Below are 70,127 nucleotides of genomic sequence, written 5' to 3'. Positions count from 1 at the left end.
TGGGGAAACGGATACCTCTCTTAACGAAGGAAGACAGTGAAGAAAAAGCGTGATGCGGAACCAACAACAATGACAAGTAGGACAGTACGAATGAAAGACTTTGAAGTTAAGTGCTCAGGTACAACTCAGAAAATTGATTACTCCCACAGGATTGCCATGACTCTACACACACTTGAAATGCACTCAAATATTTTGTTATTCCGCAGTAGAGCAGAATTTTCATTTTGTCTTCTTTTGTGTTTCGTGATGTCCTTTTTAACGAACGCCCTTCTTGGGTTTTTCGTGATTTTCTCTTTTACGGCAAAACTTCGCTACAGCCAATTAGTTACGTGGCAACAACAACAACAAAAACAAAGTTTGGGGGCGCCTGGGTGGCTCAGTTGGTTAAGCGTCTGACTTCGGCTCAGGTCACGATCTCGCGGTCCGCGAGTTCGAGCCCCACGTCGGGCTCTGGGCTGATGGCTCAGAGCCTGGAGCCTGCTTCCGATTCTGTGTTCCCCTCTCTCTCTGGCCCTCCCCCGTTCATGCTGTGTCTCTCTGTCTCAAAGATAAATAAACGTTAAAAAAAAAAAAAAAGTTTGCAGGGAAAATACCGGACACGGTTATTTCTATATCGGAAAAGGCTCAAATGCAGCACAGTGTCCAATGCAAAACAGCCACAGAAGTTCAGGATAAAATAAAGAAATGCCAAGGAGGTTTCCCAGGCTACAGCTCCCCTAGCCCACCTCCCCTGCCGGGTGTCCCAATGTACCTGTTCCCTCATCCTCCTGGTGGGCTCATGAGAAGGCAGGTTTTGAGGTCAGACTGTCCTCGGATCCCGACTCCCCGCCGATCCCCTGGCCTCTAGCTATTCAAGGCAGGATCCTCAGAACAGCCTCGCGGCATCACCTGAGAGGCAATCAGAAACGTGAAACCCATCTCAGGCCCCACGAGTCAGAATCTGCATCCTAACAAGATAAAGATCCCTGGGGGTCTGCACGTGCAGTCAAGTTTGGGAAGCATGGCTGCAGGCAACCCCTAGCCATTCCTCAAGCCCCACCTGGAAGCTGTAAAAAAGTCAAAGCTGTAAAATCTTTAAAAAAGCTGCCAAAAAAGAAAAAAAAGTCAAAGAGGGATCGATTATGTCAAAGCGTTTTTAAACAGAGCCAGGAGGGGGTACCTGGGTGGCTCAATCAGTTAAGCGTCAGGGACTTCAGCTAGGGTCATGATTTCTTGGGTCTGTGAGTTCAAGCCCGGGGTCAGGCTCTGTGCTGAGAACCTGGAGTCTGCTTCGGATTCAGTGTCTCCCCCTGTCTCTAACCTTCCCCGCACATCCTCTGTCTCTGTCTCCCAAAAATGAATAAGTGTTAAAAAAAATTAAATAAAATTGAGGCGGGAGGCCATAAGGAGGCGGGCCTTATGCACGTCCTTACCAGGTGGACCCGTGAACCTGTGAACAGGGCCAAACCACAAATAGCCCGGGGACTCCCTCATAACACGTGCAGCTTGCAACAGTAAGAGACTTTGCTTTGAAACCAATTATATTCAGCCAGGAGTAGTTTTCTGCTGCCAACACCAATCAGAATTCTTTGTAAACAACTTACACAGAAACACACATTCCCTTTTATCTTTCAGAAACCTTGACTTTTATTTTGCAAGTGGTAGGGGTGGGAGGGACACTATTTGGGTTGGTACTCAAATCTGTGTTCCTCGAATTGTAACTCCGAGACCCCAAGTAAATGCTTTTGGTTTTGTTTCAGCTTCTGCCTCTTTTCTCCATCGACAAAGCGGTCTCCTGGGTCCTCTTGGCTGGGTTAGTTGACCCTCTACTTACCAAATATCATACCCTCTGGCTCCTTTACTTGGCTGGGACCCGCCCTCATCCTGACTCTGGCTATCAGTGGCTGCCACCTTGGGGAACCTTTTAAGTAGTAGGCAATTGACCAGCACGTAATTGTCACGCTAACCCTACAGGATAAACACCACCACGATCCCCTTTCACAGCTGAAGAAACCGAGGCTTACAGATTTAAACGAATTGCTCAAGACAAACATGGAAGCGACAGGGATCTGAACTTGGGTGGGTCTGAGACCAAGCCAGAGGGTGGTACCACCTGTCTCGCAGCACACAGAAGCAGGTGGGGAAGCAAGGGAGGTGGTGGGGCGGGTGGTGGTGGTGGGGAGAGACTTCTGTCCGGTGTATGGAACAAGGCACGGACACAAACACCTCAGCACACGGTGCATGAGAAGGGAGTCAGTGCAGAGTGCTCTGGGGACCCCAGGAAGCAGAAAGTCTGAAATCCGAATCCTTTTTTCTCCAGCTCCTCTGTGGTTTGCCAGCCCCAAGCCAAGCCTTCTCTTAATCCAATTAAAATGGACTTGTTTATGCTTATCAGCTCTTTATTTGGTTTGTTGGAAACGTGCAAATTACCCAGAAGCCTCTTTGTCCCCTGAACCAAAAGGCATCAATGAAACTATTAAGTTAAATCCAATTAAATGCAGCTGCTGGAACTTGAAGGTGGCAGAACAGAACAGAAGTGAGGGAGGGGCAGGCGGGATTTTGTTGGGAAAGGGAGGAATTCTTCTGGCCTCCTCGCCTAGTGTGGTTCCTCTCAAGCACCCCCTGACTGTAGGCCGGGAAAGAGCAGGAAGAGCCACTCTGTACCATGAGCCTGACAGCGGACCTGTAGCAGATCATTAATTATCTCAGGAAATCTGCAAGACGGATCCGATGGACCCATTTTGCAGATAAAGGAACTGAGGCTCAGATAGGTTGAAGCATTTTGTCCAGAATATCACACAACTGGGGAGCGGCAGAGGAAGGATTTGAACCCTCATCTGCCGAAACCCTCTGCCTGGAGTCTTGGAATGTCAGGGCTTAAAGGGTCCTTAAAGGCTGTCCTGCCAAGGGCAAGCCTCCGCCAACATGCGGACCTGAGTCTCTGCACCCGTAAAATGTGCATGATAATAACCATGCCGACCTGTCAAGGCTTGGGGAGGGTCCCGTGAAATGCTACGTGTCTTAAGTGCCCGACACATGGTTACATGCTAATTGCTGATAGCTGACTCTTGGCAAAACCCATCTCCTTCCCCTTCCTATTTTTCAGAAGGGAAGGCTGAGACCCAGAAAGGGAACATGACCTCAGGGTTACACGGAGACCCCATAAGAGAGCTGGGACTCAAGCACGAGTCTCTTGCCCCCTGATTTGGCATCTCATTTCAGCCCCTGAGCTGCCCCTCCATTTTGTGGATGAAAACACTGACGCACACCGAGCAGCGGGCACTCAGTGGCCAGGGTCACCCAAGTGGGTGCTGAGCGCCAGAGCCCTGGACTCGGGTCTTGGCACCACTGTTCTTCAGCTGCGTCGCGTGGGCACATGCCTTGACCTCCCTGAGTACCTGGCTCCTCCTCTTTAAAAGTGCAGCTCAGGGCACCCGCGGAGGGGGGGGCGGTGCTCAGTCGGTTGAGCATCCGGCTTCAGCTCGGGTCAGGATCTCACCGTTCGTGAGTCCAGGCTCACTGCTGTCAGCACAGAGTCTGCCTCGGATCCTCCATCCCTGGCTCTCCCTGCCCCTCCTCCACTCACGCTCTCTCTCTCTCAAAAAAAAAAAAAAAAAAAAAAAAAAAAACCTTAAAAAAATGGGGCTCGTCACGCCATCCCGGTGGACACTTGGGGTGGTGTAAGGTCAGCAGGTGGTGTGAAAGCCCCGTGTAAGCCAGAACAACGGCCTGCGGACAGCACCGCAGGGGGAACGTGTGGGGAGCGGCCGCAGCATCTGTTCTCGTTGTCTGCAAAGGCCCAGGGTGGGTTCCTCGTTCCTGGCAACCCTTAGACCCAGGGGATACAGATTGCTCAGGAAGGGAGGGCAGGCCAGGATTCCAGGCAACGCTAATCCCGTTACAGATACATTGTGAATCGTAGGGGAGCACCACCCTCCTCATGGAGATTTTCCAACCCCCACCCTCGCTGCTGGCCCATCCCCAGCTTCTCAGAAGTCCGGTAAGCAGCAAGACGGAAGTGAGGAGAAAACGACGTGGGACTGTGCACTCGAGCCCGCTCACAGCCGCGCCCCACCCCCACCCCCCCTCCCGGGCCACACTGAGGCAGCGATCTTCAAGGTGTGACCATAAGAAGCCTGAAGTCAAATGTGGCTCCCAGCCGGCTCACCCGGGGCAGGTGCCTCACCTCTCTGAGCCTCCATTTCCCCACCTGTGAAATGCGGAACCGTCAGTGGTTCCTGACGTCCTGTGAATAACCGTCTTAATAGTATCTTTCTGACTTTTTCATTCCCACTCTTAAGCCCCAAAGCCTGTTGGGAGCCGCAGAAAGAGTTGAGAAGCAATGGTAATGGGGGGCTTTTCTGGAAGTTATGGAAGCTGTGCTTGATAGTGTTCTGAATACAAGATCTTTGACCGACTGGCCGGGGAAAGCCTGTGCGCACGGGAGGGGGTGGGATCTGTGACACGAGAGGAAGGAGGGGGTGATGCTCCGCTCTGGCGGGCTACAGGGGATGATGCAGCCAGCCGGTGGACTCAAGTCAGGCCACTGTCCCGAGGGGGGATTTTTCCAATTTCCTTTATTCTCTTCCCTTAGCACACAAAAGCTGTGCCTGGAAGCCCAGCTCCCGGGTTCTCCCCAGGGTGAGCAGCAGACCCCCTTTCCTATACCACCCCGAGGCTTACCACTGGATGATGGAAAAGTAAAGAAGACAGAGGAGAAGAAAAGCTGCTTCTTTTCCAGAACCAGCATTTGTAGAGGAAGCGAAGAGGGATTCTGGAGAGAGGACTGGCCAGGCATTTGCTTGGTCTCCCCTCTTGCAGATTTGCTCCTGACACACCGCGGGCAGGGGTTTTTCCAGACCACAGCTCCACCTGGCTGGCCTTGCTGGGCACTCTCAGGTCTGGTGTGGCATGGGTGTGGGTGAAAGCCAGCAGGCAGCCATGGGGCAGGACGGGTGACCTTCAGACAAGCTGGGATGCCTCATCCCTATCCAAGCTGGGAGGACAGCAGAGCCGGGGTACCCGGGCTGGGGGGGGGGGGGGGGTTAGTCGAGGAGACACTAGTCAGCCACGCCCAGAGCTGGGTTCTCTTTCCATGGGTTTCCACTTGTACGTGCAGGATCAGGGAGAAAGGAGACATCTATCTCTCTGCACTAGGAGGCATAGGGTCCCGGCGAGTTCTACACTTCACCACGGTCTCCTGAGACGTCAGAGCAAACCCTACCCGCCCCCACCCCCCATGTGCTCCAAGCCACCCCAGGAGAAAGGCAGGGGAGGGCGGCATCTGGGAGAGGGTGAGAATGTTTATCCAAGGGAGACTGAGCTCAGGAACCTGTAAAAACAACATTCGAACAGAAATGTTAAAACTGGTTATATTAGTAGCAAAGCACCGCAGACTGGGTGGCTTAAAGGACAGACATGCACTGTCTCACGGATAATGGCATCTGGAAGGCCAAGATCAAGGTGCCGGCTGGGCTGGCTCATTCTAAGGCCTCTCTCCTTGGCTTGTCGATGGCTTTCTCCCAGTGTCTCTTCATACCCTCTCTCTCTACGTGTCTGCACTCAAATATCCCCTTTTTGGAAGGACACCACTCATACTGGACTAGGTCCCACCCTGATGACCCGATTCTAACAGGATGATGTCTGTAAAGGGTCTGTCTCCAAAGCAGGTCACATTCTGAGGTCTGGAGAGGTTAGGATGTCACCATGTGAATTTTAGTGGGGGGGGATGCCCAATTCAACCCATAACATTAGTAAAGCTTAACTTTTTTTGTTTTCGGTTTTGTTCTCTGTCAGTGCGGGGTGACGGAGGGGAGGGGTTTGGAGCCACGGCATAAGCAAGACCACGTGGGCTACAAATAAATTACATTTTCTTCCCATAGCCAAATTGTAGCAAGCACTCGCTGCGCAACCCCAATATATAATTTAGGCAGATTTGTGCAGCCTCCTGAATCACTGGCCTGGATTAGGCATGGCCCCCGGAGATAACAAAGCAAATGCAGTCTCGTGGCTCCAGTAAAAGGGAAGACTGGAATCGAACATGACAACAGCGAGCGCCAGCAACTATTTAAGCACATAATATTTTCCAGGTGCCGTGATAAGCTCTTTACACGGATTATTTTATTGAATCCTCCTGCAACCCTACAAGGCGTTTCTATTACACCCTGGATCTTACAGATGGGTAAAACCAGGGCTCAGACAGCAACAGTCATTTGCCCAAACTGGCCGGATTCCAGAGCCTGCGTGTGTGATCGCTGCCCACCTGGCCAGCCCCTCCTTCCTGAGCTGGCGGACCTCTTCTTAAAGCCTCTTCCCTCTGCTGCTAGGGATAGAAGAAGGGAGAAGGGATAGAAGGTATCCAGAGGCTGGGCTAGTGGGCAGAAATCTCCCATTAGCTCTGTGGGCCACGCAGGGCTTGCGTGCCTGGCGTCAGAATCTCAGCTCTAACGGTAGCTTCTCCTGGGCGAACCCATCAGGGAACCACAAGAACAAGAGAAATAATGCTTCTAAAAAGGAAACAGCATAAGTGGCCGTCAATGGAGCTTCTTCCGGGTCAGCCTGGCAATCGCTTGAGTAATCAATGCCTGATTTTTGAAAAATGGATAGAAGCGCCTGGGTGGCTCAGTCAGCTGAGCGCCCGGCTCTTGATCTCGGCTCAGGTCATGATCCCAAGGTCATAGGGTGGAGCCCCGAGTTGGGCTCCACAAGGGGCGTGGAGTCTGCTTAAGATTCTCTCTCTCTCTCTCTCTCTCTCTCTCTCTCTCTCTCAGGGCGCCTGGGTAGCTCAGTGGGGGAAAGCATCCAACTCTTGATCTGGGCTCAGGGACAGAAGGGACGGGGCTGTGCTTTGTGCTTCTGGAGGGTCACGTGCCGCATTCTGGAGCCGCTGGCAAGGCTCCAGGGCCACACGTGCCCCACCCTCGGCCAGGGGTCTCCACACGGCGGGCTGTGTCTGTCTCCCGTGTCCGTGCTTCAGCATCTGTGGGGCTCAGCAGTCGCGTGGGGCCGGAAAGGGAGGTGGGCCTTCACCGCCACCTACCCACGGGCACCGGGCACGATTAGAGGCCCAACGCCCTGCCTCCCTGGGGCAGAGGGGAGCCGAACCCAAGCTCCCCGCTTTAGGTCCAAAAGAGAGAGACATTCAGAATTCAGGTCATTCATTGAGACAAAAAAAAAAAAAAAAAGAGCAAGTCTGAAAGCAGCATGTTTTGGAATGATCTAGAAAACTTTGGATTTTTCTTTTGAAATAAATCCTTAACATTTCATACTGTTAATATCTTGAAAATTTGTTCGATGCTGTCGAAAGCCTTATTACTATTTTCAGATTCTCTCAATAAACAGACTTGTTTAAAAGGTTAAAAAAAAAAGTTGCTGAAAGCATGGAGCTGCTTGGGATTCTGTCTCTCCCTCTCTCTGCCCCTCCCCTGCTCTCTCTCTCTCTCTCAAAATAAATAAATAAACTTAAAAAAAATCTCTTTCTCTCCCTCTGCCCCTCTCCCTCTCTCATGTGCTCTCTCTCTCAAATAAAAAATAAATAAAAGATTTTTTTATTTTGGAAATGGATACAAATGTTATGGAACAGAATATATATACATACAAATCTTTTCGCTGGACTGACAGATATTGAAATATAAAGACACACAGACTAGGCTGTAGATCATAAGCTGAAATACTAATAGTGATTATACCTGGGTGATCTCTGGAATTATAAGTGATTTTCCTTTCATTTTGGTCTGGAAAAGGGGACATTTCAGAGCCCAGTAAGCTGAAAGACCTACTGATCCTATAGTGAGTCTGGAAGGGGACCATGGAACCCACTCCATTCCCCATTTCTTGTTCCGTCCATCTGCCCCAACACCTGCAATTTCACCTTGAAAAGCTCGCTCTTTTGGGTTAAGTGGGACCATCTCCGTGCCGGACTTTCAAAGGAGAGGAAGAGTGGCATCAGCCACTGTCCTATTTTGAGGCGTCAGGGAGGGAAAGCAGTTGCTGCTGGCTGCATCCTGGTTCCCAGAATCCATCCCAACTCCCAGCCAAGATGGGAGTTTTCTCTCTCTGACTCCCAGGAGGTGTGAGGCATTATAACAGAAAGCTCTTCTCTCCATTCTGTACTAATCCCTCTGGACCTAAGTTGTTTAACTCAAGAAGCAGCATATCTAGTGGGAGAGTATAAGGAGCCACAAAGCTAGGGGCCCCTGGGTGGCTCAGTCCGTTAAGCGCACGACTCTTGATTTCGGGTCAGGTCATGATCTCACGGTTTGTGAGATGGAGCCCTGCGTTGGGCTCCATTTGGAATTCTCTCTTTCCATCTGTCCCCTTCCCCCATGCTCTCTCTCTCTCCAAATAAATAAACTTAAAAAAAAAAAAAAAAGCCAGAAAGCTTTATGGATATGGGTTCAAATCCTATCTCTTTTATGTATTAATGTGTCATAAGATTTCATGAAAGTCAGTGTGGGAGCTGCTGATGTAGCCCCAGAACCCAGCACAGTACCTGGCACATAGTAGGTGCTCAGTAAAAGTCAATGGGAGGACGTCAGTGTGATCCCGGGAAACATGCTTACCCCCTTTGAATGTCAACGTCTTCATCTCTAAAGAGAAGGTAGTTTTACTCTGCAGGGATTTTTTTTTTCTTTCTTTTTTTTTTTTTTTTAAGTTTATTTAATTTTGAGAGAGAGAAGGTGCGTGCACACGTCCGAGTTGGGGAGAGGCAGAGAGAGAGAGGGAGAGAGAATCCCAAGTGGGCTCCGGGGCTGTCAGCACAGAGCCCAATGCAGGGCTCGAACTCGCGAGCCGTGAGATCATGGCCTGAGCCGAAATCAAGAGGCAGACGCTTAACCGACTGAGCCACCCAGGCACCCCATACCCTGCAGATTTTTTAATGAGGATGAAATGAGGTGATGGATGGACATGGCCTCTGGCTGCTTGTCACCATGCCTCTCGTGCCATCATGAGTCCCTGCTTCCCAGCCAAGCACTGGGGTCTGGGCCGTGGCCTGGGCATAGTAAACTGTCTGAACCAGGAGCTCGCCAGCTACTACCACCCCCCAGCCGTGGCTGAGAGCCCCCTTTCCCACGTCCCCGTGTGTGTCCTTGCTCCACAGCTCCAACATCTGGGAGCCAACCAGAAACTCATTCGGTCATCCAGATATTTGCTGTATGGGCACCAAACATCTGCACGGTGGAAACCAAGGGAAAGATAATCCTGGGGTCCACCTCTCCCAGAGCTAGGCATCTGGGCTCCAGGGATACTTCCTGCCGGAGCATCGCCCGGTGCCCAACCCAGACCTGGCGCCCAGTTGGTTGTTCCATCCATGATTTCTAAGTGGAAGGATAAACACAGGAAGTTTGTGGTCATGGTTGTACCAGCCAAATCCTTAACAGGGTCCGGGTCCGGAAAGAACTACAAAACAATGCCCGGGGGGGGGGGGGTGGGGTGGGGGGGGGTGGGAGGAGGGTGTGGAGGGTGGGAGGGGAGGCATCTGGTTCCTTTATTTTCCGGCTGCAATTAATCAGACAAAGGGGAAAGGAAAAGGCCAAGGGAGATAAAAGCACTGAATGGAACTCGCCTTCATTTGGGAGCCCTCCTGATGGTGCCAGGGCAAGAACCCTGTGGCGGCCTCTCCATTTCTGCTCCAAGTGACCTGGGGTCGCCACATCTGGGAAGTGGGAGCTAGCTCCCTCCTGCAAGCTTCACCGGGACAGGAAAAACCGTGAAAACACTTTGGAAATGGAGTATTGTAACAGCGATCGTCTTGAAACTCGATGATGGCGATGACGATAAAAATAACGTCAGCCGGTGGTTATTTCCCCATTTGTCCCACAAAGGATCGTGAGCATACTTCCTGGGCTAAGCCCTGCTCTGGGTGCTGAGGCTACAGAGGTGGGCCAGGCAGACGCGGCCCCGTCTCCCCCCTCTTCCCAGGGCCCTGATGGAGCTCCCCACCCAGGAGGGGGACAGACTCAGCATAAACTTCTTCCAGATGGAAAGGAAGTAGTATGATGAGTAGAAAACAGGGGATCTGATAGACAGAGAATGGGGACGGGGCTGCTTTACCTGCAGGGAGGGGTCTGCAAGGGAGAGGCTGAAACTTGAAAGGAGAGGGGACAGCGGTCTGGGAACAGCCAGTGCAAAGGCAGGGAGGGGCGCTGGGCTGGGGAGCAGCGGGAGGTGAAGGTAGGGGGGTGGTGTGCTACTCCTCTAGGGCTTTGGATGCCACCGTAAGGGGCTGGGATTGCTGCGCTCTGTGAGGGGGAGCTCAGGCTGTTTCGAGGAAGGTGGGTTGTGGGGGGCAAGGCCGGAAGCGGGGAGACCAGTGGGGAGGCTGATGAGAGTGGGTGCTCCACGCGAGCCCGGCAGCTGCTAAGTGCTTGTGCGCGACATCTCATTTAATCCTCCCAGCGACCCTGAGATGCAGGTTCTTATTAGGCCCGTTTTACAGATGACAAAACGGAGGCTTTGGAGATGTTGAGTGGCTTGTCCAAGTCATAGAGCCTTCACCCTACCCCTAACCCTAGACGCTGTAAATGGTGGAGCTGGGATTCAAGCCCAGGCATTCTGACGCCCGAGCCCCCGTGACCCTGTGTCCTAGCCATCAAGGGCCCTTTGAGTCAGGGGAAAGGGCTGGGGCGACCCCTGGGAGGGCTCAGTCCCTCCTGAGATGCTGCCACCCTGGAGGGACCCTGCCGGGACCTCCTCCCTCTGAGTTGCTCTCTTGAATCAGAGAGAGGCTCCCAGACCCGGTTCCGTCCAGAGTGCCAAAGGAGGGGGGAGGTCACTCCTGCAGACGCCATAGATTGGTTCATTTTCAAATTGTATTTTAAGACGTATTCTTCAAAATACTTCTATGGAGGCCCAACTTCCTACAGTGAAGGGCAGTAATCACCTAGGCATAGACAAATGAGGTTTTATGTCTAAGGACGGACGCGTAACGGCTACCTGGATCCGGACAGACAGCGTTGTCACCCACATCCAGGACAGCTGTGAGGGATGACGTTTATGTCCCAAACGCAGTCTGTCTCTGCCCTGTACAAGGGTTTTCCAAGGCCTCCTGCCTCCCCGTTAGCCAGGATTCCGCTGGAAATGCCCCAGTGACCCCTGGATCCTGGAGACGGGTCCTTCAGGGCAGATGGGCACCAAAGCCCCTATCGACAAACCATGAAGACCGCAGCCCGTGAGTGCCCAGGTCTCCGGAATGCTGGTGTTCAGGAAAGTGGCTCACGCGGGCATTTCCCCACACACCTCACTCACAGCGGCCAGTGAGGTGGGGGGAGAGCGTTGGGGGGGGGGTGTCCCCATCTCATTTGCAAAGAGGCCTCAGTTTTACCATCTGTAAATGAGGAGGATGGGAAGGGATGTGGTTTTTAAGATTCCCAGGGCTGTGAGGAAACGACAAGCCCACCCAGACACCGTCTCCTTCCTCTGAAAGGAAAAAGCCAGATCCCGCCCCCCCCCCGCCCCCCACTCCCACCTCCTTAAAATCTGACACCGGACAGGGAGTGTACCTTCCCCTCCCCCTGGAGGAGTCTCTTGAGAGGACACTTGGCGCTTGAAAGTTGCTTTAGAATCGGACACACTGGGGTTTGCTAGCAAGCTCTGTCGCTTACTGGCTGTGCAACGCTGGGCAAGACACTTCACCTCTCTGAGCCTCCGTTTCCTCGTCTGGACGTGGGGATAGTAATGGCTCCTACCGCAAAGGCTGTTGTTAAGGATTCAATGAGAAAATGAAACCAAAGTGCTTGGAGGAGACCCAAACCCGGGGCATGCTCAACTGATATTACCCACTATTGATGTTGTTGGTATTGCCGTCTTTAAGCTTTGAGCACAAGGGAAGCGTCTCGGATGCCTGCGTTTCTTCCTTCGCTCACCACGGGTCTCCTTGCCCCACACACCCTCACCCCCTGCCCGATGACCAGGATTCTAGAGCGATAGCTGCCCGACTCCCAGGGGGAGCGACTTCCGGAAGATCCCGGGGACAGAGATCGGATGACCTCCAAAGTTAAACCCCAGTCCAAGCACCTAGCGTCTTGTCTGCATAAATCCCCCCCGGCCGCCACCCGCAATTGCGGCACTAATGGGCCTCTCTGTTCCTCGTAGGTTAATATATGTATTATTTATAGGGTTTTATTATGTGCTCAGAGGGCTCCCCTGAGAAATGTAATTGTGCACTGGGAGGTAAATTTGAATAATATTTACAATTAATTTCCATCAATAAAGCAACGCACCGAGGCCTCTGTGCAGCTGAAACGGGCCCTGGGTTGGCTTTCCGCTAACCGCTCCCCTGAGAAAGCTCGGGTAGCTGTTAAGCATCTCTAGAATAGTCCACTTGTCTCAAGCTCTACCTCTGCTCCCACTGCACGCATGTGGACGCTGTAGCCGCCTCCTGGCTTTCCCTTCTGCCCTCCTCCAACCTGTCCTCCCCAGCTGGGCCCCGGGCACCGGGCATCATTGCAAATATGCAGGGCTGAGCGTGGCCCTGCCCTGCGCCTGGCCCCCTCTGCCCTGCTCGCCATCCTGTCTGCTCTGTGCTCTCTGCTGCAGCCCCCAGCCTCCTTCAGTCCCCGGCAACCACTCTCTCCTCCCACACTGTTCCCTCCCCCTGAAGCACCCTCTCCCGCACCCCACCCCAATCAGCGCCCACCCAACCTTCCCGTCTCAACGCCAGCATCTCTTCCCCGAGGAGGTTTCCCCGGTCTTCGGACAGGGTCGGATCTCCCTGTAATGCGTGTGTAGCACTTAGTGTGGCTGTTTTCCGTTGAGGGTGTGGTTTTTAAAAACTCGTTGGCTGTCTCTCCCACTGACCAATGAATGAGCTCATGAGGACGGAGACTGTATATGTCCCGATCACTCTTGCATTCCTGGTGCCTAACACAGGGCCTGGCAAGGAGAAGCTATGAAATAGATTTTCACTGAATGGATGAACGGGTGGCTACAGAAATGGTTATGTAAATGGATGGGTGGGTGGATGTTGGGGGGGGATGGGTGAGTGTTATCTTGAGTAAGTCCCTGACAATCTCCCGTCCTTGGTTGCTAAGGAACTGAGAGAAGAGGAGGGAATGCTTTTCAAAATGCAGTTTCTTTGAAGTCCTAAATTTAAGGAATGATAGGGAATTTGGGGGTTCCTCCAGCCGCCACGCAACACTGCTGTGTGACTTTGGGCAGGGTTCTCCACTTCTCCGAGCCTCACCTGCTCCTCTGGGAGGTGGATGGGGAAGGCATGGGGGTCTTGGGGGCCAGGAACATCCAGCACGGAGCCCACTCTTGCTTCAGTCTCTAATCAAAAGCAACTTTGTCCTCAAAGGGAGAAAGCAATTCTTTCACGGTTGGACAAGTGGCTTCCTGGTTCCTCCTGGTCCTGGAAGGCATCCCCTGCAGGAATTTTCCAAATCCAGGGTTTGGCAACCACGGGCCCGGGGTGCCCCAGCTCCGGCCAGGGCACAGCACGCTAGGGCGGAACGGGAGGGGGAAGAGCTGGGGAATTATAGACCACTTCCAAGCGAGCAAATGCCAGCTCGGTTTGCAGCAAAGGGCGGCTCTCGAAACCTCAACTCCCTTATCTGTAAAATGGGAGAGACCCTGATGGCTCTCACTGTTGGTTTTTTTTTTTTAATTTATTTATTATTTATTTTGAGAGAGAGAGAGAGAGAGAGGCAGAGAGGGGGGGGGAGACAGAGAATCCCAAGCATGCTCTGCACTGTCAGAGCTGAGCACAACGTGGAGCTCCATTTCACGAAATGTAGGCACGACCTGGGCCGAAATCGAGAGCTGGACGCCCAACTGACAGCCACCCAGGTGCCCCTCACTGTTTGGTTCTATCCTCTCCCACCCGGCCTGGCCCCTAAGCCCTCCGGAGCTGACTCTGCGGGCAGGCTTAAGGCAGACTCCGTCCTCAGCCAGCACAACATCCGGGTCACTGTCCCCTCCTGAGCCCCTCCCCCTCATCCCTTTGCTTACCCCCCTCCTCAGTCCCCTTTCCCCTCCCTCTCTCTCCTTCCTCCCGTAGGCCCAAGACGCTGGGATTTCAGGGCGCAGACCTGGTTCAAAGCCCAGCTCCACCGTTTACCGGCCGCGTGAGCCTGGACAGGTGGGGTCTGCAAGCCCAGCCTCCCGCCCTGCTCACCCAGGCGGCTCTGATGGTCTTCTTCACATTGGACCGTTGTCAGGGTCTGATGAGATTGTGAGCCCGATACCTAGTAGGTGATAAATGCCAGACCCCTTCCTTTATCTTTGTTCTGCATTTCCTCCGTGCTTCCCGCAGCCCTCCCTCTCAAACACCACCTTCAGCTCCTGTCCCTGTGCCCGCTTCCCCGGACCCCCTTGGCCCACCAACCCCACCCAGGAAGCAGTGCTGACCCCCACCGTTGGCCCGAGTCCCGGCCCCGAGAGGAGGCCTAGTCAGACCCAGAGCATGTTGGCTGCCTGCGGAGTAATGCAGGCACGCATGCTGTGTGAGCCGCAGGACCTTTGCATCTGTGAGATCCTTTGAAGAAGCTGTAGGGACAAGATTAAGGAGGATGCCACGGTTGCATTTAAGTATTTAATGGGGAACAACTGGTGGGGCAGCCAGAAAGAGGCCTAACCCTAAGGAGGAAAACAGCTGGTTTGAATTCTACTCCCGCTCATCAGCTTTTCCAACAAGCTGGTTTCCTGGCTTGTCGCGCGGCCCAGGAGGAGTGAGGGACTCGCCTGAACAAGTATCACCTGGGGGTCAGAGCCTGCGTGGCTGGTGACCGTCTCTGGGGTCTGGAAGACGTCCCATGCCATCTCGTTGCTTCACTTGTGAAGTTGGGGCGGGGGCTGGGGGATGACGAGGGGCACGGGGCAATATTTAAAGTTCCCTGTTTTTGCTCTCAGCCGGTCCAAGTTCAGATTTCTTGAAGCCATTGGGCGCCCTGGCTTAGGGTCACTTCAGAGCTGCCTCATCATAAGCACAATGGCCCAAGAAGGGAAGGAACAGTCTGTCTCTTAATGAGGTGTGATTTCCAAACAGCCCGGGGCCTCGGGAACTTGCCCAACGCCTGTAGACATTACATCTGTTCATTGCATCTTGTCGGAGGATTGGCTTCACGATGATGGCGTTTGGAAGAGAGTGTGGACACTGGGAGGCCAAGGGTCCCCGGCCCACCGACGACTACCTCCTGCCCATCCTCTCTCTCCCCACTGCCTTCCCGGAGGTCTCAGGGGGCGCAGGAGCTGGGAACCACGGTGGGCACGTGTGGATGGATGTCGAGGGAACTGGAGGCCAAGAGTATTTTCTCTGCCATGTTGGGTCATTTTCAAAAACTATTTGCAAAGCTGATGTATAGGCCGAGGAAATGTTTATATTAATCTGTTGATGAATCAATATTTGTGGTCAAAACCCCAAGCCTCTCTCAAAACCCTGATCCTGCGGCCTTATTTGAGTCAGATAGACCTAGTTTCCAATGCTGGCTCTGGCAGGGACCAGCTGGACGCCCTCAGGGAAGTTACTTAACCTCTCTGAGCTTCAGATACCTCATATGTAAAAGGGAAGTAATAACTGGAAGTCAAGGCTGCTGGGAGGAATAAGTTTAGCATAGGGAGCACTAAATAAATGTGGGCTACCATTATAGTCTAGAATATTCTCAATAGATACATTAGCCATTGAAAACAAACAACAACAAGACAGAGCTTCCGGAGCCAGACAGAGCTGGGTTCACATCTTAACTCTGCCTCTTGCCGGCTGTGTGTCAGTGGGCGAGTTACTCCCCACCCTCCCTGAGCCTCAGCTTTGCCATCTGTAAATGGGACAAGGACACTGTGGCACAGGGAGGCGTCAGTCCCAGGTGGGAAAAGACAGCATGGCCGCGCCAGGAGGGGCTCCGCGCCTGCCGTCCCCACAGCCTGCATCTCCAGAGCACGGTTCAAGGGACCAGGCTCCGGGCTCTGCGATCGGTGACCGAGCCCTCGGACATGCCCTTCAACCTGCCAGGCGCCCCCAGCTTGTTTCCTGAAGCCGATTCTGGCAAGGCTTTGAGAAAGCTGAGGAGCAGGAGAAGGTGCCCTCCTTCCCGGGCCCCCCGCCGTCGCGTGTTTTAATCCGAGCGCCTGCAGCCAGAGGCGGTGGATAGGGAAAGGAAGGGAAAACCCCCACGATGGGGAAGAAGCTGAGAGTGAAGCTGTTGCCATGGCCCAGCCCCCAGGCAACAAGTGCAAGGTGAGAGCAGGGCCGGGGGTGAGGGGCTGACACCACCCCCACCCCCACCCCCAAAGTAGCTGCGGCCCAAGCGGCCTCCACCTGGGAGGTTCCAGGCCGGGTGCCTTCAGGCCGCATCCTCTGAAGGCCCTTTGCTCCTCTCTCTCCACCCCTTCCCCCAGGCCCCACATGTCCTGCCCTCACAGAGCCCACAGGGCTCCTCAGGACCTGTTCTCTGTCTTCCCACCTGATCTGAAAGCCAAGTGCATGGTCCTGGCAGTTCGCGAGTGCCCGTGTCACCTTCCTCTCCCAGGTAACCTGTGCATCTCCACTTGCCCTCACCCGGAGGAATGATGCGGGCGGGCGGCAGGATTTCTGGCTGGCCAGTGATACAGGCATGTGGGGCGAGGCGGCGATTTGCATCACACTGGGTTGGCCCTGACCTCTGCTGCTCAGGCCAGGAACACGCCCCGTGGCGTGTTTGTGATTCCGGGGGAGGGCGGAATAGGTAGCTTAGTCCCTCTGTCTTATGCTGATCCCGGTTCATGGCAGCGCTTTTAAGAATGCTCCCTTTTTTGCTTTGGGTCAGCCAAGGCAGGTCTCCCAAGAAGCATGGGATGCCGGTCCACGGCCTGCCCGGTCAGCCACGCCCCTCGAAGGACGGAGTTCCGAGCCCTGGACTCCCAGCTCAAAGCACTGGCCAGCCCCAGGTAAACTCTAGCAGGCGCTGGCGGGTGCTGAAGGGGGTTTCTGCGGTGGTCTTTGGAAGGCACAGCTCTGGGCCTCCGAGGCCGGAGTGCCTGTCCACCGGGGGTTCGGGGATGAGGCTCAAAGCATGCTGGTCTCCTTCTCGTTGATGGATGACATCTTGGTAAAGCTCCTGTGGCTGGGGTAGGAGGAGTGGCCTGTGTCCTCGCTCAGCGCGTTAACCAGGCGGGAGAAGAGGGCCACCTTGAACTTCTTGAAGTCCTGGCCCACGAAGACGTACAGGATGGGGTTCATGCAGCTGTTGGCAATGGCAATGGCGGTGGCCAGGGGCAAACCCAGGCTGAAGACGGAGCCCGGCACGGTGGCGTGGCGGAGCTCCAGCAAGTAGAGGGTGTGGTAGGGACACCAGCAGAGGAAGAAGGTGGTGATGATGGTCACGATGATCTTGAAGGGTTTCTTGGTCCTGGCCAGGCGGTTGCGTCGAAGCTTGCAGACGATGGTGAAGTAGCAGGCCGTGATGATGAGCACGGGGACCAGGAAGCCACAGAGGAAGCGGGTGACCGTCACCACCACGTGGCGGCTGAGGCCCGCGGGGTCCAGCCCGGAGCGAGCGAGCCACGGGGCAGAGCCGGCCGCGGACAGGCTGAAGTTGTTAAAGCAGGACGTTTTCCCGTGCACGTGGGCCGTGTCCCGGAAGACGAGGGACGGAGAGCTCAGGAAGAAAGCCAGGACCCAGATAACCACGCAGGCCATGCAGGCCAGCCTCACGCCGCGGTGGTTCTGGGACCAGACGGGAAGGAGCACGGAGATGCAGCGGTCGAAGCTGATGACGGTCAGCAGGAAGACGCTGGTGTACATGTTGTGGATGAGCAGGAAGTTGCTGATCTTGCACATGGCCGTGCCGAAGACCCAGTGGTAGTCCATGGCGGTGTAGGCAATGTGGATCGGGAGGAAGACGTTGAACAGGAAGTCCGCCACGGCCAGGTTGAGGAACCAGACGGTGTTCACAGTCCTCTTCATCTTGAAGGTGGCGATGACGATCACCAGCCCGTTGCCCAGGATCCCGAGGAAGCAGACAATGCTGTAGACCGCCACCAGGAAGATCCTGGTCACCTTGCCTTCCAGGGGAGAAGACTCCTCCAAAACCACGATGGGTTCAAAATCATCCGAGTACTCCTCGTCGTAGGAGAAGGAGGTGTTGTAATCCTTGTCCCCCATTCTCTGTGAGCAGAGACAGGAGTCGTTAGGGGAACTGGCTCTAAGAGGTTGACCGACACCAGCAAGACCGACAGTGTCCTGCCCAACTCTGAGCCGGGCCGGCGTAGTATCTTGACTGCTTAACTACTTGCTTCACAACAAGCCCATGTTACAGATGGGAAAACTGAGGTCTAGGGAGCTGAAGTCACTTACCCAAGGTCATACAGCTGAGAAGGGGCGGGGCCATGAGTCAGACCCCAGCCTCAGGGTCTATCCTCCTGACAACCATGGTCGCTGCCTCTCGGGGACCCTCCCCTTCCCCTTACAGTCCACTGAGGGAGAGAACATTCATCAAGCTCCTCAAATCATGGCAGAACTGCAATGACGCTAAGGGCCATGAAGGAGGGGTGGATAACGCTGTGGACGTGGCTCCAGCCATGTTTCCAAACCCAGGAGACAGCTGTGCTGGCATCCTCCAGTGCCCCTACCTCGTCACGGGTCCCCCACGGGTGCCCTCTGGACATTTGTTCAGACCGCACAAGTCCCTCACCGTTCACTGTTAGGGTGTCCAAAGCTCTCCAGCGGGGTCCTTGGCCAATCGGTCCCAGGGCACAGCTAGGAACACCTGCAGGAAAGACGAGGAGGCAGTGGTTGGATCCAGGTCCAAGAGCCAGGGGTTGGGTGCACTCAGAGCCACAGATACAATCTATTGTCATTACTCCCAGTTTACAGAGGAGAAAGCAGAGGTTGGAGGCTGGAAGGCGACAGAGCCCCGTGAACCCAGATTAACGGCTGGACCCTTCATCCCAACCCCCACCTCCTCCCCCCCCAAGCACATCCACAGATGAGACTCTGAGTCAGGGGTGGGTGCGGGGAAGGCACGGGGGAGAGCGTGTGGATGGTTCGATGCAAATCTTCTGCCAGGGCAGACCCAGAACACTCGAGGCACCCAGAAGACAGAAAAGGAACGGTCCTGAGCACCCACGATGTGCCAAGAACTGTGATTCCCTTAGTTTCTCTTTCCAGGGGCTCTTTGAGGCAGGTGTTGTGATTCTTGTTTGGGATCTGGGAAACTGAGGCCCAGAGAGAGAAGCGTCCTGCTCACTTGGCATTCCCTGGGCCCTATGGGTGTCGCGGATCACACACAGACCTGCTGTCACAACAGCCCGGTGAGGAGACAGACACAAATGCATTCACTGAGCACCTACCATACTTCCCATAACAACGTTGTTGGGTATTTTCCCCACTTCCCATAACAACGTTGTTGGGTATTTTCCCAACCTAAGGAAGAACAGACTGAGAGTCCGCGGAGTTTGCAAGTTTGGGAGGTCTTGGAGGTGGTCTCACGGGCATGGTTCAAACCCAGCTTTGGCCACCTACCAGCTATGTGGCTTTGGATACACGACTTCTCCTCTCGGAGCCTCAGTTTCGTCATCAATAGAATGGGAATACTCACTACTAAACAGAATGGGTGTAAAAATTACAGGCATCAGAAATACGGCACGTTGCTTCAGTGCTGGCACATGATCAAAAAATATTAGTGATTCAGTTAGGGCCCGGGGTAAACCGTGGGATTGGAACCCAGGGCTCCGACAGCCCAGAGCCCATGCACTTTCCACCACCCAGGCTCTCCCCATCCTGACGAATGGGAACCAAACCAGAAGCTCAGCCGGTGAGACTGCCAATCGATGCTTTGTTATAAATAACGCCGACCTTCCACCATATAAACGCATTACTGGTCCTTAATGGGTTTGAGGTGGTATTTCATTGCAGAAAAGTCATCTTTAGCTTTCATTAAATAAAAGCCACTTGGAAAATCCCGTTGAGGGCCCTGGGCTCAAGGGATTCAGAATTAAAGCACCATCCTGCTTGGGTGTCATGCCATACTGCAGGCTGGGAGAATATTCCAGAGGTGCCCAGTGAGGGGTCCTGGGGGGCTTCCTGTGACCCTGGAATGCAAACAGAAGATGGGCCGAATACGGCTCCCCCCGCCCCCCCGTAACTGGGGGGAATGTGACTGGTGCTCGTGATAGCGATGGAGGCCAGGGACCGTGCTGAGCATTTGCTATGGATGCCCTTGCTTTGGCCCCATGACGGGCACCGACAAGGCTGAGGGAGATGAGAACGCTCGCCCAAGACATCCATCCAGGCAGGGGGTGGGGGAATCAGAATTTGAACGAGGTCTGCAGAACCAGGGCGGTCACCATCTCTACACGATGCCCCGGAAATCACGGTCTGATGACAGCCACCAAGCGTGTCCTTGAGGAAGAAATGACCATGTCCACATTCCCTGTGCCGGGCTGTGCAGGCCCCGGGGACAAGGAAATGGCTTCCCCCAGGGTCCCGTCCCACAGGAGCTCACGGCCAATCACAGGGCACAAGACAGAGGTGAGCTGGGACAAGGCCAGGAAGCCTGAAGAAGCCTGGAGGGGTTGCTCACCAGCCTGGGCACCAATCCTGTGCTTCTCAGGGCAGGCGGGATCTGAGCTGAGTTTTCAAGGACAGCTAGGAGTTCAGAGAATGAGGGAACGTGCCAGGCCGTCTCTGCACCCCCTCCCCTGCTGCCAACGGGGGAGGTGTCTGAGCCCCAAGAGGAGGGTGGAGAGGAGCAGGGACCCCGCACTTTGCATCGCGTCTCCAGAAAGGCACTGGACACAGATAACGTCATGTCTGGCTCTCCGGCTGGGCTGGAGCGGCTCGGGGTCACAGGCCATGTCTCACCGTCTCCGGGCAGGGATGGGGGTTGGCCGGGCCAAAGCAGCACAGAGTGGTGCTGACAACCTCTGAGCCTGTCTGTCCATCCGCCCCCTCAGTCTACTAGGAATTGAGTTCATCAGTGTCCCCCGTTGACGTGTGCCCTCCCCCTGAGTCCTCCTGGGGGAGTGTTTCATCACAGGTCAGCCCTCGGCCCATCCGGACACACACCCTTCCTGCCCTGAGCCCGTTTCTGTGCCAGCCCAGGCCGTACAGCAGAGGAGCCAAGGACACAGACTCTGGGGCCTGGCCAGGCCGCCAGCTCCCCGATCCTGGGTCTGCATGAACTTCCTGTGACCACGGGCAAGTCAGCTATCGGCTCTGCGCCTCGGTTGTCTTATCTGTAAAATGGGCCGGATCATGCGATGGTGGTGAAGTTTCAACGTCACATGTAAAGTTCTTAGAACAGGGTAAACACTATGCTGTTGTTGTTGTTGTTGTTGTTGTTATTCTGTCCCAGGCTTCCACTCTCTCCTAAAATGGCCTTTGCCTGGAAAGGTAGAAGGGGGCCTGGAAGGCCGCAGGACCCATAGGTCCCCCCCATTGGCCTCCCCAGTCCTGGGTTCAAGGGCGGGTCAAGGGAGACACAGGCGAAGATTTTGTTTCTCTTCGTCTCTCAAATAGGGGTAAGAAAGCCCCCCTCATTTTGTTGGGAGGGTCACATGTAGTGACAATGAACCCTTGGCCAACTGTAAATTCTAAAGAGCCATAAAATTCTAGCTATTTGTAGTCCTTAAACAATCAGGAAGCTTCTGAGAAAAAGTGTGTGGAACTATATATCCACGATAGGCGTATACGCATAACCAACATTTATTTGAACGCTCAGCATGTGTGAAACGTGCTTGGCGAGGCATGTTCCCTACAGCCCTGAAAGGGTAGCTCTGACTTACAGGTGCAAAAACTGAGGTTCAGAGAGGTGAAGCAACCTGCCCAAGGCCACACAGCTGGAAAGTTGGACCTCCAAGGATCCCAAGTGAGAAGTGTCTTGGGCTCCCCGTTTCCCCGAGGGATTAGCAGTCCCCAGTCCTGCCACGTACGACTCCCAGCTCTCTAAGCCTTAGCTCTGAATCCTAAGAGTTCAGACCTTCATTACATTCTTTTTTTTTTTATGTTTATTTATTTTTTGAGAGAGGGAGACAGAGCATGAATGGGTGAGGGGCAGAGAGAGAGGGAGACACAGGATCCGAAGCAGGCTCCTGGCTCCGAGCTGTCAGCACAGAGCCCGATGCGGGGCTCGAACTCACAGACGGCGAGATCATGACCTGAGCTGAAGTTGGAAGCTCAACCGACCGAGCCACCCAGGCGCCCCATGTTCTTGACCCTCCTATGGAGCTGCCTTCCCAGAGCCACCTTCCCAGGCTTCCCTTCGCCTTTCCTTCAAGGCCCCTAGAAGTGGCTCCACATGAAAATCACATCTGCAATGCTGTGTATATCCTGGTCCATGACACTGCCCACTGCCTCCCTCGGGTGCCCCTTATGAAGCCCCCTGCTTGGTGAGAAACGCCCAGGAGAATTCAAGGTAAGGAACAACGTTGTTTCCCCCGGGGGAACTGGGCTGTTTCCTCATTCTAGGTCATCCAGGTTCTACAACTGATCATGTTTCCCTTTTCGATGTGGCCACAAGGAAGCTCAGAGTCACATTCGCAGGTCAGACGCAGCAACCGTATTAACCCAGCTGGTCTGGCTTCTACGTTGGTTTGGTTACTCTTCATGCCTGCATCTAGTTATACTTTCTATTGGTTTTAGTCCGCGGTGATAAGTGATAGTTGACTGGGTACCTGCAACAGCCCGGAACGCTGTATAAATACTTTCATTGTATCAGCTCACACAACCCCCCAGGTCCCCAGAAGTGGTGCTGCTGTCACTCCCAATGTAAGGGTGAGGAAGTGAGGCTATTGTCCCACAGTCAGCGGGTGGCCAGCTCACACTGCTCAGACTTTGAGCCCTGCTCTTCACCGCTTTGCTTTCCAGAAAGTGGAGCTCATCCCTCCGTGTCTGCACCACCCCTCCTCCTGCCCCCCCAGGACACCTACTCATTGTTCCCCTTGTCCTAGACCCTCCAGGGATCTACCTCCCTGCCCTTCTTTTCAGGACATCTGGTTGAGGTCTGGGGCACATGGTTCATCACAGCCCAGGCAGGCAGGTGAGCCTGGGGCCAGTCCGTCCCCCTTTCTGCCCTCAGCTCCCCCAGAGAGCCCAGGAAGCCCAGGGAGCAAATGAACTCCCCTGGCTGGCTCCCAGATTCAGCCTGTGACCCTGAACTTACACCCATTTAGAATAAGGCCTGGAGTTGAGCTGTTCTGAGGCCCCTGGGACAGGCTCCCCAGGTCATCGAGACAGTGTCCTGCCTCCAGGCCCCCTCCTCCCTAGCATCCCTGCCTGGACATCTACGGGACACATATGAAGCAAAGGACGCCTTTGTTTCTCTTTATGGCCTTAGCGCACCTTCCCAGCAGTCCTGAGAAGTGGGCAGGGCAGGTATTATCATCCCCATTTTGTAGGTCCTGAAATTGAGGCTCAGAGAGGAGAAGCAAGTTGTTCAGGTGTGACCTTGGACCTCTCAGCCTCCAGAACTGTGAGGACAGATGTCTGTTGCTTAAGCCCCAGAGTCTCCGACATTCTGTGACAGCAGCCGGAACGGGGACCAAGGCCTCGGGGCCCCATTGCAATCCCAGCGTGATGGGGCTGGTCCGAGGACCTACCCCCAGGCTCTCGTGAGGCTTGAGGAGGCGGTGTTTGTTCCAGGGGCTCTGGGGGCACTGCCTGGGGCATGGAAAGTTCACCACGGATCATTAAGCACTTCCTGTGACTGGACAGCGGGCCACACACATCTTACCCACCTCTTACACGACAGCCTTCCGGGGCCGGGACACGATTGCACCCATTTTCAGATGGGGACGCTGAGGCACAGGGAGGCGAAGTAATGTGCGTGAAGCATTTTACATCCCTGTAGCGCATAAGGCCACTCTTGTCCTTGTCGTTGTTGTTATTGTTTGGGGAGGGAGGGGTGGACGTAATCCGCGTCCACCAGTTTTCTATCAGTACCCGGTTCTGACCCCACTGCTCCCTTCATCTGCGCTCTGGCCAGCTCCCAGGCCTCTCCCTCTGATGCTGACTGTGTCCCACCTGCTGCCCCCAGCACCCCCCAAAAGCCTGCTGGATAACAGACACTCCTCCTTCACCAGTCTCCGGCTCAGTGCCCGGTGCACAGTAAGTGCTCAGTAAGCACGTGTGGCATTAACTGCTGACATCGTGATTTACTGGACACTTCTATGTGGTGGGTGCCAAGCCCATTAGAAGTGTTGTCACAGACGACTTGCAAGGGGGGAGGTGTCGTTCCCCCCCGAGGCTTTGGAAACATGGAGCCTGACGCCTACTGTACCGGTCAGCCCGCGTCGCTGTCACCGGGGACCACAGGCCGGGCAGTTTAAACAACAGACATTGATTTTCTCATGGCTCTGGAGGTTGTAAGCCCAGGATCAAGATGCTGGCAGGCTTCCTCTGAGGGTCGCTCTCCTTGGCTCCTACACAGCCGTCTTCTCCCCGTGTCCTACGTGGTCTTGCCTCCGTGTGTGCCTGTGTCCTGATCTCTTCTTACAAGGAGCCCCGTCATGATGGATCAGGGCCCACCCAGATGGCTTCATTTTACCCTAACCGCCTCTTTACAGGCCGTATCCCTGAAAATACAGTCATATTCGGAGGTGTTGGGGGCTTGGGGTTAGATTCATTCGACGTATGAATCTGGGGGGATGCGATTCAATCTCTAACACCCACATGCTGCCATCATTGGTATAACCCAACACGGCTATTTACGGTTCCTCCAGATGGCTCACTCTGGGCTTGGGGGAGTCTTACCCCCAGCTCTCTACCCCATGGCCTCACCCGTGCTGGGACCCAGGCCCTATCCTTACGATGGGTTACTCGGGCACACGCACACACACACGCCCTGCCTCCGGTGGTGGAAGATATTTACCATCTCCACACCCATCAAGGGAGTGCCATCTGCAATGTACGAGAAATGTACAAGAAATGTACAATGTACAAGAAATACCTTCAAATCCAAACAGGCAGCAACCCCAACAGAACAACCTCAAACCATAGGAACAGGTAATTTACAGGAGGGAAACCTCCAAACATGGGCATGTGACAAATTCATGCTCCAAGACTTGCAAATGACAACCGCGGCTGGATGAAACTTGGTGCCTACCGGGCTGTGGCAAGAATACAGCGCTGGCACGGCTACCCCTCAGGCTGGCAGGATGGGGGCACAGGCTCTCAGGCCACCCTGCGGGTACCCGTGAACCCCTGGGCACCCTCCAGCCCCGGAAGGCACCAAGCACCAGGGCACTCGTGTGTGCCGTTTGCGGGGACATGCCTCAGCTTGGGCTCTCCAGAAGCAAACCTCCAATGCGGATCCCTGCAAAAGTGATTTATTAAGGAAGTGTTCCGGGAAAAAATCCATACGGGAGTGGAGAAATCAGATCAGGAAGGGGAGGAGGCTAGTCAAGGGTGCAGAAGGTGCCCTTGGCCCTTGCTTGCGCTCTGGGAACAATGGAGGTCGTGATTCAGGAGGCCGAGCGTTTGTATCCCTCCACCCTGCCCACGTGCATTCCCAGGCACTCCCAGCCCCGGAGGTCCGGAGGTCGATCCTCTAACAAAAGCCGAAGGTGCCGGCCCACAGGGGCAGGAGACCTCGGGGAGATTGTGTGCGCTAAAACAGTCGAGGATCTGGGGTCTAAGGAGGCACACACATGCGTCTGCTGACGGCTGGAAGCTGGAGACCCCTGAAGGTCCAATGTGGGAGAGGGGACTAGGGAATGCCATAAGCTGCTAGAAGTGACAGATCATGCACAGTACACACGGCATTGGCATTCGGAGCATCTTAAAACCACCTAACCATAGGAGCACTTAAGGGCATCGAAAACACGCACGCACACAAAACGGGAACAAACATCTGGCAAGAACACCACCAGATAACAAGCTACACACTGAACGGATTAGGATAGCCCCGTGGGAGCAGGGGTGGGAGGGAGAAGTATAGAGAAATGAATGCCAGGAAGAAAGGGAGGTCAAGTGCGGGGGGGCTTCGAGCGGCCAGTGATGCAAATGAGAATGGACGGAGGGGTGTCATTATGTGAGCCCTCTTTCCTCTCCTGAGGTCCAGAAAAACCAAGAGCAAACAAACAGACACTCCAAATCCCTGCCTGGTGCTCATGCTCCGACGGTGTTCAGCTCACGCCTGGATCCCTGATGAAGCCACACTCGGCCTGACAGCCTTGGCCCTGCGCAGGGGACTTCGGTGCCCCCCCACCCCCCACCGAAGACTCTTTTCAGACTGGGAATGAACTTGGCTGAGCCAGTGGAAGCACTGGCCCAGTTAAGCTGGCTCTGTGGCACCCAAGGCCTCCGACCTCCTCGGCAAGCCCAGCCCTGGCCCAGGACAGGTCGGGGCTCAAGTTCACAAAGGGTTTCTCCTGCCGAGAGCAAAACCCTCAGGTGGATGTCATTCGCTTAATTTTTATTAAGCAAACAGATGGCCCTCACTACAGACTAGGCACTGTTCTAAGCACTATTACAGATGAGGAAACTGAGGCCCAGAGAAGGTAAGTAACGTGCCCACAGGTAGGTCAGCCAGGCAGGTCAAATGAGTCATTCTGGACGGAGGAGGAAGCTCCAAGCAGGCAGGTGCCATGCGGGGCTTCAAACTCAGAGCCTGCTGAACTGCCCAACCCACTCCCTTTCCTTGTCTACCACCTGGCCTCCTCGGAACATTCTGGAATTCTCTGGTCTTTGCTCCCCAGGAACCTCCCGAGAGCCCCTATGAGATTTATCTGGCGGGGTTCACAGCGTGCATTTTGCAGATGGGGCCAGACAAGTTTCCAGGTTCCCTGTGACTTTTCTGTGGGGCCCCTCTGTGTCCAGTCAATGGCCCGAATGGGACTGTGTCACGACCCCAGTGCCATGGGGAAAGTCTCCCGGAGATGGGAGCTCATCCATCCATCCTGCGAGGGAGTGCGGAGCCTGCCGCTCCCTGGCCCTGGCTGGGAGGCTGGGTTGCACCACCTGGACCTCCCCCTGTCCCGCTCTGCAAGGGTGGCTGTCCTCCATCCTGCTTTATCAAGGGGACATCTGAGGCCAGAGGGGGCGGGGGCGGGCTTGCTTGCCTGAAGCCACACAGCTGGTTAGTGGCAGTGCAGGGATTTGAATCCGGTCCGTATGAGTCCGAGGCCCCACCTTCTCCAGCTGCTCTCCACTGGCCCGTGTCCCCGTGGGCTCAGGGGACGGCAGGGCTGAGGGGCATCTGGGCAGCAGCTGTGTGCCTTTTGCTTCCTGTCTGGGTCTCTGTTGCGGGCCCCTTTGCTAAACGAGGGCCCCAAGTCTGCGAAGGACTCGGCTCCCTTTCTGTCTGTCGTCTGTCTGTCGGGGACTCTCTCTGCTGGCTTCTTCCTCGGCCTCTCTTTCTCCCTGTCCGTGTGTGTAGCAGGGCCCGTGGGTGGGGGAACCCATCAGGGAAACAGGAAGCTCCTTCCTTTGCGTTTGGCCTGGCTCTTGCCCTCCCCATAGCCTGCTCCCAAGGTCCAGATGGGCGGCCGCAGATGCCTCTCTGGCTCTCTCCAAGCTCTCCCCCAGAGGGCATTCCATTTTGTGGCCGGGGAAACTGAGGTCCAGACAGAGCAAGTGACCCTCCCTAAGCCACAGAGAGGGGCTCCATCTGTCTTGTGTGTGGCGTATACACAGGGCCTAGAACTCTGCCTGGCACGTCACCCACCTTAGGGCTCCCCCCTCTGTACCTTCCCTGCACAGATTTGCCAATGGAGGCTCACTCAGAGAGGTGAAGTGGCCAGGCCAGGCTCACACAGACCTTAAATGTTAGCCTAGGATTTGAACCAAGGACGCTCTGCCCCCCAAAGCTGCTATTTCTGGTTGCCCCAGATCATAGCCTCGGCCACTCTTCCTCCACAAATGTCCCTCCCCAGCCTTATCCTCACCTCCTGCTGGCCCAGACGGCCTCTGCAGGTTCTGAGGTCTTTGCTGCCAGAGTTCCCGGTTGCTCCCACCTACCAGTCCCCCGCCCTTCCGGGCAGAGAGACCGGGCAGATGGCTGTGAGAGACACATTAGGGGTTTCAGTTGCTGGATCCCCAGCTCCGAGGACTCAGGAACCTCGAAACCACCAGCACCACAGATACTCCAGCCACGGGCTGGCAGCCAGCCCCCGGACGGAATTAGCTCGGTGTTGGGAGAGAATTTCCTCCCTGGTCCCACGCCCACACTTGGAAGCTCACACTGAGTCACTGCAGTGAAGCTAGAAAGTGCTGGCCGCCTAACAGCCTGTCCCATTTTCTTGTGGTTTGGATGGGGCCATGTTTGAGCTTAGGGCTCCGTAGGCGTGGGCAAGAGCCAGGAGCCTATAACCCTGGACCCGGACAACCCACTTGCTCAGAGACCAGAGGCCCCAGGAAACCTCCAACAGCAGACGAGTGCACAGAAGCAGGAGACCCCCCAAATATCCATTCTACTGCCTGGTCTCCCCTCCCCCGCATTAGAACACCACTCCTTCCTCCCGGGTGTGCTCTGTCTGTCCCCAGATCCACTCCCCCCAGCTCTGTGTCCTACAGGCGGACCCACAGGAATGACATCACAAGGCTCTTTGAGAGCCCGACAGGGGGGACAGGGCAGGACGAGAGGGAGGTCAGGCTCCCTCCCGGCAGAGTCTCCTGAGTCGGTCACAGCCATGCCACCTGGATCGAAGTACAGACCCCTCCTCTGGCCCCCAGCCTGGGGCACCAAGGTCTCCATGCAGGGCTGGCCCTGGGCTGCTGGAGAGAGAGAGAGACAGAGAGAGAGAGAGAGAGAGAGAGAGAGAGAGAGAACATCCCCTATACTGTCCACCCCTTTCTGAGCCCTCCGAGCCTAGGCTGTCCTGTCTCTCTGTTTGAGCCGGTCATCAGTTTCTGGCTATGACCCTAACCACACTCCCTACCCTCTACCCCCATATCTGTCAGATCCTGCCCGTTTTGTCCATCAACAGCTCGCAGACCTGCCCGCCACTTCTGCCCACCCGGATGGTGGTGACAGGCCCCCAACCAGCCACTCGTTTCCATTCGGATTTCATTCCCCACCTGGTAGCCAGAGAGAGCTCTTCAAAGCGCAAACCACATTGCAATGCTCTCTGCTTACGAGCCCTCCTTAGAAGCAGCACCAGCTCCTTACCGAAGTCCCTAAGGCCCCTGCCTCCTCTAGGACTGAGCCCAGGATGGATCCTGGCCCCAAATGAGACCCTGCCTTGGCCGCAGGCTCCGGGGCCCAGGTAGAGTGTGGACACTTCCTTGCAAACCCGGCCCCCCTATCTGATTGCAGACCCAGCAGTCATTCCCAGCCACCTAGGCCCCTAGCAAGAGTGTTTGGGTGGACGTCTCTTCTTCCAGGCTGAGAAGCCACTCTGGCCCCAACAGTGGGTCTGACGCACAAACACTGCGTGTCTTTGCAACTACTCAGCTTGCATCCAAAGCCGCCAGGCAGATAGCTTGCGCCTTTTCCCACAAACACGGCCCCAGCCCCTGGAGGTGACCTGTAAACAAATTCCCCCATGCTTATATCCCCCTAGACTACGAGGCCCAGCACCCGACTCGCCTAATCCCCTAAAGCCAGCCTTGTGTCCGCTCACGCAAGCAATCCCCGAGCTTATCCGGAAGGCACTGGGCGCGATGACATGAGCTGCTCAGGATGTGGTCTGAGACGGCTGCCAACGGGGGTCGCTGTCCCCCCCCCCCCCCCCCCCCCGCCTCCGGCCAGGTGCCGCCCAGGGCATGTGCTCAGGGTCCTGCTCATAGCAGGGGCTCAGAGCCTAGACTCCGAGGCTCTCAGGGTTAAATGTTATTAAATATTATCATCCAAATAACGGTATTTTACTGAGCACGATATGCGTCAGGACACTGAGAAGCTCTTCGTGTACATCCTTCACATGAACCCCATGCGACGGTGGGGTCATTACTACGGCCAATTTAGAGTTGAAGAAGCAGAGGCCCGGGGCGTGGAGTCTCACCCAAGGTCACATGGCCACTGAGAGGCAGAGGTCTTTATACTTTACAGGGCCTACTTGACAAACGCCCTTAGGTAAATCCCTGACCCCCTGGGGGCCTGGGTTTCCCCGTCTGTAAAACAAGGAGGTTGGAGTTGACGGTGTCGAAGGCTCCCTTCCAGCTTTAAAAAATGCCACGGTTGGGGCGCCTGGGTGGCGCAGTCAGTTGAGCGTCCGACTTCAGCCAGGTCACGATCTCGTGGTCCGTGAGTTCGAGCCCCGCGTCAGGCTCTGGGCTGATGGCTCAGAGCCTGGAGCCTGTTTCCGCTTCTGTGTCTCCCTCTCTCTCTGCCCCTCCCCCGTTCATGCTCTGTCTCTCTCTGTCCCAAAAATAAATAAAAAACGTTGAAAAAAAAAATTAAAAAAAAAAAATGCCACGGTTGAGGGGCACCTGGGTGGCTCAGTCGGTGGAGCGTCTGACCTCGACTCGGGTTGTAATCTCGCGGTTTGTGAGTTCGAGCCCCGCGTCGGGCTCTGTGCTGACGGCTCAGAGCCTGGAGCCTGCTTCCGCTTCTGTGTCTCCCTCTCTCTCTGCCCCTAACCCACTTGCATTCTGTCTCTGTCTCTGTCAAAAATAAATAAGCATTAAAAAAGATTTTTTTTAAAAATGCCACGGTTGAATGGGCCAAGTGTCCGTCGATTGCCAGCCTCGTGGCACTAAAAAAGACAATATGGCCCAGCTCCACGCTGTGTGACCCTGAGCAAACTGCTTTACCTCTCTGAGCCGTTGTTGAGTTGCCTATGGAATGGCAATAATAAAATCTTCCTTTGAGAAAATCACGGAATCTGGATAAAGTGCTTTCTTGGGACCCCTTGCAGTTCTAAGATTTCTGGCCCAGTGGCTGAAGGCTGATTTATAAACCTCCCCTTCCTCACCCGGTCAGCAGGTCTGGGGTCCTTACTAACTATGACAAGGTTGTCTCAGGCTCATTCCCCTGCTCCAAGCTGCCCAGTGGCTAAGCCACCAGGTTCAAATGCCCTTCTTAGCTAAGCAACCATGAACAAACTCTCTCCTTTCCAAGACTCAGTGTTCCCATCTGTAAAATGGGGCTGATATTATGACCTCCCTCCTAGAGTTACCATGAGCCTGTCAAGAAGCAATAATGTGGGTCCACAGAGTGCCCCACGCACAGCGGGTGCTCAGCAAACGTTTGTAGAGAAAAATCGGATGGAGATTTACTTGGGAGAACCAGCAGCAGCCCTGTCCCCCGCTGAGGAGAAAGCTGGGCTGAATCCACTTAGCAGATTCTGAACCAAAGCAGAGGGCCGGGCTTCCAGAAACCGACGGAACTCGAAGATGAGCCTGGAATGTGTCTGGAGGCAGCGGAGGGGATGGAAGCCAGGCCGCAGCCAGTGGTTCCTCTGAGCCTCCCCCTCCCAGACCAGACGCCGCCCCGGCCGGATGACGAAGTGTGGCCACTGCGATCCCTGCCCTCAGCTCGGCCCCCTCTCCCTCCCCACATCCTCTGCGAGGGCCTCCGCGAAGCATTTTTCAACTTGGTTGAAACCCTCGGCTGAAACCGAGCTCTTGTGCCCGCTCTGTCCTCACAGAGGATCCCGGCGTAACCAGGAGCTGGCCCCGGCTGTGTGGGCTCTACCCCGTTTTCTCCGCATCTCTGACCCCCCCGTTTCTGCTCCTGGAACGCGGAGCTCGCCCGACGGGCTGTGAAATGGAAGGAAAACGGCCCACGGGATGCGCCTAGCAAAAGAGGCAGCCCCTCGTGGGGTCTCCCCCGATGCCAATTCCCCCTTATTCCCATTTGGCAGAGAAAACTCAAATTCAAACAAGTTTCATGATCCTTCCCCAGGTTGCCCCACCCCCAACCCCAAGGGAGCAATGGGTAGAATGCGGCTTCTCTTCTGGTTCTTCCTGGAATCAGGTTCGGTAACCCCATCTCCAGCACTTACAGGCTGTGTGACCTGGGATGAGTTACCTCACCTCCCCAGGCCTCGGGCTTCTCCTCCCTAGCGTCTACATCCAGGGGCCGCGACCATTCGGTGGAACCCTCGGTGGGGGAGTGCCTGTCGCAATCACGATTACTCGGGACTGTCATAGGAAAGGACCTGGGAAATGCGTCCCCACGGCTCCCTCAGCAGAGCTACTGTTGGAGGGTCCCAGGAGAAGCTGGCAGGGCACCGGCCTTCTCTGGAACCTCTCGGATTAGGGTCAGAAGTCGGGGCACGTTGGATACATCAGAGGCACCGGCAGGCTGCAGCCTCGGGTCCCAGGCCCCTTTCCAGCCTTCTGACGTCCTCCGCGGCGCTGAGGCTCTGGCACATCTGGCCAAGGACAGCCCCGCCCCGGCCCCGTTCACCCCAGGCCACCTTGTTTCGGAGACTTCCTGCCTCCGGCCTGGAACGTTCTCCTCCGTGGCCCCGTCACGGGAGGAAGTGTGCGCAGCATGGGCCTGGGGCTTCAGGAGTGCGGTTTGGCACCTTTGCCTGGGAGAGGTCAGAGAACAGAGGCCCTATTGGAGGACGAGGGAGGGTGGGCCGGGGCCTCGCCCAGACAAGCTGACTCAAACCCTCCGGGAGGCTGAGAAACTTCCGGCAAGATGGCCTTGACATCGGGCTCATGGAAAGCTCCAGAGGCCAGGGATTCTTGCCCCCACGTCTCTGATCCTTGGGTCTCCTTTTCTCCATCCTTCCAAGAAATATTTATCAAACATCCATTAGGCTCCAGGCCTTGGTCTCGGTCCTGGGGATATAGCAGGGAACAGAGACACGGCACTTGCCTCAAGAGGCTGGCATCCTCGGAAGAGGAATGGGAGCAAACCGATAAACGAGTAGGTGCCAAAGAAGGCAAATGCCTCTGGAGCCAGACTGCCTGGGTTTGAGTCCCTGCTCTGCCACCCACCTGCTGTGTGACCTTGGGGGAGTCATTACACCTCTCTGTGCTTCAGTGTCCTCAGCCGAGAAACAGCCCTGGTGAGTAGCGCCTCCCGCACGGGGCGACTCTAAGGATTAAATGAGTTTACACTGGTAACGTTTTAGAAGCATGCCTGGTGCATTGGAAGCATCGTGTAAGTGCTGGAAAAAAAATCAAATGATTATAGTGGCAGACGGTAGTAGGTGCTACAGAGAAAATATAAAGAGGAACAGGGCATGGGGGGGGGGGGGGGAGAAGAGCATTATTTTAGGTGGAGTGCCCAGAGGAGGCGTCTCTGAGAAGGTGACCTCTGAGCAGAAACCAGAACATAGGAAGAGGGAGACGTGTGACTATCTGATTAAAGGCAGGAGGAACGGCAAGTGCAAAGGCCCTGAGGTAGGAGCACATTCGATGGGTTCAGGAAACAGCACAGACCTGTGCATTCAAGCATCTATTCAGATGGCTGCTAGTGGGCCATGCTCCCCGCTAGAAGCTGTGGGCGTCAGATGGCCCAGTCTCTGCCGTCATGTAGGGGAGGTGGGTGCAGGGGCATGGTAGATGCTCTGAGATGTCACCGAAAGTCCAGGCTTGCAGCGAACTGGTCATACTGCATCACAGACAGGATGGGCTTCTCCGCAGTCTCCACCCCCTCCCTTTTATAGTCTTGATCCCCACACTAGTCATTGTGTCTCCCTCCCGGCCCCGTTGGCCGCTGAGACTGTGACCCTGGATCTGTACAAAGCAAAGGGAAGTTGGTTGGGGAAATCAGGGGAAACTTCTTGGTGGAGGTGGCATTGGGGCCGAGCCTCGGAGAGTGCAAAGCCTTTGCTATGGGGCGCCAGGGAGGCAGGAGGCATCCGCGAAGACAGATCCGTGCGTGAAGGCACACAGGCTTCATCGAGCATGGTAAGTGCGTGTGTGGAGAGTGGGACGGCAGGAGACCGGGCTGGGAGAAAGACCCTTGCAAGGCACTGACTTTACCATGGAGGCAATAGGGAGCCACGGATGGCCTTTGAGCAGAGGGATGTCCATCATTCTGAAATGAGCCCAGCTCTAACCCACACCGCTGATATGGGGGCCATGCTGGAAGAGGGAAGACTGGAGACAGGAGGCCAGCAAGGGGCCCCGCGAGCTGAGCGAGGACCCTTCCGCCAGCTCTGGGTCCACCCAGAAGTGGCAGTCCTCAGAGGTTCCGGGAGTTGGGGCCCCCTCAGAGCGCCAAGGAGTCTGGCAATCCCCCCATTTTCTTGAGGAATATTTCCTCAGCCCACGTGGGCAGTTTTGCCTCAAGAAATGTTTCCATGGTAACTGCCAATGCTCTAAGGTCTTAGATGACAGACGAGTGGGGACCACAGACACCCAGATGAGGCTTCACGGGAGAAGCCAGGTCACGGAGAAAGGCCCACGCTGGCCAGTCCTAGGGGCCGAGACTCATCTTCTGCCCCCAGAGGCCCTGAAGCCACAGATGAAAATTGGTTGCCATGACAATGCTGACTCCTCGTCTCTGGGTCTCACTGGCCTGGGGCCTTTCAACACGGGGGTGTGGGGAGAGGGGGGAGAGAGAAAGGCAATGCCAACAGGCAGCCGGAACCAGCCGCTTCCAAAAGACGCGCATCCTGGGACAGGTGTGTGAAGCAGGTAAGTCTGAAGACGACCCTCCCCCCCCCCCAGGAGATAAGCACGGATGCAAATGAAGGTGTAGCCTCTGGGGGTCTGAACTTTGGATTCCAGAAGGGCATCCTCCGCGCCCCCAGACCCGGTGCCTGGTAAACCCTGCTGCCATGCCTTGAATTCCACCATTAAATCCACTTTCTACTCCCCTCCTCCAGTGAACTGCAGTAAAGGAAGTAATGATGATAATGACCTGTTACGAACTGAAGGTCTGTGTCGTCCCCTCTGCCCGCCCCCGCCCAAGTTCATATGTGGAAAGCTCATCCCTAACGTGAGGGTGTTAGAAAGCGGGGCCTTTGGGAAGCAATTAGGTCATGAGGGTGGAGTCCCACGAACGGGGTGAGTGCCTTTATGAGAGACCCCACAGAGAGATCCCTGCCTCCACCATCTGAGGACATGGAGAGAAGATGTGAACCAGGGAGCAGGCCCTCTCCAGCCACCACATCTGCCGGAACCCTGATCTTGGACGTCCCGGCTTCCGGAACTGTGAGAAGTCAATTGCCGTTTTGGTTATAGCAGCCAAGACGGGCCAAAACCATGACTAACATTTATTGGAAGTTTACAGTGCACCGGGCACTGTTCGAAATACTTTAGCTAATTTGCTAATATAGCATGATCTAGCTAATTAATCTAGACAGGAGCAACATTGGGTATTATCGATCCCATTTGAATATGGGTATTGTTAAGGTGAAGAAGTTGAAGCACAGAGAGGTCAAGCAATCTGCCTAAGGCCACACAGTGAGGAAGTGGCAGAACCAGGATTTGGATGTAGGCGTCCGGTCTGTTCCTCCTCGCTTACCTCTCTGGAGTTTCTTTCCAAAGCCCACGCTTGCTTCTGGTGTCACAAAGCATGCAGAGCTTAGCCCAGTGCGGGGCACCGAGCAGGGGCCTGGCGATGTCCCTTCCCTTCTCCTTCCAGGCGTATGGTCCCAGAAAGGAATCCAAATATAAGTCAAAATTGTGCACCCACCCCCACAACAACAGAAATGCTGGCCTTCTCTCCAGAAGCACCCCTTCCTCGTAGCCGTGAGCAAACCCCAAGCTTTTGGTTAGCAGCCCCTGGAATCCAAAGACACCTTCTGCCCTTCCACGTGCTCCCAGACAGGGCCCATTCGTGCATCCATTTGGGGAGGGGCCTGTCCATTGCTTCTTTGTCAGAAGCCACCCCACCCGTCTCGTCAGGCTGCAGGGCTTGGAAGGAGATGACGCCACCCCCTGCTCTGAGCCTGGCCAATGAGAATATCCCACTCCGCTGGCCACCAATGACTGCTTCAGGAATGGGGCAGTCATTGCCCCATGGGCCAATGAGAGTCTTCCCTGGGACTCTTGCCACCACCTGGGCAGATTCTAACAGAGAACGAGACCGACACAGAAGAAGGCCGACCTCAAAGATGCGGAAACACCAACCACACCCAAACCCTTGCTACACGTAGGGGTTCCCTCAACCAATGGATTTCCTTTACTGCTTTAGCCAGTTGGGTTGGGATTCTGTCACCGGCGACACGCCTGCCTCACACACAGCTGTTCCAGATCCGGGATCCCCCAGTTGAGGAGGGACCTCCCTGCAAGAGTGCGCAGCCCCCTAAAGGGGCGGCAGCTTGAGAGAGAGGCTGAGGGCCTCGCAGACTTGTTTGCCTGACCCTACAACGTCCCTTGCCCTTGAGGGGCTCCCTCAGGTGCCATAACCTCTCCAGGGAAATCAGGAATGCCAAAGGAATCCCCAAATCAGAGAACTTGCCTTCACTTTGCAAACAACGCCAGCCCCCGAGCCGGGTGTCTGAGGCTCGGAGGAACCGGACGCTGTCCCACCTTGCGGGCAGGTGGAAAGAACAGTCACGGAAACAGACGCATAAATCGGAGCTGACATTTACTGAGGGCGGAGGCTTCGGTCTGTTTGTTCACGGCTGTATCCCCGACCCCTTCAACAGCGTATACGACACCACGGCACACACGCCATAAAATTCGTTACGTCCATTCCAGGGCTCGTCTTGTGTGTGGCGTTTACACATTAACAGACTCGGTCTCCACATCAGTCTTGAAGTTAGAACTCTTCTTGGCGCCATTTCCAGATGAAGAAAGAGCAGCTCGGTGAGGTTAAGTAACTTGCCGCAGGCTGCCCGGCCAGGAAGCTGCAGAAGTGGGTCGGAATGGGGTGTTCGCCCCTTATGGGGCTGTGGCAGGAGCAGGGGAAGAGGGGGGAAGCAGTCTCAGCGGAAGGGGAGATCCTGGCGGGGTTGGGGGACAGCGGGAACGAAGGCGCGGAGGTGGGACACAGCGAGAGGGGGAAAGGCGGCACAAAACAGGAGACCCGGTGGAGAACAGCCACAGAGAGAGGAAAAGAGGGCCCCGGTGTGTAAGCAATAGTATCTGTTCCCCTTGGCCAGCCTGGGTGATGTCAGCAACCTAGGGGCACTGACCCAGGACAGGGCTGCAGGGCCCAGGGCTACTGGGGGGAGGGGGTGGAGGGGGGGGACTTCAGAGCCCAAGTCCTTCCAAACCAATCTGCTCCCGCGTGCTCCAGGAGCCCAGTGCCCCCCTAGCATGGTGTTCGAGACCTCTAGGCTCTAACTCTGGCCGATCCCCTCCGCCTGCGGTGCCCCTGTCTTGTTCCCTAAGCTCCTCCCAGCCTCACTGAGCACTCGATGCAGATCCAGGCTGCCCTGTCCCCAGCAGTGACAATGAGAAGAAAGGACACTCGTGCTGGGACGGCCAGGCGTCTGGCTGGGCTTGGCCTTCCTCTTCTCCCCGTAGCCGGACAAAGCCCCCAGAGGAGAGGGAATTATTCTCCCCACGCAACAGATGTCGAAACTAGACTCTGAAAGGAACGGGGTCGGGATGAGCAGCCACGCCTGTCCACAAGGCTGGTGAGAATGTCCCTCTGTCCCATCACGGTGCGTCCAAGCCCCCGAGGGACTGACGGCCCTTCCACTGCAGGGCTGTGATGAGCCTTCGAGCCTCAGACTTGCCTCGTGTCTCACTAGCAAGCTTCTCCAGGGTGACCCAGAAGCCCTCACCTGTCTCTGGGTCTCTGAGTTCTGCCCTCGGCAGAGAGGGACAGAAAGTGAGAGGCTGGGGTGGCGACATTAACCCCCACTTCTCAGGTGCCAACCTCTACTTAGAACAAGCCGTCAACAAGGCAGGCTTTTCATTCCCATTTTGCAGAAGTGGAAACTGAGGCTCAAAGAAGCAAGACCACTAGCCCCAGAGCCCCACAGCTAGGAAGGGGCAGAGATGGGATTCGAGCTTGGGCCGCTCTGACACAGGAGCCGCATCTTCAGTCACGGTGACTGTCCCTGGCGTCCTGTGACTTGCCTGCTGGAGGTCCCTCTGGGCACAGAGCACTGTGTTCTTATGCCCGCTGACCCCAACTGTGCCCGGGGCTGGCAGGGTCACAGCGTCCCACACATCCACCGCCCCACCTCCGAGAGCCCTCAGTGACTTGACTCACCCACCTCGGACGGCACAGTTGCCACTCGCTGGGCTCCTGGGCAGGCGGGTGGACCCCGGAGAGATCCGGGAGCCCTGAGCCGCACAGCTGCACCCTGCCAGGCTGCCAGCCCTGGGCACAGGGGGCCTTGGGGGCCCCTTGGAACCCCCTGGCTCCAGCCCAGGCGGCTGACAAAAGGGCTGGCCACGGCTGCTAGCAAACCCGGATGGTGGAGTAGGAGACCCCACCCTGTTCCCAGGCGCGGGGGGGAGGAAGCACGGGCTGCCCTCCCCCTCAACCCTGTCACTGCGTGGTCACCTTTCCCAAGGCAGAGCTCCAGCCTTGCCCTACGGAAGGGTCCTGCTGGGAAAACTACCCCTCCACCCTCAACGGAAAAAGCAGCTGGTTGAAGCCCAGAGGAAATTCCAGAATCTTAAAAGCCGTTGCTGGAGAGGCTTCAGGCTCGAGGGGGCTGCCGCCCTCACGTTACAGGAAAAAGAAAGTAACTCAGCGGCGCCGAGAGCTTAAGCCTCACCCGGCAGACGCGGAGCCAGATCCCGGGGCCAGGGAGCAATGTCCTCATCCGCAAGGTGGGTCGACGTAAAGACCCACCTCGGGATCCCCAATGCAGGGAGACCAGTCATCCAGCTTGGGGGTATCCCGTGAGGCGGGGCTTCCAGAACGTTCCAGGCAAAGCAGGATGGGCTGGTCGGCTTTTGTGGGTGAAGATCCTGACTCGACAGACGTGCCCCTGGGCTGTTATGTTTACAGACAGCTATTTCTGGAGGGTGACAATATTGAGGTTGCATTCCAGCTCGGCCACCGGAAGCTGTGGCCTTTATTCGATGAATGTGACAAAGCTCGGTGGTGTGCCAGGCGCCCGGCTAGGTGTGGGGATGCCACAGACAGTGAAGCGTGCGAAGACTCGTGTCTGGTGGCGCTTACCTCGTGGGTGGGTGGCGGTGGGGGGTGAGGGGAGACAGGCAGAAGACAGCATCACACGGGCACCATCAAGGGGTGCCCTTCGCCAGCCAGATCGCCTGGCCTTGAAACCGGGGGAGCCCACGCCCGGGCCCTCCGGTCAACGCTCCGGAAAAAGAACCAGAAATAAACTCTCCCTGGGTTCTGCCATGTTCCAGAACAGGTCACTCCTCTTTCTCCTCCCCACCTCCACCGGCGGAACTTCGAGAAAGACCCACGGGGCCGTTAGAAAGCTCTTCCTTTCTGGACTCAGCTGGACTCCGAGCGACCTGACATGGTCACCTGGAGCCCGGTTCAGCCCCCCGGAGTCACACAGGGTCAGCCGGCCACCTCCTGCCCCGGACGAGGGCGGCCGACTTCCTCACTCTCACGTTGGTCACCGCTTCCTCTGCATCGTTCTTAACCTCGCGCCTTCCAGCCCCCCCACCCGCTGGGACCCTTGTGTCTCCAAGCAGAAGGAGGAAGGCTACAGGAGACTTTGGCTTGCGGGTTTGTCTGTTTGTTTGCTCACACCTTGGCGTGGTCCAGAAGGGATGGGGTGGGGTGGGGGGCGGGTGGGGGAGAAAAGTCTCCCAAGAGGCTCACGTGTACAGGGGAACATAAATTAAAAATGAGAGCGAAAGGAGGAAGGGAACGTGGGTGGAGACAGAAAGCGGAGCCAGGGCTGAGGAGAAAAATGCAGACGATAAGGAATGTCCTAAATACGGAGCTTGGGTCGGCCGCCCAGGGGACGCCCAGACTCCTAATCTCGGAAAGGGAAGCCGGCTCCGGCCGTCACGTGCCCCCGGCGAAAAACAAACCCAGCCGGCGGGGAACGGTGAGCCCTCCTGGGGCCGGGGAGCAAGAAGGACTCTCTCCAGCGGTCTGGGCAGAAAGGACGAGGCGTGATGGGGCGATCGGTGTCCTCATGGACCCGCAGCCTCGAGCTCTGCGTGTTTTTGGACGGGCGTCCGTCAAATGCTCGCTGCCTCGAGACGGGCGCCCTCCCTAAAGCCGGCGGCCCCCGCGCCAGGGTGCTGTTCGGCAAGAGCCACTTTGCCCCGCCGTGCCCGGGAAGGAGTGGCTAGACGTTCAGGCCGACGTGTTGCTGGCTTAATCGGAAGACGTTTCTAGGATGTTTGGGAGGCTGGACTGCGCGGCCTTCAAGGCCTTCTCGCTGATCGTGTTTCCCTGACGTCCCGACGTTGTTAGCTAGGGCAAGGGGGACGCCATTCTCTGCGGCAAATGCTAGAACCCAGTCGTGCGGTCTCCCAGCTGGAGGCCAGCCCAGGGCGTGGTTACGCCGGCTCCCCGATGCTCCCTCGCCTGTTACCACGTTCAGGATGCTGATAAAGGCACTCATGACCCCTACATGGTGACCCTACACCTCGGCCTGTGCCTCGGATCTCAACACGCCCCTTTCAGTTTGGACAATAAATCATACGGTTTTCCTATTGACAAATCACCCCCTCCTCCGCCCCAGAGGGAGGGAAGCCAGAAGCTCCTGAGTGCTGGCCTTGCCCGCCCACGTATGCTGGGCCCCGTGCTGAGCACTCGTCTGGGTCATTACATTCCCATGATCCCCATTTGGCCGACGAAGAAACTGAGGTCCAGAGAGGCTGTGGCTACTCTTTGAAAAGGTCCATGCCAGGGGCGCCTGGGTGGCTCGGTCGGTTAAGCAACTGACCACGGCTCAGGTTCGTGGGTTCGAGCCCCACGTCGGGCTCTGTGCTGACGGCTCGGAGCCTGGAGCCTGCTTCGGGGTCTGTGTCTCCCTCTCTCTCTCTGCCCCTCCCCTGTTCATGCTCTCTCTCTCTTTCTCAAAAATAAACATTAAAAAAAAAAAAGAAAAAAAAAAGGAAGTACTAAGAATTTCAAGACCAGTAACGGCAGAACGTTAGACCAAGCGCAGGCCCTACTGAGCCCCATGTGGCTGACCCGCCCCTCCACTCTCAGGGAGATTTGGGAGAAGAGTCTTCTCCACTGCAGGCCCAGCAGGGCAGGGGTTTGGTGGGGTGGGGGTGGAGGTAATCTCAGTGGGGAGGAGGGAGCAGGGGATCGCAGCAGACACCCAAGGAGTTGCATGGAGGGAAGGGCGGCCAAGCAAACCCCAAGGGAAGAGGACATAGAGGGAAAAGGACATGGAGGAACAGAGAGGAGGGGAGGAGGGGGAGACAGAGAATGACCGAGAAGGTAATAGAAGCCTCTAAACTGTGAGGGCGGGGGAAGAAGGACTAAGGCAGAGCAAATACAGAGATTCAGAGTCAGACACACAGAAGGGGAAAAGCTTGAAAGCAACTTTTCTGCCTGACTCCTGAGAAAGTCCATGAAGTCCTGACGGGCCCACCCCAGAGTAGGCCAAGGAGGGGACCCCACGAATGGCCATCCTTCCGGGGGATGGTCCATAGCAGCCTGGGAAGTAGAGGGCACGTGGGTGTTTTCTGGTGTATTTGGGTACATGTTTAGGAGCGTAATAAGGGCAGCCTTGGGGTATTTCCAAACTTCCCAAAGACCAGAGAGCTACAGAGCGAGGTGTGAGCCTCGGCTCTGGGATAGAGATGTGAGGGGCCTCGGCTTCGGGATGGAAGGCTGGAGCCACATAGAAACACGCTGATCAGAATGTGCAGTGGCAGCTCGTCAATGTCTTCGGTTAATTTTAACAGGTCGGGATGAGCACTGGGTGTTGTATGGAAACTAGTTTGACAATTATATATATATAATTTATTGTCAAATATACATATTGACATATATATGATAATATATATATATTTGACTATATAATTTATTGTCATATATATGTATGTGTGTGTATGTGTATATATATGTGTGTATATATAAATATTTATATATTTATAATATATATATATATGTATATATATATATATATATATATAAATCTCAACAGGAAGCCGTGTCTGGGGAGGTCCTGGCAGAGAAACCACTGGCTATTTTTTTTTTTTTAATGTATTTTTTTTTTTTTTTTTTTTTTTTTGGGACAGAGAGAGACAGAGCATGAACGGGGGAGGGGCAGAGAGAGAGGGAGACACAGAATCGGAAACAGGCTCCAGGCTCCGAGCCATCAGCCCAGAGCCTGACGCGGGGCTCGAACTCACGGACCGCGAGATCGTGACCTGGCTGAAGTCGGACGCTTAACCGACTGCGCCACCCAGGCGCCCCAAGAAACCACTGGCTAAAAGCCCTATAAGATTGTTTTCTTGACTGAGCATATGGCTGTTCAGTTATATTCTCTAGAAGGTCTCTCTGCTCATTGGATATGAGGGTCAAGGAGAGCCCACAAGAACACATTTTTTTCCTACAAACATTTCACCAAGTTTGTTCTCTTGGAAAGAGACAAACAAGTCAACTGGCTTGACCACCCGTGTCCACAGGAGGCCAAGGGCACCAGGAACACATTCCAGCATCCAGAATGAAATGGACGCTACAGGGAAGGGCGGACCCTGCGTCAGACACAATTAGGACCCTCTCAGGCAGGGTTCAAAGTAGGCCAGAAGGAGCCCTCTCCTTGTGACACTGAGGAAGCTGGAGTCAGGCAAAGCTCGGTTTAAAACCCTACGTGTGGGGCGCCTGGGTGGTGCAGTCGGTTAAGCGTCCGACTTCGGCTCAGGTCACGATCTCGCGGTCCGTGAGTTCGAGCCCCGCGTCGGGCTCTGGGCTGATGGCTCGGAGCCTGGAGCCTGTTTCTGATTCTGTGTCTCCCTCTCTCTCTGCCCCTCCCCCGTTCATGCTCTGTCTCTCTCTGTCCCAAAAATAAATAAAAAACGTTGAAAATAAATAAATAAATAAATAAATAAATAAATACAAAAAAAAAACCCTACGTGTGTTCACGTGATGGTCAAGGGGATCATGACGGTAAAAGTCACAAGGATTACAGTTTAAATAATACTTTATAATAACCACTAGCCTAATGGGCAACTGTGCGTGATTGTCACTTGGCTTTTGTAACTTAAATTTTTGACTACGCAACACAACTCCATCTAATTGGTGATATTCAAAACCATCTAAAATTATTTAAAAGTTGGAATGCGAATCCAGGGCACCTGGCTGGCTCAGTCAGTGGAGCATGTGACTCTTGATCTCGGGGTCATGAGTTTGAGCCCCCTGTTGGGTACAGAGATTACTTAAAAATAAAATCTTGGAAAAAAAAAAAAAAAAAGAAGGCAAATCCTCATTCCTACCCTGTCACCATCCACTCAGTCCCCCCTGGACCTATCATCGGCTTTTATTTGTTTCTCCTATCCCCTTCTAGTTCCTTTAAGTAAATATACATGTGTATTCTAATTTCTCTCCCATTTTGCATGAAAGGCAGTATATTACACACACTATTTTTGCAAGTTGTCTATCCTAGCAGTACACCGTGGAGATCATTTCACATCAGTATAGTGTCTATCCTTTGTTGGTCTTGCCATCATTTACTGAACCAGTCTCCTGGATTTGAGCACTTGTTTCCAGTCTCTTTACTACTACGATTCATTGTTGTATATGTGTTACATAGTATTGCAATCAATCGTGTGTGTATCATTTGCTACTTATTCCCAAAACTGTCTGGGGCTCTCAAGCCCTTCCTCAGTGTCACAAGGAGAGCAAACAACTTTTCAGCCGTCCCTTTGCACTGGCTATGCTGTGTTTTAGTTCATCAAGAAAATGCTTCAGAGCTACTTAGACTGTTAGTCCCCAGAGAGCCCAAGCCATGTCTGTGGTATGAGAAATCTTGGTTTTTCTCCTAACTGTCCAGCTGTTCCAACTTCTGGTCCTCCATTTCCATGTTTATCAGAGGGAGGGAGAAACCATCCGCAGGGCCGCTGTGGGGATCAGGGATCAGGAATATATTTTGCAGATGTATGAAACTATCTGCAGCGTGAGGGAGACAGATTTGTGCCCAAGGCCCCCCTGCCAACCCCAAAGGATAGATCTGGTTTCCCAGAAAAGAAGCCAGTCAAGCTGGAGGAGGCAGGCTCCTCAGAGAACAGGGTAGTGATGGGCCAGCTGGCACGTTTCTGCTGCTATCCCCAATCTCAGAGGCTGGAGCCTGAGCTTGTGAAGAGTCGTGTTCTAGAACTGGCTAGGCAGCCATGAGCGGCCCCAAGCCACCATCAACTTAAAGTTGTTTTCTGCTTCTATTCCGTTTTAAAATAAAACTGGGAGGGGCGCCTGGGTGGCGCAGTCGGTTAAGCGTCCGACTTCAGCCAGGTCACGATCTCGCGGTCCGTGAGTTCGAGCCCCGCGTCAGGCTCTGGGCTGATGGCTCGGAGCCTGGAGCCTGTTTCCGATTCTGTGTCTCCCTCTCTCTCTGCCCCTCCCCCGTTCATGCTCTGTCTCTCTCTGTCCCAAAAATAAATAAAAAACATTGAGAAAAATAAAAAAAAATAAAAATAAAAATAAAACTGGGATCGCATTCCTGGCGGGTAGAGAGACCTCTCCCTTCTGTGGACTGGCCCTAGCCTTCCTGCCCCCTCAGGAAAGAATCCAAAGTAATTTTCCACCCATTGCTCGTGAAGAACAAATCCTGGCAGGCAACATGGCACCCGCCCCACTCCCAGGCGGGAGTCCTCGTCTCCCCCTACGGGGCTCTCATTTCTTCCTAACTCGCCTCCCAGAGGAAGGGCCCCAGGTGGCTCACAGAGGGGCCTTTGTCTCCCTCCTCCTTGCTTTCTCACCCTTCTGACAAGAACCCTGGCAATGTCTCCACTGGTGCAGGTTTCCAAGAGCCCCCGCAGTGTATAACCACCAGCTGGCCGTGGGAACCGTCACCGTCAGCCCTCAGGACCCTTCCCCTCGCTCACTTTGTTCCAGCCTCCCAACAGCCCTGATTACCACCCCCGTCTCCCAGTTGCGGCAACAGAAGCCCAGAGGGGTCAAGCAACCTGCCCAAGGCCACACAGCTACCGTATGGAGGAGTGAGGACTTGAACCCAAACCCGTGGTCAGCACCTCAGCGTGACGGGAGCAGGCTCTGGAGCCAGAACATCTGAGCTCAAATGCCGGCTCTGCTACCTACTACCTAGGTCGCTTAAATATCGCGTGCCTCAGTTTCCCTCTGCAAAATGGAGCAGTAAGAGTACATACCAAATAGAGTCGGTACTAGAATTAGATAAGAGGAGTACGTTATTGAATACGATTACGATTCTTAGGCTATTTTGAATTATATTGCCCCAGACACGAATGTGGGACAGTCATGAGGGAGTAGGATCATAAAACAAACAAAAAACTCCTCTCGGAGCTTCTTTCACACTAGGGTATAAATATCTGACGACAGATCACACATTTCTCATTCATACATTCAATAAACCTTACTGAGCACACACGATCTGCCAGGTATCAGCCAAGAGCTGGGAATACAAAGATGTAGTTCCCACTCCGGAGAAACCCCAAGCCAGGGGGCGGGGGGTGCAGATAATGAGTAAAATCACAACACAGCAAGCCCCGTGTGCTGGGAGAACACACAGGCATGGTACCCACGCCAGCTACCAAGTCAGGGAAGGCTGCCTGGGAGAAGGGAAACTTGGACAAGTGAGAGTTAGCCCAGGCACAGCAGACGCCAAGGCTCAGAGGCATGAGAACTTGGCACGTTCGGGCCAGGTGGCTGGAGGAGAAGGTCACGGATTAAGTTCCGATTTAAAGCTTTGACGGTGTAAACTCAGGCACTGTGTGCAGCAGGGGCAGAGTTTTAGCAAGAACGTGTGGACCGTGGTGTCACCCTAAAATCCCAGAAGGAGCCCCTTTTAGGGAACAAAGCCTGTGCCTCTCTCTCTCTCTCTGAGCCCTGGGACTTAACATCACATCTAGTCTGCAGTGCTTTTGCCTGAGTTCCACCAAGAACCCCAACCCTCTCCAAGGATCTGAGACTCAGAATGAAAATATTCCAGGCCTCAAGGGTCTACAACTCCTTCAGTTTCCCAGTTGAGGAGAATCCAGAGTGCCAGGCTACCTCCCGGGACCCTTGCTACTTGCCTGTTTAACCAGGGGCAAAGCCCTCTCCTTCCTACTTTATCCTCCCCCTGCTTTTCCTTCCTTGGCCAGGATCACAGACACTTGACCCACTGTGGCTTTCCTCCAGCCTGCTCCCATCCTCCAAGCTGGAATGAGCTCATGCCTCAGGCCACGCCCCTACCCACGCTAGCTCCGCCTACCTTCCCCTGCCCCAACCCAGGACACCCTCCCTGCTCAAAGCATTCATTCATTCATCTGTTCTTTATTATTATTATTTACTTGAGAGAGAGAGAGCATGTGTGAGCGGGAAAGGGGAGAGGGGAGAGAGAGAGAGAGAGAGGGAAGGAGAGAGAGAGAGAGAGAGAGAGAGAGAGAGAGAGAGAGAGAACCTTAAGCAGGCTCCACACTCAGCACTGGACACAACATGGGGCTCGATCCCATGACCCTGGGATCATGACCTGAGCCGAAATCCAGTCAGACGCTCAACCCACTGAGCCGCTCAGGTGCCCCTCATTCACCCATTCTATAACAGGACTAGACGCTGGGCCCTGGAGGCTTTAGCACAGTCATCGCCAAAGAAACACAGTCCGACAGCCAAAAGCACCTAAAAATGACTCAAATTTTTTACTGGCGTCTCTCAAAGAAAAACAAAGAGTACTGTGGTGGGTGTTGGGTGTCCAGCTCAGATCCCCTTTACTAGCTGAGGGCACCCATCCCACCGCTGCAGAGAATACTAGATGCTCACGGCTCACAGCTGGCCCCTTCTCCTGGGAATTGCCCTCGGCTAAGCAGGGGCTGCCTCCCTCCAACTGACGGGGGTGCGATTCAGGCTCCAGAGCTCCCCATGGGATCAGGCTAAGAAAAGTCTCCACCTGAGACCACATCCTTGCTGGGTTCCCGCCCTGCTCTGTCCTTGAACGTAAATTTAAGAGTGTGCCAAGCAATTTACTAATCAAGATAAATAATACTTTAGTTCCATATTTTCACAAAGCGAAATTAGGGACGCCTGGGTGGCTCAGTTGTCTAAGCATCTGACTCTCGATTTCTGCTCAGGTCATGATCTCCTGGTTTGTGGCACTGATCCCCGTGTCGGGCTCTGTGCTGACACCGCAGAGCCTGCTTTGGACTCTCTTTCCCCCTCCTCTCTCTGCCCCTCTCCTGCTCAAATGCACATGCGTTCTCTCTCTCTCAAAATAAATACACTTAAAAAAAAATTAAACTAAAGCATAAGATACAAGATGAGCAAAATATCAAAATTTTAAATGAAGATGGAATCCAGCTCTAAACTTGCGTGACCCTACCTCGCTCGCCTCTCCCTAATCCCAACCCTGTCCGACAGCACATCCTCAAAACCTCACATTCACCCAAATCCTTGCCTCAGGCTCTGCTCTGGGGAAACCCGACCGAAGACAGATATCCAACTCAGAACCCAGCCCTCTCTCCCTCCCTCCGTCTCTCTCCCTCTCCCTCTCTCTCTCTCTCTCCCCCCACTGCCCTGACTCTGAGTCATGTGCTGAACACTCACATGGGAACCATTTCACCCCGTTGCCCAAAATGGGCAACTACTCCGTGCCAGGTACATTCCCGGCTCTGCGGTCCAACTCTGGCTCTAGCTGCCGGAACCCTCACCTCCATGCCCAGGGCCCAGTCCCTTGGTTCTTTCCAATCACATGACCTCAGCCACTCCTACGCCTACCTGGCTTGTGCCTGAGCTCAAAGGAGCCCAAGAGACCGCGTTAGTTCAGTGAACTGCAAACTTTGGGGTTTCGTGAGCCAGTTACATCTCCCAAACAGTGGTGAGACTGCCTTAGAGTTCCCACCTTTCCGTGTTCGCCAAGTGAGGGTACCGCAAAATTAAAATGGCCCTTTACCGCCCCCGCCGTTTTGGAAAAGAGACGGTATTTAACGCCAACAAAAATCGGTGGGACAAAGACTCCTCTTCCTCAGCTGACAACATCTCACTTTCTGAAAAAACTCATTCCGTTGTCTGCATTCTCTCTCTCTCTCTCTCTCTCTGTTTGGTAAAAACTTCACCACATACAGGTTCCAGTGGGCTGGGGTTGTCAATCCCCCTGTTCGATATCAGGGGAAACTGAGACCCGAAGAGCAGCTCTGTCTTTCCCGCCCAAATCCCGGTCCTCGAATGTTCCCCTGAGGGCGACAGGGATGAATGAGGTGCCAGGCGAGTGGGAGACATGGCTTCCGGTCACACTCTGCTCCCAACCTTCTGAGAACCTACACCAATCTCTTTCCCTCTCTGAGCCACGAGCGTGTAGCTCCTCCAGGCGACCATGGACTTGGAAGGCGCCCCCTGGTCCCGCAGAGAAGAGGCAGGGCAGAGGCCCCACCTGAGCTCCTGAGCCAGGGCGGCCAGACACACGGCATTGGACACCAGCCTTCTTCCTCTGACATCATGTTTGGGCCTCAGTTGCCTCTTCTGGAAACGAGTTCTCAGATCCTTGGCAGCCCACGGTTGGCTCACAGACAGCGGCGCAGGCACTGAGGGTTGGACGCTCGGCAGAAGCCAAACCACCTGGGGCAAGAGGCTGGCCAAGTGCCTCAGACGAGAGGCACACAGACTGTTTCCTTCCAGAGAGACCCAGCCCAGACCAGAGGTCCGTGACTCCAGCCGGGGAACCCTAAAATTTGTGCCTTTGTGCAGAACCTTCCCTGTCCCCAGTAGAAGGGTTCTTGAGGCCCCAGGCGCCATCTGGGCCCTTGGTGGTTCTTCTCTCTGGGAGCCGACCGTCATCAGAGGCGATGCCGTGGAAGGAAGTGGGTCTTAGTTGTCCGGGAAACTGCCCCAGCTGTCTAGCCACAAATGCAACAGGGTAGACAGGAACAGGGCTCACCCAAGTGGCATCTTTGCAAGCGTTGTGGTGAAAGCTGTCTGGGTTCAAACTCTGGCTCTGCTGCTTACCAGCTGTGTGACCTTGAGCATGTCACTTAACCTCTCTGTGCCTATATTCTCACACAATATAGAGATGGGAGGGGCGGGGGGGGGGGAGGGGAAGACTCAACTGTCCGTGAGCGTCCCCCTCAAACCTGACGATCCATGCGTTTTCTACCCCAAATGTCGCTGAATGAGCCACAGAGACAGGAAACCAGAACACAGATGAAGGTCCTTTCCCTGGAGCTGACCCAAGGTTTTCTGAGGGCCACAAGTTTTGTCTTTAAAGGCAGGGGAAGGGGCACCTGGGTGGCTCAGTCCGTTAAGCGTCCGACTTCGGCCCGCGTCACGATCTCGCGGTCTGTGAGTTCGAGCCCCGCGTCGGGCTCTGGGTTGATGGCTCAGAGCCTGAGGCCTGCTTCCGATTCTGTGTCTCCCTCTCTCTGCCCCTCCCCTGTTCATGCTCTGTCTCTCTCTGTCTCAAAAATAAATAAACGTTAAAAAAAAATTAAAAAAAAAAAAAAATAAAGGCAGGGGAATATTATGGTGCTGAATGCAAAATTCCCATGCTTTTTCTTTTTTAAATAAAGCGGATGCCCTCAAAATAATCTTGTGTTTTAAAAATAAGCACATACCCTCAAAATAACTCTAGTGAGGGTTCGGTTTGCCCTAAGGGAAGGAGCGGGGCTTGAGGCGATGCTCCAGATCCCGGTCCCCAGAGTATGAGGGTGTGGGGTGTGGGCCTCTGCTGGTCATCCCCTCCCGAACATGCACTGAGTGCCTGTGCTGTGCAGGGTGCAGGGGGGCTGGGTGCCCGGGGTACGTTTGCCGGACAACTGAGGCTCACTTCTTTTCATGGCATCTCCTCTCAGCCAGCTCCCGGGGAGAGGAAGCCACTGAGAAGCCAGCCGGCCCCTGGAGCTTCGGGGACCCTCCCTTTCCTCAAGGTCAGTTCTTGCTTCTGCCCAGAGATGTTCCACTCAACTTCTGGAAGAATTCAGAACACTGGCTGCAGAAGAATGGAGAGAGGAGGAGGGAGGAGGAGGGGGGAGGAGGGAGGGAGAGGAGGGGTGAAGTGGTCACAGGACAGGGAGGTACACTGAGAAGACAGGGGCCAGCCAGCCTTTGACCCCGCTTCTCACAGTGGCCTTGCTCTGCGCCCTACATCTGGGGGTGGAGCCCAGAACCCCACGAATGCTGGAGGCCCCTCGGGAACTTGAGCATACAGAGATGCCCCCAGCTTCTCCATAAGACATCAAGGGGAGAAACCAGCTGGCCACCCCCCCCCCGGGGGAACCAGACAATGCCCGGGGAGGCCTTTCAGATGGTTCCAGAAACTTACCACTGACCTGAAGCCAGGAGTTCGTTGTTGGTTGTTGTTGTTTTTTTTTTTTTTTTAAGTTTATTTATTTATTTTTGAGAGAGAGAATGAGCCAGAGAAGGGCAGAGAGAAGAAGAGAGAGAGAAAATCCGAAGCAGGCTCAAGACCGTCAGTGCGGAGCCCAACGCGGGGCTCGAACTCCCGAACCCGTGAGGCCCTGACCTGGGCCGAAACCAAGAACTTGATGCTCAAGCGGCTGAGCCGCCCGGGTGTCCCATGGAGCTCTTCTGACCTCACCCCTACACCCTCTCCACCACCCTCGCCGCGCACCCCGAGTTTTCAAGAACATGACCGTAAACAAGGTGAAACTACGCCCCCAAAGCCCCCCTCCCCCCGCCACGGCGAGAAAGCAGAAAGGGGCAGAGCTTCGTACGAATCCACCCCGTCGCTAGGGACACGGACCGGCTGCCAGGGGCAAACGCTTGGCACTCACTGCTCCCTGGGCCCCAGAGCCACACGCACTCCGTGCGCGGACCCCCAAGTTCCAGCTTCTTGCCTTCAAACAGCTGATGGTGGCAAATACCAAACAAACAAACAAGATATAAAACGAAATAAAACGTGCCCTCCCCTACATTTATCTCCTTCCACCCCCAAAAGCCCGTGAGGCAATGCCATTCTGCCCCCCCCCCCCCCCCCGTACAGATAAGGAAACCAAGGCCACGGAGCCAGGAAGTCAAGGAATGGGAAACCACGCAGCTGGATTCCAGAAGCGGCAACATTCATGCCATCCTGCCTCTCCAAACACACCCTGACCAGACACCTGACCTGCCTCTCCCCACAGCGGCCCAGTGGCACAGCCCCGGGCCTCTCGCAGCGCCCCCTCCAGTGCCCACGCGAGGAAGGAAGAAGGGCCCCTGAGCGAGAAGACAGCGTTACCAGTTCGGCAAAGGGTGACAGGGACACCTGTCCTCGTCCAGGGCCCAGGACATGGCCGTGGTAAGCACCTCTGTCCTCTGTGGGAAAGTGGCAGGCCGGTGGGCGGGCAGTGTAGACACGGGGTGTGCCAGGATTGCAACACTCGTCCCCAAGGCCTCCGGGGCCTGCCCTGTTTCTCCGAGCTCTGCTGGAGTGCAGCCTCATCACATTAAAAAAAAAAAAAAAAAGTCAACCCAATTCGGGCCGCTCCGTCTACAAGAAACGGGAGGATCAGAGAGGCGCTGGTGGAGGTGTGAGGGAGTTGGAAATACAAACTTGTATGGAGTTGGCTCAGTAACTTCCTGCCCTCGGGTCTTTAGAGCAGGACCGGGCCACGGCTCGCTCGCCTCTGGGAAAACCCCTGGCCCCAAGTCTCCCCTCCCCTTGTGTCCACGGTGCCCGAACGTCCGCCGGCACAGACATTCTCTGCTGACTCTGGCCATCGTGTTCGCAAGCCCCCACTCCCGTAAGCTGTCAGCAGCTGCAAACACCTCAGGGTGAACGAGTTGATTGCTTTGGTTTTCAGCGGGACATCTGGGTGAGAACAGGCTTCTGACCGAATGGGGCATTTGATGAAAAAAAACAAAAAACAAAACAACGATACAGGAGATAGCCCTGATTGGAATAGGGAGGGTCTGTGGCAGAGGTAAAGCAGAAAGGTCTAGAAATCACAAAAGAGGAGGATGTGTAGACTCTGGACAAAGGGGCCAGGAAAATAGGAAAAGCCCTTGTGGTTTACGGTCAAGTGTACAGGCAGGTACGGGAGGAGGTATCAGGAGCGTGTCTCCCTTTGTCAGCAGCTGTGTGACCTTAGGCAGTCGACCAGCCTCTCTGAGCCTCATCCTGGACAGGAAAGTATGGCTGTAAACAGGATAGGGGGCTGGAGCAGAAGGGGTAATTCAAGAATTTAGTCTCATTTCAAAAAGCATTTACCAGGGACCTCCAGGCACCCATCTTGTTTTAAAAGCCCAGAAGTCTGAGGCACGCCCCCTTGACAGGGACCCACTCAGTGCAGGGCCCAGGGCCAGGCCCTTTACATGGATTATCTCATTTAATCTTCACCCTGCAACGCAGGGCTGATCCTGTTATCACTTTCATTGGCAAATGGGGAACCCGAGGCCCAGAGAGAGCAGCCAACCGGGACGCTGTGCGAGAGAGCACCCCGCTGGTCACCAGGGGATTCAGGAGTGGAACCCAGGTCCGTCTCGTCCCAGACTCCAAATCATTTCCCTGTGTGCCCCATCACAGGGCCCCCCCAAAGGGCAAAGGGTGCATTTCAAAGGCAGAGAGGGAGGCCGGCTAGAAAAGACCTGGTAAATTACAGAAGGAAGGAGCCGGCGAGCACACACCCTCTCTCTGGGCCTCAGTCTCCTTGGCTGTAAAATGGGACCCTTTGCCCTAGCTCCACACCAGAGAAACGACGAACCTATGGCCCCGGAAGACAACCTTAAAGCAGGACAGGGCAGAAGCCCAGCAGGGACTCAGCAAACGGAAGCTCCCTGTCCTCTGTGGGCAGTGGAAACAACACACGAAGCTCTGAGGAGGAGGAACTGTGGGTGATGTTGGCTTCCTGGGAAATGCGAGACGCCAGAGCAGGGAGAGGGCCGAGAATGCGGAGGGAACAGAACGCCAGGAATCGGTGACGGGGAGGTGAGCGGCATCGCCCAGCCCAGCCAGGCTCCGGGGAGCCGCCCTGCCCTGCCCTGGGGCCTGCTCCTGATTCCCAATTCCCTTCACGTCTGAGGTTTTTGGTGGCAGGGGAGGGAAAGGCCAGAAAAAGAAAGGCCCATTGAGGCCAAACAGGACCCGCGCCCCCCAGGAGAAGAGAGGCTGGTGATTCAAGGTCCCCACCCCATCCTGCCAGGTTTTGGGGCCAAGGCAGGAAATGGAGGGGAAGGCTTGGGGTGCAGCGTGACCCTGGGAACGGCACACTTGGCCTTTCTTGGCCCCTCCTGGCTCAGGACCTCCGGCCCCCACAGTTCCGCACCCCTGGAGCCAGGCCCCCTCACGCAGAGGCCACGGTGGTTTTCAGCCCCACCTCCGAGCCACACAGGATCTCACGGAAGCCACACAACACCCCCGTGAGCCTCATTTCACGGAGGAGGAAACCGAGGCACAGAGCGGTCCAGTGAACTTTTCCGGGGTTCACGGCCGGCGTTTCAAAACAGGTCTGGGAGCTGGCGGATCTTGGGCTTCTACCCGCCAGGTGGCCGTTCCCCTCTTACTCAAGGGACGCCCTTTTTCTTCGTGACCCAAATCCCTGACAGTCGAAGAGGCCCCTTGTGAGTCAAGCCTGCCGTAAAAGAGACTGCAGACGGCCTGCCCTCCCCGAAGGCTCTGTCTTGACGCCCGTCGACTCTGTGTCCCCAGCCGCTGGGAAGCCAGTGGGCCCTCCGGTGCCCGGCCCGGCTCGGTCTGGCTCCGAAGGGCAGTGGCAAGGTCTCCCCACAGGAAAGGAGCCCAGGCCGACCGCAGGTGCCATCCGAAATCAGCCTTCTTTAGCCCTGGGGGAAACATCTCGTTTCTCCCAAGCTCCGTGTCCTCGTCTGGCAGCAAGTCCCGGGCATGGGAGGAGAGGGGACCCCGTCATCCAGTTAAGAAAGCCACCAATGCAAAGCAACGCTGAGCTGGTTCATGGACCAGACAGGCCGGGAGACAGAGCCACAAACCGACATGCCCTCTGCCAAGTTAGAAGTTCAAACTCAATTAGTTTGGGGCTGCCTGGAATCTTCAATTGTGCAAATGTCTGAGCTTCAGCTCGATGGGAGTTCGGAGACATGGGCCTCAGGACAACAGGATGCTGCAACGGGGCAGCGCTGGACCACCCAGAAAATTGCGTGGGATCTTCAAGACCCCGCAGAGCGTCCAGACTCCCTCCGGCCACTCCCTGCTCCCACCCACCACACCACACACCCCTCGCTCGTCCAGCCTCCGGATCTCCGCTCGTCCTGCTCTCCCCACCTGAAGGATCTCTTCTTTCCGGCCAACTCCTGCTCCAGCCAACTGGAGGCCTCCTCCAAAGCCAATTCATCCTTGGCACCAGTTCAAATCCGCACTTCCTTCTCAAGGCGCCGTTTCCTGACTTCCCCTATCAAAGCCATCCCCAGCGAAGCTCTTTGCCCCCGAGGTACTTTGCACACTGAGTGTAGCGGGCAGACATTAATCTGAGTGTATTTAGCAATACGCTCTCTGGGCTCCCGGGCGGTCCGGCCGGTTAAGCGCCCGACTCTTGATTTCGGCTCAGGTCAGGATCTCAGGGTTCGTGAGACCGAGCCCCATGTCGATCTCTGCCCTGACAGCACAGAGCCTGCTTGGGATACTCTCGCCCTCTCTCTGCCCTCCCCCTGCTCTCTCTCAAAATAAAGTTTCAACAAAACAAAAGAAAAATGCACTCTCAGTCAAATGGCCAGGGTTCACCTACTTTACTGAGTGGACGATGGACGGAAACGTCATGGGTGATTGTGACCCGGGAGCAGTTGGCACCGTGCGCCCTGCCATTAAAGCCGAAATCTGGCCACACGGACACCAGTCTGCATACACGCCTGTCTGCCCGCTTGACAGGGAGCCCCCTGAGGGCAGGGCCTGTCTCTCCCTGTATCCCATGCTCCTGGCACACAGTAGGCGCTCAGTAAATGCTGGTGGGGTGCGTGGAGGCTGTATCCTGGCTCTCTCGCTCCCTTCATGGGAGTCCCTCTCCCTTTCTAAAGCTTATTTCCCAGCCGACAAGTGAAAGCGTGGACTAACTCACTCAGGCCACAGTCTGAACGTTCGTTTCCCCTCCACCCCCACCCACCCCACCCACCCCAATCCATACGTCATGTCCTAACCCCCAGCTTGATAGTATTAGGAGGTGGGATCTCTGGGAGATGATGCGGGGGATTAGTGCTCTTATGAAAGAGACCCCAGAGAGCTCCCTTGCCCCTTCCATGGTGTAAAGACACAGCAAGGACGGCAGTGTGCAGCCCAGAAGAGGGCCCCCACTAGAACGTGACCGTGCTGGCACCCTGATCCGGGACTTCCAGACTCCAGAACCGCCAACGGTGAGTTTCTCTGTTTAGGAGCCACCCAGTCTCTGGCATTCTGCGATTGCAGCCCCAACAAACTAAGACCTCAGGAATGACAAATGACCATCTCAGATGACCATTGTCATCCGTCGAATTTTAAGGTCAAATCCGGTTGACAGACTGTCATCGGGGATGGGCTCTACCATCACCCCCCCCCCCCACACACACACACACACACACACATCAAGAGGTGGCCTCTGCTGCTTTTCCCTTTGAGTCTGGGCTGGGCCGGTGACATGCCGTGATCAACGGAATGTGACAGAAGCGATGCTGTGCCAACCCCAGGCCTACGTCCTCAGAGGCCCAGCAGCCTTGGCTTTCACTGTCCCAGAGCCCTGAGGCCCCAAGTAGAGAAGTCCAGACAGCCTGCGACAGGGGGGAGAGACAGCCCGAGTCCCAGCAGGATGTGGGGCCATCTTAAGCGGTCCCGCCCGGGTCAAGCTCCCAGTTGCACGTAGCCCATGAGTGACCCAACTTTGTTCCACGTGACTTCCACGTGGGCCATCGCTGCAGAACTCTGCCGAGCTACAGAGCTGTGAACAAATACGTCATTTCAAGCCACCGCATTTTGGAGAGGTTTGGACCACAGAGTTAAATAACTGAAACATTTGGGTTCGGCTAGAGGGAAAGGCATGATTGGGTTCGTGTCTGCCATGACTCGTGAGTGAGGACTGTGGAACTCCGTCCCTGGACTAGACAAGGTCAAGATCAATGTCAATTCAATCCAATGTCAATTCAAGATTTTTCCTGGGCCTACTAATGTCCATCAACTGATGAATGATGAAGAAGATGTGGTTTACACACACAACGGAACACTACGTGGCAATGAGGAAGAATGAAATCCTGCCATTTGCAACAACATGGATGGAAGTGGAGGGTGTTATGCTGAGTGAAATAAGTCGGTCAGAGAAAGACAAATCATGTTTCCACTCATATGTGGGACTTGAGAAACTTAACAGAAGACCATGGGGGAGGGGAGGGGAAAAAGTAGTTTCAAATAGAGAGAGAGGCAAACCCATAAGAGACTCTTCAATACAGAGAACAAACTGAGGGTTGAATGGGGGGGGGCAGGGCAGGGGAGAGGGGGAAATGGGTGATGGGCATTGAGGAGGTCACTTGTTGGGATGAGCACTGGGTGTTGTATGTAAATAATGAATCACAGGAATCTACCCCCAAAACCAAGAGCATACTGTATACACTGTAGGTGAGCTAATGTGACAATAAATCATTTAAAAAAAAAAAAGATTTTTCTTGGGCCTATTGGACATGAACATTCCAGATTGAGAGGGGATCAATCTATCAGACCCGAACCCCACTAGGACTAAACAAATCAGATGATCCCTCTTAAGATGTTTAAACAGGCGACCCAGAGAGGGTCGGGCAGTCCTCAGCAGAGCCAGAAGCAGAAAGAGAAGCTCAGGAAAAGAGAGTATTTTTGGAAACTGAGACACATGGGGAGAACAGCAGAACAGGAAGTTGCAAGGTCTTGCAGCTGAGGGGATGAGAGAGCCCCTCCCTTGAGCCACCTCAGATCCTGAGAACCTTCTAGTTGAACACAAGCCTGGCTGGGCATCTGGAGCAGGACCCCGCAGGTTGGCACACACACATTCCCAACCATGAGCCGCCTTTCTTCAAGGGTACACACAGCCCACGAGCAAGGCTCGGCCCTTCTCCCCAGCATGGGGCAGAAACAGAAGAGTTCTCATGTCTAGAAGTCACTAGGGTCTGACATAGAGGCTCAACCACCAGGAGGATCGCTGGTTCATGGTGAGCCCTTTACCAGGTTCCAGCCACCATGTTCCACGCTTAACTTGGGCACCTTCATTTCTTCCTAACGACCACCCTATCGAGGGCATACTGCCGTCTCGTTTCATAGATGAGAAACTCACTTTGCTCAGAGCAACAGGGCTTGTAGGTAGTGGGGCAGGAATTTGAATCCAGTCTGAATGACGCCAAAGCCTGGGGCCTTCGTCGGGCCTGATGATCACCCACACGCTTGGGTACAGCCTCATGGGCTGTTCATGCCCACATCTGCTCTGACTGGTCAGCGCCCTGCTGGGCCAGCTGTAACTCTAACAGTAGCCATCTGAACTCTGAATTTCCAAATCTAGGAAACAAAGAGACACAGATCAGCGTTCGAGATATCCCTCACCGTGACGGGCAGAATAATGCTACCCCCGCCACACCAAAGATGCCCATGTCCGATCCCCCAGAACCTGAGAGTATGTTACCTGACACGGAGAAAGGGGCTTTGCCCATGGGACTGAGTCAAGGGTCATGAGATGGGGGAGATTTATCCAGGGTCCTCGTACAGGTCCTTCAAACTGAAAGAGGGAGACAGGAAAATCGGAGCGATACGATGTGAGAAGGACTCGACCCGCTGCTGCTGGCTTTGGAGAAGGAGAAAGGGACCATGAACCCACCAGTGTGAACAGCCTCTGGGCTCTGGAAAAAGACAAGGGGCTGCATTCTCCCCCGGAGCCTCCGAACGGAGCACAGGTCCGCCAACACCTCGCTTTTTAGCACAGTGAAACCTGTTGTTGACCTTCCGAACCGGAAGGGAACACATGTGTTACTAGGCCACTAGGTTCGTGGAGGTTGTTACAGCAGCAACGAGAAACTCATACACTGGTTATTTGAGCTCTTCCTCTCAGACTCAAGAATTCACAGATGCTGATGACCCTTCAAGCAAATTCGGATAACCAGGGACGGGTGCGTTCTGAATGGCCCCCTGCCCTTGAACACCACCCCTGATCATCTTCTGAGCACTGCAGACACACTCTCCACCCTCTGAGACAGGGGGACACGGAGACTCGACAGGGATGGACTTAGCTGAGCTCGCCCAGGTGGCTGGTGCCAGACCGAGCTCTCTTGTCTCCTGGCCCCCGACTCTCAGAAGGAAAACGTAGGAGTCACGGGGTCTTGCACCAACAGCCCTACCCAGCCGCCTCCTTACACAAGAGCTTCCCCCAGGGCTGGGATCAGAGGACCCGAGTTGTGAACCTCAAGAAAGCAGAACCGATTCCCACAGGCTGCCTACGTTGCAGCTGACCCCCCTGCTGAGTCGGCTGCTGGTACTTCCAAGTTCACAGAGCGTCCGTGGTGGATGGAACGAGGCCTGAGCTCCCCCTCCCCCCACCCCCCCACCCAAGCCCGGGACTTCTCCACGGGGCGAGGCATGAAGCCAGGAGACGGGCCCAAATGACCTTTTCCAGCCCGGGGACCCAAGATCGCACGGCGCCAGACTCCCGCGTCAACCCAGACACGCGAGGGCAAACTCCAATGCCCACCTTCCGGGGGATAAAAGTAGAAATGTCTTCCCTGAGCTGACCGTGCCCTGTACTGTGCCTTGTGTATATGAACCCACTTTATCCCCTGCCAAGGCCGTGAAGGAGGCACGAAGAGGGTACCCACTTTACAGATGGGGATGCTGAGGTGACAGGAGGCTAGGGGACAGAGATGTTATCTGAACTCTAGAGCCACGGGCTGTGGAGTCTGTGACCATGTTACTCCATCAACTGATGCCAACCAGATATTCCGTCTTCCTGTGACAGCACCGTGTAGAATTACCACCCAGCAGGGCAAGAAATCCTACTTCCTCTATCACGTTGTGCCCATCACTACAAGACGGTGCCAGACACACAGCAGCTGCTAATAAAAGTTTGTTGGGGGAATAAATAAAAGAGCGTGTTACTAGCTTGCCTCCCCTCCCCCAAGGGCCTCAAGCACAGAGTCTGGGTCTAATTCCATTCTATGGCTGCCACCTCTCCCTAGGCTGATTCACGCGGGAAATTGTTCCCAAGCACCCACTATGTGCCTGGCCCAATCAAGGCCTCAGTGTCACCCGCACAGCCTCAGTCTGTGTCCTCGCACGCTATCCCCTCCCCTTTTCTCTGGTCGGTCGGTGGCCGTGACATTCAGTGACGCCGGGCTTTCCAGGCCAGGACACCCACCCGGCTGCCTCATGACCAGCAAGCTTGGACCATTCTAGGGATACGGACAATGACTCCTGTACTCCCACTTCCGGATGCCCAGACCCGGGGGAACACAGCCCGAGGAACGTCCCTGCCCGAACGACACGCACGCACGCACACGCACGCATACGTGCTCGCACGCGCACGCATCCAGCGTGCGACGCGACCCTAGGACGGGACTGGGATTTTCTCAGTTCAAATCTCAGCCGACGCGTGTGACCTTGGGCGAGACCCTCTACCTCTCTGATCTTCTCGTTCTTCGTCTATAAAACGGGGACGAGTATCGTGAAGCCTTTCCAGGTAGGGCTGTGAGGGGGATGCAGGAAGATACTGGATCTGAAAGCCTTTGGCTCAGTGAAGGGTGCTGTGCTCAGGACAACTGTCCTTCTCGTTTGCTTTCTCCAGGAGGGAGGGAGAATCGCTGTCGCCTGAGTCCCAGCCTTTACTGGGCTGGAATGTGGGGATTTACTCAGTATATCTGATGGGGATTATCTTGAGGGCAGGAAAGTATTTGTGGGGCAACATCACCGTGTTGACGCCATGGGAGTAAGAATTTAGACTTAAAATCAGAGAGTGGAAGAGACCCCAGAGGTCACCATATTTGGGGCAGAGACAACTAGCTGTCCGCAAAAATCCACCCCCCCCCCCCGCCCCTGCACAGCATACAGCTGACATCGGGAAAGAGTCGCCTTGCCAAGAACTCTATTTTCCAGCCTCCTTTGCAACTAGATCGGCCACATGACTAGTCCTCTCGTGTGGCAGCAGGCACTGAAGAAGTAAACGTGCTACGTCCATGCTTTCTTCCACCAGTGGTGATGTCCAAGGGGACCGTAGGGACGTGCACGGAAGAGCGCCGTCCCCGTGCAGAAGCACCTGCCTTATAGTAAACGTCTGTTCTGTTTGAGCCATTACACGTGCTTGCGTCTATGTATTCCAGCAGCTACTACCCCGACGGGTGCAATGCTCAACCTCCTTGATCACAAATGAGACGATTATGGCCAGAGGGTGAGAGTACCTTGTCTAAGCCCATGCGGCCAATCCCACAATGTTCAAGAACGTTGGTCTCTTAGTTTGGAGGAGATTTGCCGGCTTCAACCCGCCCCACCAAGCTCTAAGAGTGAGTTTCGGCGAGTCCCCCACTTCTGTTTCGGCTAGCCTAACACGTCTGTTATCTGTTTTCAGATTGCAGTCCTCCGTGTATTTTCATTGGAGGGAGAGAGTTCGGTGGCTTAAAATAATTCCAAAGCCCACACGCTGGGTGATTGCTAGGACACTCTGACTTTCTGCGGCACTACAAAATAAAGTTTCACTTCTTCTGCGCCATGCCTCCCGGCCTCAACAGCTGACGCAGGACATGAAAATGCACAGAAGTACACAGATATTTGCTTAGAAAGGGAAAAACATGAACCTCAGTGTCTGCGATAAACAACCCAGAAACCTGGACAAAAGGCAAAAAAGAAACGATGTTCACACACTCTAGCTCGGGGGCCCTCAAGTTTTGGGAGGCGTCAGAATCATCTGGGGGGGGGTGGAGGCTGGTGCAAGGAAGAACCCCCCCCCACCTCACCCTCAGAGATTCCGACTCGAAAAACTGGAGCTTCAGGAAATCCTCATGATTATTCTGCAGGAATCATATTATTCATGATTCTTCTGATGCCAACATTCCCACGATGGTACTTTGAGAAGCCCTGAGTCTGCTTTGCAGCCCTGAAACTGGCAGTAATTCCTGGCGGTAAGAACCACGCTCGCGCAGCGTAGCCCAAAGAGAGCGAAATAGGCTTTTAGTATTTTTGTACTCGGACGGGAACCTGAGCATTGCTAATCCGCTGGTAAAGACATCAATAACCATTTCTGTTCGGCTCAGATGGGTGGCAAAGGTCTAGACGGCACGGTGGCCTAGAAGTGATAACAGAACCATAGCTGATGTTTACAGAGCACCTTGGGACGCAACAAGCCGTCTGCTAAGTGCTCCACGTGTGTGATCTCGTTTCATCTTTATAATATTCCCATTTCACAGACGAGGAAACGAGGCGCATACAGGGAACTCGTTCCACGTCGCTCAGCCGGCAGGGGGCAGACCAGGCTCGAACTCACCCAAAAGAACCAGCTCCACAGCCACAACGTGCTGGTGCCTCTCATGGAGGTCTCCTGTCGGAACCCCTCTCTAGGCCTCCGTTTCCTTATCTGTAAAATGGGCATGTTCATAATATCTTTGTCACACAGCCACGGTGAGGATTCAAGAAAATCACGGGAGTGGGGCGCCTGGGTGGCTCAGTCAGTTGAGCATCCGACTCCTGATTTCGGCTCAGGTCGTAATCTCACGGTTTCGTGGGTTTGAGCCCCGTGTCGGGCTCTGTGCTGACAGTGAGGAGACTGCTTGGGATTCTCAATCTCTCTCTCTCTCTCTCTCTCTGCCCCTCCCCCACTCACACTCTATCTCTGTCTCTCAAAATAAATAAACATTAAAAAATACTAAAAAAAAAAAAGAAAGAAAAAGAAAAGAAGAAGAAAGAAAATCATGGCAGTAAAGTGGTTTGCAAACCGAGAGGAGTTAGTTAAGTAAACACCGAAGGGATGAGCCTTTGACTCTCCCAATCCCATTTTACAGATGGTAAAACCGAGGCCTGGTCACTTTATTTATTCAATGAACATTTACCGAGCATCTACCGTGCACTAGGGCTGGTGCAGAGAACTGAGGATACAGAGAGAAAAGTACCCCGAGTCTGGCCTCAAGGAGCCCCCAGGTTAGCAGGGGAGACAGAGGAAGCTGGGCCCTGAGAGAGGAATCTCTCCGAAGGGGTCAAGCCAGAGAGAGGAGTGACTTTGCCAAAGTCGAGTTCACCTAGTCCGCGAAGTTGTGGCAGAGAAGGTTCCCGGGTACCAAGAGAGAACTCTACCCACAGGCTTCTTATGCTTGGCACCCCACCACCTAAGCACCCCTGGTGACAGTTAAGCCTTCTTTTATGGAGAAAGTGCCAGGTGGCCCTCCTCCCACCCCCAGAGGGCTGGATTAGCCAATCACATTCACCTCAGCAAATGAGGCATTTGGACAAGCCTCTCCTTTGAGTGAGTGTGGAGGAAGTGGGAGAGAGCAAGAACCGCAGGTAAGATCCGTCTTCAAAAGCAGGTAAGATCCGTCTTCAAAAGGAGGTAGGGGCCGCCGAGTAGGAAGTTGGCGGCCAGACCTCTTGATGGAAAAAAGAAGACAGACCCGACGCCCGGCTGGCCACTTCCTCGCTGGCCTATCTGAACCACAGGCCGGTCTGAGTGATCAGACTTACATCAAACAGCAGTTCCGTGATTATAACGTGTGGTTTGTCATTGCGCCCGAAGCTAGCCTTTAGAGCGAACTCACGTGAACGGTAGCACACTGGGGCACCTGGGTGGCTCGGTCGGGTTAAGGGTCCCACTCTCGATCTCGGCCCAGGTCACGATCTCACGGTTCGTGAGTTCGATCCCCCACGTCAGGCTCTGTGCTGACGGTGCAGAACCTGCGTGGGATTCTCTCTCTCCCTCTCTGTCTCTCTCTTTCTCTGCCTCTCTTCCACTCACGCCCTCTCTCTCTCTCCAAAGAAATAAGTGAAGCTTAGAAAATAAATACGTAAATGGTAGCACCACCCGTGCGCTAGTCTGGAAGCAGAGGGGGGCGTGGGGCATGTTCCACAGCACGGCCAGAGGGTCCATATCCTCCGTATACGAAGAACTCTCAGATACCAACAAAAGGGAAGCATGCCAGCAGGAAACAAGTGGGACCACACAATCATAAAAAGTGAACAGTAAGACTGTCAGGAATAATCGGCCTCAACAGGGCGAAGTAAGGGGGAAGGCGGCCAGATAGAATTCTCACCAGAAGCCTCACAAACCTCAAAACCCGGCAGACCGTGGGCTCAGCGATTTAGCCTTTGAGAAAAGTATCCACAGGACCCACACACAAAGGTGTCGCGCACGAGTGGCCCTCACAGCCCTGTTTGTGAGGACAGAAAAAAAGAAGGAGGAGGAAAGAAGAAAGAAGCAACCGCCGCGAGGACTGGTCACATAAAGCCCAAGACACGTTTTCCGTGCCGTCCTCGGGAGGCGCACTGAAGGACTGTGCTTCGAAGCTCACAGTCCGGGGTCAAGGACGAGGTAGGTTACCCCACGAGACGCCGGGTGTATACTTACCTGCGTCTGCTACATCGTAGGCACTCGACAAACAGCAGAGGTAAATTAGTGAGCGAGCGAGGGTGTGAGTGATAGAGCCACCGAGAAGGCCACCCCTGGGTGAGGCCCTCCTCCTGAGTCTATACCAAGAGTCCAGCCCGGGCGCGGGGGAGGAGAGCCGTGCAGACGCTCATTTGGTTCCGATCTCGGGTCCCCCCAGCCCCAGCGCCAGCTTACCGTCTCTGCAGCCCTGAGCCAGTGGCTTGCCCTCTCTGAGCCTCGGTGTCCTCACCTGGAAAACGAAGACAACCTGTCAAATGGAAGCTCCCGCCGCGGCGTGGCCTTGCCGTGAGCGTTAGCAGAGTCAGGAAGGAGAGACGCTGACCCCGCTATGTTTCACAACGAGCGCGCGTGAAAATCTGAAAATCATCACAGGACTGTTTGCATTTTGACAAAAGTGAAATTTCACGCCGAGCCACGGGCCTCCTCTCTCTCCTAGGAGCCCCCTTTCCTGAGCCCTCCAGAGGATGTCAAAGCCAAGCGTGATACCTTGTGGCTGGTTTCCGGCCAGGTCCTCCCAAGGGTCCCCCTGGACTTCGGGGCACTGAACGCTGGGCAGGGGACCCGTGTTGCCCGACTTCTTTTTCTCAATCACCTCGTTCTCTGGCTGTGGCTGTCAGCCCAGAAAGCCGTCCGTCCGTTCGTTCAAGATCTCCTGGAACCCTCCCCCCCCCCAGATCACAGCCTCCTCTGGAACCCCCTCATCCCTCAGGAGGCCCTCCGGGAGACCTCATTCAGTCCCGAGCTCCTGGCGCTCTCTCTCTCTCTCTCTTTCTCTCTCTCTCTCTCTCTCTCTCTCTCTCTCTCTCTCTCGCTGGGGCTGCTGTCCTGAATGGGACAGAGCTCTGCCAGAGAAACAGCTGGAGGGAGGAGAGAGGGAGAGGGAGGGGCAGGAAACTGGGCTGGCCGAGGGCGGGGGCGGCCAGCTGCGGGGAGCGGGACCGCCAGGGGAGGCTGCCCCTGCCTGCCAGCGGGGGACCGGGTTTGTGGGTGGTGGCTGGTGGCGAGGCCTGCTGGGGACGACCCGCTGCCGGGAGTGGTGCCCACCATCCGAGCACAAACCAGGAGCATATGGAAACCCCAGGCAGCTCGGCTGCTCCCTACAAAGGGCCTCGGAGCTGAGCCGCCTGCCGGATGCCCTACCGGGCTGGGCCACCGCCTCCCTCCGCCCACCGGGATGCCCTTCCTGGCCTGAGCTGAGGCTTGATGACCTTCAGCTCCCTTTTTCCTTTCTTTCCTTTTTTTTTTTTTTTTTTTGGAAATGAAAACAGCAATGAGGTTTTTTGTTGTTTTTTTTTTTTTAAGTATCAAACGAACACAGGTTAAAATGTTTTCTGTTCAGTTTTAGCAAATGTTACAGGGCCAGCAAAAATCTTCCACGTGGTTGGCATAGGCATCGATGGGCCGTTTCTGGAGAGGCGTCTGCCCGAGATGCAGCAGAACTTTTGTCACTAAGTTCCGAGCCTGCGTTGTTTGAATGTACATCCTGCTCGGAGCGCCTGGGTGATCTCAGGTCATGATCTCACGGCCCCACTTTGGGCTCTCTGCTGTCAGCGTCGACCCCGCTTCAGATCCTCCATCCCCCTCCCTCTGCCGCTCCCCTGCTCACGCTCTCTCTCAAAAATGAATAAACACTAATAAATAAATACATAAGCGTAAATCCTGCTTTCATCCCCAAACCCTTCTCCCCAGAGATAAATATCACTACCATTTTGGTATGAACCTACACATATACATTCTATATATAAATGTCAAATGGCTCGGTCACATTCCGTGTACCATAGCGTAACCTGCTTTTTCATTCCTTGATAGGTGTGTGAGTGTGTGTGTGTGTGGACATCTTACCCTGTTTCAATAGCTGTGCAACGCGTGTGACATCTCATGTTGCAGGTCAGAATGCTGGGGCCCCGGGGAGGAGTTATTTCGCTAAGAGCACCCAGATGGGGCCGACGGAGGCCTGCTTGAACCCAGATCTGTGTGATCCCATAGCTAAGGCTACCAAAAATAACTTGTGTAGAAAGGAAAAGAGAAGGGGAGGAGAAAGGGGAGGGAAGAAGGGGAGAGAGAGAAGGAGAGAGGGAGGGAGGGGCAGAGGCTTGGGCAGGTGTGGGAACACGTCTTTCACCATCTGACCATCCGTAGAACCTCTCCTTCCTCTCCCTACGATCCTCGACTGTTAGTTCAGTGAGATTGACACTTGGAAATGACCGTCTCTTTCATTCCCTAGATACAAACTGGAAGCACAGAGAGGTTAAGTCACTGTCCGAAGTCACACAGCATCCTAGAGTCAGAAGTCAGACCCAGCCTGACTCCAAACCTCTCTCCTCCCCGCTCTGCCAGTCTTGCCCAGAGGACTTAGAGCGTCTCATCCACGCCTTTACTGTACAGATGGGACCATTGGGCCCAGAGAAGGCAAGGGATGCCTCCAAGGTCACCCAGCAGTTACCAGCAGAGCAGCAGCCCCAGAGCATCCTGGTCCAAAGGTGAGGATATTCCCACAACGCAGTACAGATGCTGTGTGTCCCGTACATCACCACCTAAAGGTCTGTCATTAACAGAGACCGGTGCTTCTCAAAGTACGGGTTCTGGGCCAGCCGCTGCTGCCTTGCTGCAGAGCTTGTTAGAAACGCAAGCTCGCAAGCCAGGCCCGTCCGCAGCCCTGGGGAAGCAGAACCTCGGCAGGCTGGGCCCCGTGAGCTGTGTGTTCGAAAGGCGCCAGGGGATACTGATCCTGCTCAAGTTTGAAAACCACCCATACGGACATTTCTAGTAGGAATAAATCCTGGATCCCGGAACGAGTTACCTTGTCGGTCTCCGGAATGGTGGTTAAGAGCAGGGGCCCTGAAATCAGACAGAGCAGATTGGACTGAATCCCTCTCTCCTACCGTGAGCTGTGTGACTGAGGCATGTCCTCTCTCCTCTCAGAGCCATAGTTTCCTCATCTGCTGGGGACTGAGGGGGACTGGGAGGGAGGAGGAGAGGAGGGGGAGGGGAGGAGGAAGTAGAGGAGGGAGAGGAGACGGGTGGGGGGGGAGGAGGAGGAGGGGGGAGGGGGAGGGAGAGGAGGAGGCAGTGGAGAAGGGAGAGGGGACAGGGGAAGGAGACAGGGAGAGGAGAGAGAGATGGAGGGGGAGGGGCAGAGAAGGAGAAGGAGGGGGAGGAGGGAGAGGAGACAGGGAGGCAACCTCTGAGGAAGATCTGGAACACTCAGGATATCCAGGATATCCCGGAGGGGGAGCGGAGCCCGGTTAACCCAGCCTCTGGATGGATTTATGGAAATTGCCTCTTCCTCCTTCACTGGATGTTGGACGCCCTTAATGCACGTCCCCTGGACGCCTCTCACCTTCCAAGCCAACCCCAGGCTGTGATGAAGTTTGGGTTTTATCGGCTGGGAGATCCGACAGAGCGAGGACTCCGGGTTTCAGGCCAGCGGGGCCCCCCACCCCAAGCCCAAGGTGGAGGTCAGAGCACACAGCCCCACGCGGACCCCCAGTGAGAAGTCGGAGGAGTCCGGCTGACCCCGGCCAATCAGAAGCCACAGGTCTCTGGCCACCATTCTGTACGTGGCTGAGGAGTTTGGCCATTTCTTCCTCGGAGTAAAAAGGGTTGCGGGTGTGTGTGTGTGTGTGGGGGGGAGTTTGTTGTTGTTGCTTTTAAATGGGATTCTGGAATCTAAGGCCTAACATCAAGATCCTGGGACCTGCGAGAGAGGTGGTGGCAAAGAAGCCTCTGTTTATCCCCTTGGAAACTGTGTGGTTCCAAGATGGCGGGTCAAGCTTCATCTTCTACCCAAATCCAGTTGGTTGACCCTGGAGTCCTGGAGCTCTGCATTAAAGGAAATGTGAGGCCGCATCTAGGACTGGCTGGAAAGAGCACCGTCACCCACTGGCAGCGCCTACCTTGGACCTAAAGGAAGGGTCCCACTTTCTCATCCCACTCTGTCCTCCAACGAAAGCCCATCCCACTGGCCGCGGAGGCTGGGGGGCTGGTGCCAGCTCTGCCTTATCTTATCCCACGTGTTGGCTGACCCTAGTATAGACAAACATATCTTTGAAATTTATTTTTTAATGTCTTTTGGTTTTGTTTTTTGGTTTTTTTTTTTTTTCTTGAGACACAGAGAGACTGATTGCAAGCAGGAGAAGGGCAGAGAGAGAGACACACAAAGAATCCTAAGCGGGCTCCGGGCTCCAAGCGGTCAGCACAGAGCCCAAGGCGGGGCTTGAACCCACGAACCATGAGATCGTGACCCGAGCCAAAGTTGGACGCGTGACCGACTGAGCCACCCAGGCAGCCCTCGATAAACTTCTATCTTAATTCCCATAGCCCTTGGTATGTTTCCGGGTTGATTTTTAGTGTTCACAGATTCTCAACGCTCTAGTTAAAGCAGATGGTTTCCTTGTTCCGATTAACAGCTGCAGAACTAGGTTCGCCAGAGAGGCTCTCAGACCACAGGAGGCCCGGGAAGACGCTTTCTGTGACACAAAGGATTCCCTATAAATCCAAACTGTGCCTACTTTGCACTTTAAGAGGTAGACAGACCATACCGGAATGAGAGCTCCATTTCAGCCGTGTGGCCTTGGGCGAGGCGTTCATCGTCTCTGGTAGGTTCGCTGCTCCTGTGACTCGTGAGATGGGGAGATTATCCAGGATTACCCAGGTGGACCTAGAGTAATGCAAGCATTTCAGAGGAGGAAGGCAGGGAATCAGAGCTGGGCGAGGAAGGAAGCAGACGTCTCAGTGTGTGGCCACAAGCCAAGGAGAACAAGCAGCCTCCGCCCTGGAAGACACAAGGAACGGATTCTCCCTGAAGCCTCCGGCAGTCTTGATCGTTAGCCCCTTCAGACTCATTTTGGACTTCGGACCTCCAAAACGGTGGGGGTATAAATCTGTATTGTTTTAGGGCCACTAAATTCGTGATTATTGGTAGGGCAGCAGTAGGAAGTGAACACAAGGGCTGTTCCAGAGACCAGAACGCTGACCTTGGTGGCAGCCAGATCTGGGTTTGAGTCCCCGCTCCACTGGCTATAGCTGTGTGACCTTGCACCATTTCCTAACCTCTCTGAGTCTCGGCTCTCTCCTCCGTACACGGGAATAATAAAAGACCTACTAGCTCAGTCTGCTGTTGGAAAGATGAAGTGAGTGGATGCACACAACAGGCTTAGGACAGAGTCTGGCACGCAGCACTCAATGAATGTTGGATCGTTTTCCTCTTCTACTGGGCACTGAGAGGCCGACATTCCCAAATGCAGGCCCTCTAATCATCCCTGGGGCACTACCGGAGCCACCTTCCTGATGTTCCCTTTTGTTCCATGGCATTCCCCTGCTCAACAACATTTCATGGCTCCCCAGTACCTAACCTCGTCTCCCAGGAAGGAGAAAATTAAAGGGATAGCAAAGCTGGAAGACAGCTTGAGACCCCAACCCTTCAGAGGCTGATTGAAATACTGCTTTCTCTGGGCAGGGTTGGCAAGACGGGAGAGGGGAACACTGTGCAAGGATCGCCAGACGTTTGTAACACCCTCAGCCAAAAATGGTCCCGGAAACGTGATGTGTGTCTGTGCCATAGGTGTTCAAGCAACAGTGGCAAGAGTTAATCCCTCTGTCCGGTAGACCAGGCTCAGGGACGGAGGGGGGAGGAGGGTTCCTCGAGCTCCTGGGGTTTGTCTGTGGTGGAAGGAAGGAACACAGAAGTGAGAAGTTGACTTTGGGGAACCGAGAAGGAGGAGGAGCTAGGGAGGAACTGGCAGCCCAGGAGATTTGCCTGCTTGGCAAGTATCCAGCCCCCTGGGCTTCTGTCCAGGCTGGGAAGGGTTAACAGCACTGAAAGGAGCGGCTTGTGGGGGCGGGGAGGGGATAAGGAAGGGGGGCGTGGACAAGGAGTGAGGAAGCCTTAAGTCTGAGGCCAGGGGAGGGGGCTTCCTGGTGGGGGTGGATGAGGCTCCCCTGTGAGCACAGCTCCTCCTGCTGAGACAGAGAGATTTGCAGGAGCGGGAGACTACCCTGGACGCCTGGGAGGGGTGGGGGCACCAGCAGGGGTGTTGCAGCCCGTGTCTCCAGGACAGGGATGGGAGGGCTCGGAGCCAGCTTGAGACCCCTTTTCCAACCCAAGCTGGCCTTTCCCCAGTTCTCAAGTGAGGCCTGACTGCTCGCAGCTGTTGCTTGGGTCTGGGAAACCTTCCCTTTCCCAGGGAGTAGAACAGAGAGGCCCAGAGAGGGTTAGCAGCCGCTCAGAGTCACACAGCAAGTCCTGAGCAGCCAACTCTCCCAGTTCCCAGAGAACTCCTCAGCTTCTACACACACACACACACACACACACACACACACACACACACACGGATGGGTTCAGTGGCCTTGCCCTGTCCATCTCTCCAGCTGCATAGCCTACCTCTTCCCCTCCTACTCTGACCCCATCGTGTACTTTCGAATCTCCCACCTTTGCTCCAGCTGCCCCTTCTGCCAGAAATACCCTCCCTCGCCACCCTGTGTGCAGCCGCCTGGTATCCCGGTCACCTTTCAAAACTGAGTGCCGATGTCGTCTCCTCCAGCGAGCCTTCCAGGGTCGCCACCCCCCCTCTTCCCGCCTACCTGGGAAAGTTGGTCACCCCTTCTGCCAGGGAGGTCAGTACTTGGCCAACGCGTTCATCTTTTCTCAAATCGCACTGCCTTTCCAGCCTGCCATGTATGCATCTGTCTCCACCCCTGGATTGCCGTTGTCCCGGCGACTGGCGCCGGACCTGACCCGCACTGGAAATGTTTGGTGAGTCGAGCCAGCCTCCATGCCCGCACCTCCCTCTCGGGGGCCAGCTGTTCCTGTGAACTCCTGAAACTAGACCAGAAGCACCGAAGCCACTCCATTTTAGGGCAGTTCAGCCTGGCGGTCAAGAACACAGACTTTTGAGATCAGAAAAACCTGGGTTTGAATCCCAGCCCCTTCCACTGTTGTCGCTGTGTGAGCTTGAGT

General features: G+C 55.0%; 1 protein-coding gene and 1 long non-coding RNA gene across 8 annotated transcripts; one reads left to right on the top strand and one right to left on the bottom strand.

Moving 5' to 3' along the window:
- Positions 1-14,831: 14,831 nt before the first annotated feature.
- CMKLR1 (chemerin chemokine-like receptor 1) lies at positions 14,832-63,928 on the bottom strand. Of its 7 annotated transcripts, XM_058691074.1 has the most exons (4): positions 63,656-63,928; positions 63,344-63,398; positions 18,585-18,659; positions 14,832-18,058 (listed from the first exon to the last, which is right to left on the bottom strand). In XM_058691074.1, the coding sequence occupies exon 4, from the start codon at positions 18,053-18,055 to the stop codon at positions 16,958-16,960; it is 1,098 nt and encodes a 365-aa protein (XP_058547057.1). In that variant the 5' UTR covers positions 18,056-18,058; positions 18,585-18,659; positions 63,344-63,398; positions 63,656-63,928; the 3' UTR covers positions 14,832-16,957. The 7 variants fall into 7 exon arrangements, with proteins under 7 accessions (XP_058547057.1, XP_058547063.1, XP_058547059.1 ...); XM_058691080.1 differs by lacking the exons at positions 63,344-63,398; positions 63,656-63,928 and adding an exon at positions 63,128-63,151; XM_058691076.1 differs by lacking the exons at positions 63,344-63,398; positions 63,656-63,928 and adding an exon at positions 50,890-51,017.
- On the top strand, positions 38,146-50,934 carry LOC131489207 (uncharacterized). Its single transcript, XR_009250432.1, has 3 exons — positions 38,146-38,425; positions 49,505-49,579; positions 50,054-50,934. It is a non-coding gene; the product is annotated as an uncharacterized LOC131489207 (long non-coding RNA).
- Positions 63,929-70,127: the final 6,199 nt, after the last annotated feature.

This window comes from Neofelis nebulosa, chromosome 11, assembly GCF_028018385.1.
Source record: "Neofelis nebulosa isolate mNeoNeb1 chromosome 11, mNeoNeb1.pri, whole genome shotgun sequence".
Classification (NCBI taxonomy): domain Eukaryota; kingdom Metazoa; phylum Chordata; class Mammalia; order Carnivora; family Felidae; genus Neofelis; species Neofelis nebulosa.
The sequence above is the reverse complement of the archived record's forward strand: the minus strand, read 5'-3'. Positions and strand labels throughout refer to the sequence as shown.

What these genes read in the sequence shown, in the direction of transcription:
- CMKLR1 (XM_058691074.1), bottom strand. Translation starts at nt 18,055, where the DNA reads ATGGGGGACAAGGATTACAACACCTCCTTCTCCTACGACGAGGAGTAC.